Below are 72,089 nucleotides of genomic sequence, written 5' to 3'. Positions count from 1 at the left end.
AACATTAATAAGGGCGTGATGTGAAGCCATTGCCTTTGACGCCTTCTACAACATGTACAAGCAGCTTGCCAGCCCAGTAACATGTTGTATGAGGCTTCCGCAGATACACGTACACGACTGCAAGGCATACTTGTTCAACAGCCATACAGTTCACAGTGAAGGTTGTGATATAAACAACTTTAACACTCCTACTAATATGCGCCACACTGAACCCACACCAAACAAGAATGACAAACACATTTCGGGAGAACATCTTCACAGTAACACATTATAAACTCAACATAATTACCCTATTCCAGGCTATATTATACACCCTGCTAGCACCAACCCCCCCCCCCCCGTGCGTCGGTTGAGGTGGGCGGGGCTGGGGGCGGGGGGGTGTTAGATAGCCTGGAAGAGTCATGTATGCATGGGATTCTGGGTAATGTAATTGTTATGTTGTGTTTAGAATGTGTTACTGTAAGGATGTTCTCCCGAAATGTGTTTGTCATTCTTGGTTGGTGTGGGTTCAGTGTGGCACATATTAGGAAGAGTGTTAAGGTTGTTTATATCACAACCTTCACAGTAACCTGTATGGTTGTCGACCAGGTATGCCTTGCAATCTCGTGCGTGTGACGATAAAAAGCAGCGAAATGCATGCGTCCTGCTGGCACGCAGATAGCATGGTGTAAAGGCAGGCGCGATGACACGGCACGCCCTCAATTTTGTAGTCAGAGTAAAAATCGGAGAATGTTAACCCCGGGTGATGTCCGGTAGAGGCACCAAAATCCAGAGACCCCCCCCCCCCTGATCGGCGATTATGCAGCTGAGCCACATCAGAGTGGCCAAAGAGCCGCGGGCTGCCAACCCCTGACTTAGGCGAAAGACATCCACCAGTCGTGAAGTTGGACATAATCATGGAGGGAAGGCAAAAAGGGGGTTGCTAAAACAGCACCAGTGCAGCCCTTTGCAGCACAATAATGGATGAATCCTGCTGATTTCTATTTTTTTGGTGTGGGGGTAGATGGGTGAAGTTAATTCCTACCTTTGCTCCGTTTTCCTTGTCCCGCCAGCAGTCTCCCCGATTCTGCAGCCATTCGCTAACACTATTGTCGGTGATGTCACCGTTTCATATGCTGAGAGAGGAAGGGGGGGAATATGTTAAAGGAAAAAATAAAAAATAATGACGATGTCCTGCGGGTGGCGGGGGTCCAATCTAGCTTTGGGTCATGTCAAAATGGCGAGTTTGGTGGTGATGCGGATTTTGACTCGAGGCCCAGGTCTGCACACTCTGCTTGTTGTCACGCCGGGATTTGGTCACCAAATCAAGGTCAGTTTTATTTGAAACGTGAGCTGGGTGCTTCTACGACTGTAAAGTAATTCTGCGCCGCTGTCAGTGGATTTAAAGAGTACATGATGGCTTGCATTGTGCACAGTTTGGATGCCATTTTGGGCTAGCGAGCTAGCCACGTTACTCAAATGTGGCGACCGCGTTTAGCGCACACCTAACAGCCACAACACCCGCAAATAGTGAGCTTTCACAACTATAAAGTATCACTTTAGCAAATGGAAGAGGCGAAACCAAATTACGCCGTTAGTTAAATTAATGTTGTTTACTATATACCAGCTAGCTAACGTTAGCATGCCACTGGCGATAGCTAGCCATCGTTTTCTTTTCTGCGGGGGGGGAAACAAACTGTACCCTTTCTTCAGTCGCTCTCGCTCTGCTGTCCGTTAAATTGCAACTCTCTGGCGTCTTCACTGACCGATCCACCATTTAATTAGAACTCATTCGGGGGAGGGGGGGAAAAAACGCTTTTTTTCGCCATTATTATCGTGGCCTTCCTTCGCCACCGGACAAAGAGGGACAAGCGGGGGGGGGGGGGGGGGGGGGGGCTAACCGTGGATTAGTACATGTGGTGCTAAAATGGGGGGGGTTCGTAGTCGCCGCAGACGGCAAAAACATTACCACAAAACAAAAATCACGGTACATTTCCACACCATGTGACATTCTATAAAAAGGCTAAAAATAATTAATGAAAGAATCAACATTACAATTGTTTAATGGTAGTTTTATTCATCAGATACACTTGGTGTTACCCACCTCCGGCATCCATTTTAAAACAGTCCACTTTTAAATAAAGCAGCGTTTAATTAAAACGGTATTACAATTTACTATTTTAGACAATATTTAGGCAGAATTGCACTTTTTTTAAAACTCAAATCATGCATTGAAATGTCACAGAAGATGCTTTGGTTTATCAATATAATAATATAGATATATATAATAATTACAGTTTATACCCATTTACATCAATGTATATAATAGAACAGAATAGAATAGAATAGAACATCCATCCATCCATTTCCTACCGCTTATTCCCTTTTGTGGTTGCGGGGGGCGCTGGCGCCCACCTCATCTACAATCGGGCGGAAGGCGTTGTACACCCTGGACAAGTCGCCACATCATCGCAGGGCCAACACAGATAGACAAACAACATTCACACTTACATTCACACACTAGGGCCAATTTTTAGTGTTGCCAATCAACCTATCCCCAGGTGCATGTCTTTGGAAGTGGGAGGAAGCCGGAGTACCCGGAGGGAACCCACACATTCACGGGGAGAACATGCAAACTCCACACAGAAAGATCCCGTGCCTGGGATTGAACCCAGGACTGCAGGACATTCGTATTGTGAAGCAGACGCACTAACCCCTCTCCCACCGTGAAGCCCTAGAATAGCACAGTGGTTCTCAAATTGGGGTTCGCGTACCTCTGGGGGTACTTGAAGGTTTGTTAAATACTGTATTTCCTTGAATTGCCGCAGGGCATATAGTATTTGTCTGCCTTGAATTACTGCCGTGTCAAACTCGCTTCGAAAAATAATTAGCGCATGCTTAGTATTACCGCCTGGTCAAACTTGTGACGTCACGAGTGACACTTCCCCTGTCATCATTTTCAAACTGGAGGAGGCTGATATCAATACCGGTAATTTGAAATTGCATAAAGGGAAGAAGATTAAAAGCTTTTCAGTAGGATTTAAGGTCCAAGCTTACATCACACTAAAATTTTTACTGCATGCCTTTGGTAAGTGCCGGAGTGAGAAGAGGTTTTAAAATATTTAGCGCATGCGTACTTTTACCGCGTGTCTTTGGTAAGCGCAGGAGTGAGAAGAGGTTTTAAATTAAGTAGCCCCCGTATTTCAAGGAAATACGGTATTCTAAATATAGTAACAATTAAAAATCCTTTATAAATATATTTATTGAATAATACTTCAACAATATATGAATGTAAGTTCATAAACTGTGAAACAAAAATACAACAATGCAATATTCAGTGTTGACAGCTAGATTTTTTGTGGACATGTTCCATAAATATTGATGTTAAAGATTTCTTTTTGTGAAGAATCCAGATGAATCTCTATTACAATCCCCAAAGGAGGATTTTAATTTATAATTTAATTTGTATTTATAATTGAATCACTTGATTATTTTTCAAAAAGTTTTTAGTTATTTTTATATCATTTTTTCCAAACAGTTCAAGAAAGACCACTACAAAAGTACACTATTTTGCACTGGTATACAATTTAATAAATCAGAAACTGATGACATACTGCTGTATTTTACTTCTTTGTCTCTTTTATTCAACCAAAATGATTTGCTCTGATTAGGGGGTACCAGTACTTGAATTAAAAAAATGTTCACAGGGGGTACATCACTGAAAAAAGGTTGAGAACCACTGGAATAGAACAGAATAGAAAGTACTTTATTGATCCCTGGGGGATATTCAGCACCACAGTTCGCTCACAATAGACAATACAAATAATAAAATAATAGCGCCCCCCGCGACCCCGAAAGGGAATAAGCGGTAGTAAATGGATGGATGGATGGATAATATATTATATAATATATAATGAACTTGTCCAGGGTGTAAACCGCCTTCCGCCCGATTGTAGCTGAGATAGGCACCAGCGCCCCCCGCGACCCCAAAGGGAATAAGCGGTAGGAAATGGATGGATGGATAACATATAATATATGAATCATATATATATATACAGTATATTCCACATATATTCTACATTTAAGTACAGTCAAAAGGAACATATGCGTTATACAGTCTGATGGCTGTCGGTATGAAGGACCTCCTGTGTCGTTCCGTGTTGCATTTTGGGACAACACGGAACTTAATCACTTTTAATTCAATCATCTTGTATTCACATGCAATGTATTATCCTACTAATGATGAGGAAATGTGTTACATATTTTTAAACACCAAAGTAAAACCAAAAATGGTCATCTTTTAGGTGTAAGAACGTGTCTGTAATTTGAGTATGTTTTTAAATGTGTAAATCAAAATATTATGGATTAAAATGTACAAAATGCGATGCGTGGGTTTAACTAATGCCACACACGGTTTTAAATTAAAACTATATATTAGTTTAAATTGTATACACTACTTAGGGAAATTTGTACTGTTTTTTGCACTTTTTTGATGAGTTATAGTTTAAAATACACAATATATGAGGGTTTGGTTACTTCAAACAAAATTTTCATTGCGATTGAATGCAAATTGGACTGTTTTGCACTTTTTGTAAAAATTGTATATTAAATGTACATGTGAGTGTTTAATTAAAATCCCATTTCAATAGAAAATGTACGCAATATTTAGTTTGTATTGACTTGTGCTGGGTTTTTTTTTGGACTTTCTGAATTTTTTTTTACAAATTGTGGACTAAATTAACAACATGAGAGGATTTAATTAAAACTGCATTACAATTAAAATTGTACTAAATGTTAAGGCAGTTACTGTTTTTTTGCACTGTTTGGACATATTGTAGGTGAAATATACAACTTGTGATTGAGAAGTGTACTTTTTTATTACTGGATTAATTAAAGGTAATTCACGGTCTGAATGAATCCATGAATCATTAGAATTATAAGTATTTTCCCTATAATTTCTTCAGCATTAGATTTGTTTTTGAATGGTTGGCTGAAAAATGCCATTGTTTTGTAATGAGTTTTGTCCATTTAAGAGTGTTTGGGTATAAATAGCAGGTATAGATAAATGTGGCTTGTCTGGCAAAATTGATGAAGTCTCGTGTTTTTTTTGTACGTGTATGTCCAGTATAAATGGGTTGTACTTGTATAGCGCTTTTCTACCTTCAAGGTACTCAAAGCGCTTTGACAATACTTCCACATTTACCCATTCACACACACATTCACACACTGATGGAGGGAGCTGCCATGCAAGGCGCCAACCAGTATTGTGTATTTTGTGTTCAACAAGAGGACCGCGTCGTTCGACATGGACCGTGGACTATTGTGAGCAAGACTGTTTACCACAAGAGAAAAACACAAAAACTTCTGTGATTTTTTTTTTTGTCTTTTAGTTTAAATAAATATACAACACTGCAACTGGTGTATCTACCCTACTTTATGTGATTTTGTTCAATAAAAACATATATTATTACAACATTGCTCTACTTTTTACCATGATGTCCATGTCTATCCATCAATTTTTTCACAATGAGGTGATGCAAAAAATCCATTATGTTAGTTTCGCATCTAACAACCATTATTTGAGACCTTATTAATATTAAATACTATTCATAAATCATATTAAATTCCCCGGAACTCACATTATTAATGTTGTTTTAATCAATGTTTCCACAACAAATACAATACATATAAAGTGCAAATACACACATTTACATTTTTTTTTTAATTTTATTTATTTTTTTACCATATATACAGTGGGGCAAAAAAGTATTTAGTCAGCCACCGATTGTGCAAGTTCTCCCACTTAAAATGATGACAGAGGTCTGTAATTTTCATCATAGGTACACTTCAACTGTGAAAGACAGAATGTGGGAAAAAATCCCGGAATTCACATTGTAGGAATTTTAAATAATTTATTTGTAAATTATGGTGGAAAATAAGTATTTGGTCAACCATTCAAAGCTCTCACTGATGGAAGGAGGTTTTGGCTCAAAATCTCACGATACATGGCCCCATTCATTCTTTCCTTGACACAGCAATCATCCTCTCCCCTTAGCAGAAAAAAAGCCCCAAAGCATGATGTTTCTACCCCCATGCTTCACAGTAGGTCTGGTTTTCTTGGGATGCAACTCAGTATTCTTCTTCCTCCAAACACGACAAGTTGAGTTTATACCAAAATGGATACATGGATGATACAGCAGAGGATTGGGAGAATGTCATGTGGTCAGATGAAACCAAAATAGAACTTTTTGGTATAAACTCAACTCGTCGTGTTTGGAGGAAGAAGAATACTTAGTTGCATCCCAAGAACACCAGACCTACTTTGAAGCATGGGGGTGGAAACATCATGCTTTGGGGCTGTTTTTCTGCAAAGGGGACAGGACGATTGATCCGTGTTAAGGAAAGAATGAATGGGGCCATGCATCGTGAGATTTTGAGCCAAAATCTCCTTCCATCAGTGAGAGTTTTGAATGGTTGACCAAATACTTATTTTACACCATAATTTACAAATACATTATTTAAAATTCCTACAATGTGAATTCCTGGATTTTTTCCCCACATTCTCTCTCTTACAGTTGAAGTGTACCTATGATGAAAATTACAGACCTCTGTCATAATTTTAAGTGGGAGAACTTGCACAATCAGTGGCTGACTAAATACTTTTTTGCCCCACTGTACATTAGTATTAAAGTTTGGACACACTTGGACTGACATTGTATTACATTGTAAACACATTTAAACTTTTATATTTATTTTAGTTTAAATCACACAAAAAAGTCCCAATAGTTCTATACTAGTCCTTTTAATTTATACATACAATTCTAAATATTTATGTTGAATAATTATTCCTGTGGTAAATTCACAGAAACGTTCCAGTCCAACCCTTTAGTCTGGTCAATTATCCTCTTACAAATACTTGTACGTGTCTAACCTACTTCATTTGTATTTTCTTCAATAAAAACGTTAATTATATTTATTCCCAGCACATTTAGGACAAGTTATGCAAACAGGAAGGCGCTTTAATTGAATAAATGTGACTTGTGCTGTTATTTGTGATCGTCTGGCTCCCTCTGTAGGCCGTGCTTCGACACTGCACCTTATTTATCGCCAACAAAGGCATGATTGTGTTGTTTTTAAAGTTATGAAGTAGGCATAAAAAGCATGTCTTTACCGAGATAAGATTGCCACTATTTGACCTCAAGCGCGGATGTTTTTATTCTTTTATATCTGTCCCCTTGAGGATATGTTTTAACTGTGAATTAGTTGTTTTTACTGTGTTATGTCTGCAGGATGAAGGCCGTGACATTAGCTACAACTTCTTTGTTTCCAGAACAACTTTGGATAATGTCTGGAACATTAACAAGTGTTTTCAAATGACGTAAATGCACCCTTGTGTTGCATTTATTACTGAGAAATCTTGAAAGAAATAGTTAAATTAGGCTGGTACTCGAACTTGCTTTATAAATAATATATCTATTTAAATAAAGCATTTTTTCTCCTCTGTTGACTGCTGTGTTGGCGCTAGGGATTTTTAAAATGGGGTCCTTCCCATCAAGTCATAAAAATGGGGTCCCACAATAAATTTTTGGGGTCCCACTTTTTTGTAAGCGTTTTGAAAACAAATGATAAAACGTATTCATTATCCTGTTGTATCTCACATTCTATGTCGTTTTTTTGAAAAATGTTGTCATAAACATTACTTAATTCATTAAAAAAATATATAAAAAAAGGAAACAAATGTGTATGCATATGTAAATGTATTCAGTTATAAACATTCATTCACTTTCTTCTTTCCTTCATGGATCTAAACTTTACCGCTGCTGGTAGTTTTTTTTATGCTTTTATTTAATAAGTTGTAGGTGTATTTATTTCAGTATAAAAGTGTAAAAAGTGTTTTGCTTCGGTCATGAAATGATGATAATGGTGTGCCAGGGCATACATACATTTTATATTTAACGCTTACATCTCTGGAGTCTACATCAACTTCACATCTATCCCTCATTTCAAAATGTTTTAGTTTTTTTCATGTTGTTTTTTTTTCCGCCCTTTTTTGTCAAACAGAACTATGTTTTTAATGGCAAACACACAAAATATGCAAAATCTTCCACCAAAAATATTTTTCTTAGTGGAATAGTAGAAGCATTTAAGTCTCACCTTAAAACTCATCTGTATACTCTAGCCTTGAAATAGACCTTTTTAGACCAGTTGATCTGCCGCTTCTTTTCTTTCTCCTATGTCCCCTCCTCCCTTGTGGAGGGGGTCCGGTCCGATGACCATGGATGAAGTACTGGCTGTCCAGAGTCGAGACCCAGGATGGACCGCTCGTCGGGACCCAGGATGGACCGCTCGCCTGTATCGGTTGGGGACATCTCTACGCTGCTGATCCGCTTGAGATGGTTTCCTGTGGACGGGACTCTCGCTGCTGTCTTGGATCCGCTTGAACTGAACTCTCGCGGCTGTGTTGGAGCCACTATGGATTGAACTTTCACAGTATCATGTTAGACCCGCTCGACATCCATTGCTTTCGGTCCCCTAGAGGGGGGGGGGGGGGGGTTGCCCACATTTGAGGTCCTCTCCAAGGTTTCTCATAGTCAGCATTGTCACTGGCGTCCCACTGGATGTGAATTCTCCCTGCCCACTGGGTGTGAGTTTTCCTTGCCCTTTTGTGGGTTCTTCCGAGGATGTTGTAGTCGTAATGATTTGTGCAGTCCTTTGAGACATTTGTGATTTGGGGCTATATAAATAAACATTGATTGATTGATTGATTGAATATTTCATGTGAAGTAATGGGAACCTTGGATGGGTCAATAATTCATAATAACATTGATTTTGATTCAATATTATGTTTTGAGCAATGACAGTTTGAAAGAAAAAAAACAGCTTTGTTTTATTAGTCAACATTGCAACTTTTTCTAAATTACATTTCACCTTTAAGCTTTTTTTATTTCACTTTTGTTATGTTTTAGTTTATTTCAATAGTATTTTTAGAATGTGGCGTGGGTTGGGCCTTTAAAAAATTAGCTGTGGGTCGCAAATAGCCTCTTTGGCAAACTTTTGACACCCCTGCTATAGATAATAAACAATTAAATCTGCTAAATCTATCGCGTTTATCATAACACACAGTCTCCATCTCTGCTTCAGTAAACAACGACAGTGATGACTTCACTGTCAGCGATGCTAACTTGTCAGCCACTTCTTCAAAAGACTCCTTTTGAACACTCCTCGCACATTAACACTTCAAAAGGCAAACAACTGCCCCGTTTTTTGACCTGCAAAGTATGTTTTTGAGGTGGAGGAGTCTGCTCGGGCGCTGGTTAGCTTGAGGCTAACAGCCAGCCTGTCTCCATCGTCGAACGATGTGGATCCAGCGGGAGATAAAAGGGAAGTTTCCATGGACTCACAAATACTGAAATAACTCATTTACTGGAGTTAAAAATTTTGACTTTACGCTCACCTTAGTGTTTACCAAGAAGTCTATTTCCTTTTCCCGGCAAAACCTGAACCAACACTTCCTGGCAATAGCGTCACTTCCCTGACTTCCCCGGAAGTCCCGTCCCCCAGCCAAAGCCATTGGCTAACACCCCGTAGCCAGCCGCTACAACGTTTACAGCTAGAATTCACATATATATATCGGTAACTTAACCCTGGACCTACATTGAAAATACATGCAACCCTATTTCAAAATGCCGGACAAAACGCATTTAAAAAAACCCGCCCCGACACCCGCAAAAGAGGACATGTCCGAGGAAAAGAGGACGCATGGTCAGCCTAATTAAAGGCCCTACTGAAATTAGATTTTCTTATTCAAACGGGGATAGCAGGACCATTCTATGTGTCATACTTGATGATTTTGCGATATTGCCATATTTTTGCTGAAAGGATTTAGTAGAGAACATCCATGATAAAGTTTGCAACTTTCGGTGCTAAGAGAAAAGCCCTGCCTCTACCGGAAGTCGCAGACAATGACGTCACATGTTGATGACTCACGTATTCACACTGATTTTAATGGAAGCCTTCAACAAAAAAATGCTATTCGGATCGAGAAAACGACAATTTCCCCATTAATTTGAGCGAGGATGAAAGATTCGTGTTTGAAGATATTGATAGCGACGGACTAGAAAAAAAAAACGCGATTCCGATGTTTTTATACACATTTACTAGGATAATTCTGGGAAATCCGATATCTTTCTATTGTGTTGCTAGTGTTTTAGTGAGTTTAATAGTACCTGATAGTCGGAAGGGTGTCTCCACGGGTGTCTTGACGCCAATGTCTCAGGGGAGTCGACGGCAGCTTCATGGACGGTACAAGCTCAGCTTTTCTCCGGTAAGAAGCGCCTTTTTAACCACAATTTTCTCACCGAAACCTGCTGGTTGACATTCCATCGTGATTCATGTTTGCTTGACCGCACTCTGATCCAGAATAAAGTTACACTTCCAGGAATTTTAAACAAGGAATCACCGTGTGTTTGTGTGGATAAAGGCTAAAGCTTACCAACTCCATCTTTTTACTTTGACCTCTCCAATATTAATTGAACAAATTGCAAAAGATTCAGCAAAACAGATGTCCAAAATACTGTGTAATTATGTCGTTAAAGCAAACGACATTTAGCTGTGTGTGTGCGCAGCGCTCATACTTCCTAAAAACCTGTGACGTCTTGTGTACACGTCATCATTACACGACATTTTCAAGACGAAACTCGAGGGAAATTTAAAATTGCAATTTAGTAAACTAAAAAGGCCGTATTGGCATGTGTTGCAATGTTAATATTTCATCATTGATATATAAACTATCAGACTGCGTGGTGGGTAGTAGTGGGTTTCAGTAGGCCTTTAAATGAAAATAATGTTGCTGCTCCACCTTAAAACTCAAAAGTCCCTTTGTGTTATTTGCACTCACGCAATTTTCAACTTTAAAATGAGCATTTAAAGGACTGTTGTTGTAGGCCCGGCCCTTGTTTGCAGCTGGTATTAACAACTTAGGCGCTCCCGCTTTGTATACATTTTTAACAGTCTTCTTTTGGTTTTGTCAAGATGCCGCACACCCCATGTTTCCATCCTTCTCCTCTCTAATCCCCAGATAAATCAACGACAATTTCCCCCATTAATTTGAGTGAGGATGAAAGATTCGTGTTTGAAGATATTGATAGCGACGGAGTACAAAAAAAGAAAAAAAACAAGTTAAAAAAAAAAAACGCGATTGCATTGGGACGGATTCCGATGTTTTTAGACACATTTTCTAGGATAATTCTGGGAAATCCCTTATCTTTCTATTGTGTTGCTAGTGTTTTAGTGAGTTTAATAGTACCTGATAGTCGGAAGGGGTGTCTCCACGGGTGTGGTGACGGTGGTGGTTGTGGATGTCTGTGTGGGGAGGGAGTGATCAAAGCAGCAAATCATGTTGACTAAATGAGGTTAGCCCCATTTGGAGACGAAAATGTGTCTGGGGGCCAGTATATCCATTTTTATGAACACTAATACAAAACCTCACAATAATGTCTGATTGAATGCTAAAACGTTATGACAGACCGCCTTAAAAACTTAATGGAATTTTAAATTTTCTATGAACGATAAAACACTGAATATTGACAAAATATGAACGTCACACCCCCTTTCCAACGACATGCTTTACAATTAAAGGAAACGCAAGAAAAATGCAACAAATAGTGAAATATGAACGCAAAGGGTACAAAATAAACCCACCTACAATCTTATAAAACCTTGCTCTTTGTTTTTAAAGCTTTACATCATGGGTGTCAAACTCTGGCCCGCGGGCCATATTTGGCCCGCCGTTCAATTTCATTTGGCCCTTGAGGCAATATCAAATTAACATTAGAGCTGGCCCACTGGTAACACCACATTCACCGCTAATACTCATTCTTGCCAACCCTCCCGATTTTCACGGTAGACTCCCGAAGTTTAGTGCCCTTCCCGAAAATCTCCCTGGGCAACCATTCTCCCGATTTCCACCCAGACAAGGGGGGGTTCTTTTTTTATTTATTTATTTATTTATTTTTCTTTGTCATGAAAAAGGAATAAGCGGTAGAAAATGGATGGATGGATGGATGGATGAAAAAGGTACGTTTTTGTCATGAAAAAGGGAGATTTTGTGGTTGGTGCACTAATTGTAAGTGTATATTGTGTTTTTTATGTTGATTTAATAAAAAAATAAAAAAAAATATATATATATATATATATATATATTTTTTTTTTTTAAATATATATAAAATAAAAATAAAAATAAATAAAATAAACATATGTATATATATATATATATATATATATATACATATGTTTATTTTATTTATTTTTATTTTTATTTTTTAAATAAAAATGAATAAAAAATTATTCTGCGGCCCGGTACCAATCGGGCCCGGTGGTTGGGGACCACTGCTCTAGCCTTTAAATAGATTCCCTTTTTAGACCAGTTGATCTGCCGTTTCTTTTCTTTTTGTCCTATGTCCCACTCTCCCTTGTGGAGGGGGTCCAGTCCGATGGCCATGGATGACGTACTGGCTGTCCAGGGTCGGGACCCAGAATGGACCGCTCGTCCAAAGTCGGGACCCAGGATGGACCGCTTGCCTGTGTATCGGCTTGGGACATCCCTGCGCTGCTGATCCGCCTCCGCTTGGGATGGTTTCCTGCTGGCTCCGCTGTGGACTGGACTCTCGCGGCTGTGTTGGATCCACTATGGATTGAACTTTCACAGTATCATGTTAGACCCGCTCGACATCCATTGCTTTCGTCCTCTCCAAGGTTCTCATAGTCATCATTGTCACCGACGTCCCACTGGGTGTGAGTTTTCCTTGCCCTTATGTGGGCTCTAACAAGGATGTCGTTGTGGTTAGTGTTGTGGTTTGTGCAGCCCTTTGAGACACTAGTGATTTAGGGCTATATAAGTAAACATTGATTGATTGATTGATTGATTGATTGATTGATTGATTGATTGATTAATTCGCTCACATTCAGAGTGACTTCTTCAATATGTTCCAATACTTTTGTCCACACAATGTAACTGCAATTACAGCACCACTCTAACCAAGGACACGTCATTATGTGATCCCTCTCACCTCCCCTTATTTGTACGACCTATAGTAACATTTTATTGCCGGCCTGTTATTATGTGACGCCTGGGTAATGAATATGTATCTTCCGGGGCCTTCGGGGTCTCCTTCCAACGAGATGGATTTCATGGACTCGGGGAAAAGCGGCGGGCCATCTCAGATTCAATCCCCCAGGTGAACATCTACACCTGGGAAAGTAATCGGATACATCTATTTTTATTTTATATCCATGCTTCACTCTACCCCTGAATGCATCATTTAATTAGTGTTACGAGCTCTCCTCTTTGCTCTTGCATGACACATTAATTACCTAAATGACTACGGTGTCCTAGAAGGGTCAGCACAACCGCTTTAATACCAAATAAAAGCTTTTTTTTTTCAATCTGATGATGTTACAAACCAGTGTTCTGTAATAAAGCATGAGCATAAAAACAACAAAAAAACACACTTTAGGGAGTAGCAGCTTGATTCCAATTGAGTGGCTTTTAGGGATAGGTACCGAATTCAGTACTCCCTCTGGTCCAAATCCAACGGTACCATGTTTCGCACTTTGGTATCTCCAGCAGCACTGAGAGTGCACTCAGCCAAATTACCTCCAGGTAATGTTGCAATTTTCAATGGCAACGAAGCATTTGACACAAAAACCACTCCAAGTAAAATAAGGTTCAATTTTCGCGCTAGCTCGATGCTAATATACATTGGCTTTGTTATTGACATGCTACTGATTAGCATGCATAATTTTGACTTACCATGAATTGATTAACAAGTTGAAAAACTTATTCGGGTGTTACCATTTAGTGGTCAATTGTACGGAATATGTACTGTACTGTGCAATCTACTAATAAAAGTATCAATCAATCAATCAATCAAAATATCTCCAAATGTATTAATGAAAACTACTGTCAAGGCGTGGACTGTGGTGTGGTTTGTTTTCCCATGGTGCAAATCGAGTGGACCGGCCATGGCGTGAAGGTACTGACATTTCTTATTATTAATATTAAAAAAGGAATAAGCAAAAGGCGCTCTCAGCAGAGGATCAAAAAATTGGTTAAGAAAACCAAACTTTCACAAAGGCAAAACTATGAACATAAAACAAAACTTACTTGGACCGAGAAAGAGCACGGATCATCGGCATGGATAACGTGTGTGTAGGAGGTGATGTTGCCAGGCTAACTGCCTGGCAACTACAGGCTTAAATAGGGCTGGGATTATTGACAAGTGCGTGACTCCAAACAAATGAGCCAGGTAAAACTAATGGTTGTCATGGAAACTAAAACAAACCAGGGTGCGGAAAAACAGGAACTAATGGAGTGAAAAACAAAACAGGACATAACGAAACAGAACATGATCACAAAGACATGACGACAACATATTACAATCAAACAGCTTGTGAGTAATAAGTACAATATTAACACTTTTTGAGCACAATAAAAGACTAGACAGCAAAGTCTGAACTGGCTTTTCAACACACCATGAACTTCGCACTACTGCCATCTAGGGTTGTCCCGATACCAATATTTTGGTAACAATACCAAAATGTATTATGATAGTTTTCGATACTTTTCTAAATCAAGGGGAGCACAAAAAATTGCATTATTGGCTTTATTTTAACAAAAAAATCTGACGGTACATCAAACATAGGTTTTTATTGCAATTGAAGAACAATGTTAGCCTTAAATAAAATAGTGAACCTACAAGACAACTTGTCTTTTAGGAGTAAGTAAGCCAACAAAGGCTCCTAATTTGGTTGCTGACATACGCAGTAACATATTGTGTCATTTCTCAGTCTATTATTTTGTCGAAATGATAAAATACAAGCTGTAAAAAATGTATTATTAATCCTCTTGTTCATTTACTAGAAATATTGGGTTATTTTCTGTTTCAACATGTTCTATCTACACTTCTGTTAAAATGCAATAATCACTTATTCTTCTGTTGTTTGAATACTTTACATTAGTCTTGGGTGATACTGCAAATTTAGGTATCGATCCGATACCAAGCAGTTACAGGATCACACATTGGTCATATTCAAAGTCCTCATGTGTCCAGAGACATATTTCCAGAGTTTATAAACATAATATGAATTTTTAAAAAATGGAAAAAAGATTTTGTGACAATAAAAAATATAGATGTAATCATAGTAGTATCGACTAAATACATTCTTGTACTTAGTATAATTCATCTATTTAAAAAACACAGAAGTACCAAGAATTGGTTCCATTAAGTACTGGTATTGATTCCCAGGTACCGGGAATCCGTAGCTTATCGGTTTAACTGTGAAGGGTACCCATCCCAAGTTGGGGCTTTGCTTTTTTCTATAGGGTAAGGTTACTGTTCCCTGTTGAATACTGCATGGTCATGAAAATGTGTAAAAAGATCAAATTATACGGGGTATGGTTGCCTTTAAAAAAGCTACAAGAAACGTTCATCAGCAACCTTACCCTATGCAAATTCCTTCGATTCAAAATTTCAACCAGGTGAAACTCGAAAAATGTCTAACATTGTGCAAAAATTAATTCATGTCATTCATTCATAAACGCAGTACATGCAAAGTAAGATATGTCAAGCCTTTATGTCAGGGCTATTCAACTACATAGTGAAGAGGTCCGCAGTTTAAGGAGTCCAAGGGGCTCAGGGGCCGGACATCGAAATGTGGCTGTTTCGTCTGAAAGTGCCCCTGCAAGTTATATTCTTTCGTGACATATTTATTTAATTGCAAAGTAAACACAACGACTTTCACACTGCACTGTCAATTAATTCGTTATTCTGCCCCTCGCTGCTTGTTTCCAGCGTGTGCAGCTAGGCAGATAGTTAACAGCTTTTTCTTTAAATAAGTTTCCCTCCTTAGTTTTATTTCTTTACACTTCTTCCTTTATTTAAGTTTGTAAGACTGGAAATACAAATATATAATAAACATTACAAAAGTATAACGTTTATAAATAATGCCCATTGTGTCCATCCATTTCTACCGCTTATCCCTTTCGGGTTCGCGGAGAGTGCTGGAGCCTATCTCAGTGTATTTTACATAAATAAAATACAAGGTTAAGTGTTAATACATTCACATGATAAACTGAAGATATTTACGCATATAGAAATTAAACAACATTCACATCAAACATTGCACACAATGAATGTGACTCATCACAATTCTACCCAAGGTGTAGCGTTACATGTATTAAAAAAGCTCTCAGAGAAGTTAAAGTACCAATGATTGTCACACACACACTAGGTGTGGTGAAATTTGTCCTCTGCATTTGACCCATTCCCTTCTTCACCCCCTGGGAGGTGAGGGGAGCAATGAGCAGCAGCGGTGGCCGCGCCCAGGAATAGTTTTTGGTAGAGATGTCCGATAATATCGGACTGCCGATATTATCGGCTGATAAATGTTTTAAAATGTAACATTGGAAATTATCGGAATCTGTTTCAAAAGGTAAAATTTATGACTGTACTGAGTGGTACACGGACATAGGGAGAAGTACGGAGCAGTTGCATCTCCCAGTCAGACTGGCCAACCCTCACGATTTTCCCGGGAGACCCCCAAAATTCAGTGCCCCTACAAAAATCTCCCGGGACAACCATGCACCCGAATTTCTCCTGATTTCCACCCAGACAACAATATTGGGGCCGTGCCGACCTAGTCCCATAATATCTACAGCATTTCACACACATAAGTGAATGCAACGCATATTTGGTCAACAGCCATACAGGTCACACTGAGGGTGGCCATATGAACAACTTTAACATTGTTACAAATATACGCCACACTGTGAACCCACACCAAACAAGAATGACAAACATATTTCGGGAGAACATCTGCACCGTAACACAACATAAACACAACAGAACAAATACCCAGAACCCATTGCAGCACTAACTCTGCTGAGAAGCTACAATATACACCCCCCACCTCACCCCGCCGCCCCAAACCCCGTCCACCTCAACTCCCTCAAGCTCTCTCAGGGAGAGCATGTCCCAAATACCAAGCTGCTGTTTTGAGGCATGTTTAAAAAAAAAAAAAAAGCACTTTGTGACTTCAATAATTACTATGGCAGTGCCATGTTGGCATTTTTGTCCATAACTTGAGTTGATTTATTTTGGGAAAACCTTGTTAGATTGTTTAATGCACCCCGAGGGGCATCACAACAAAATTAGGCATAATAATGTGTTCATTCCACGACTGTATATATCGGTAAGTAAGAGTTGGACAATATCGGAAAATATAAACGATTTGGTGATTTAACCCCCAATTCCAATCCTTGATGCTGAGTGCAAAGCAGGGAGGTAATGGGTCCCATTTTTATAGTCTTTGGTATGACTTGGCCGGGGTTCGGACTCACAACCTAGCGATCTCAGGGTGGACACTATACTAGGCCACTGAGTAGGCCTAGTGGTCAGAAAAAAACATCACCAACACAAATGAAAGAAGACATCACAAAGTCAGCAATTTTAATACAAAACCAAGTAAATATATCTGCAGATTCCACTTACAAAGATTTGATCAAGTTTTGTGGATTTCTACTAGGGCTGCCAATCTTTGGGTGTCCCACGATTCGATTCAATATCGATTCTTGGGGTCGCGATTCGATAATATATCGATTTTTTTCGATTCAACGCGATTCTTGATTCAAAAACGATATTTTATCGATTCAAAACGACTCTGTATTCATTCAATACATAGACTTTCAGCAGGATCTACCCCAGTCTGTTGACATGTTAGCAGAGTAGTTGATTTTTTTTTAAAAAGCTTTTATAATTGTAAAGCACAATGTTTTATCAACTGAATGCAATAATGTAAATTTGTTTTAACTATTAAACGAACCAAAAATATGACTTATTTTATCTTTGTGAAAATATTGGACACTGTGTGGTGTCAAGCTTATGAGATGCGATGCAAGTGTAAGCCACTGTGACACTATTGTTCTTTTTGTTTATTTTTTATAAATGTCTAATGATAATGTCAATGAGGGATTTTTAATCACTGCTATGCTGAAATTATAACTAATATTGATACTGTTGTTGATAATATTCATTTTTGTTTCACTACTTTTGGTTTGTTCTGTGTTGTGTTTGTGTCTCCACTATTGCTCTGTTTATTGTTCTGAGTGTTGCTGGGTCAGGTTTGGTTTTGGAATTGGATTACATGTTATGGTATTGCTGTGCAGTGGTTTGTTGGATTGATTAAAAAAAAAGAAGAAGAAAAAACAGAATCGATTCTGAATCGCACAACATATTCGAATCGATTTTTTCCCACACCCCTAATTTCTACCATTGTTGCTGCATGTCTGGACAGGTATCTGCCGCTTAAAATGTCCGACAGGAAACAATGATTGAATCACTTGCTCGGGGCAGAACATTTAGACTTTGTTGTCCAGTTGTTGTTAAAATTCCGATCGTGGCAATTTATTTTTATTTTTTTTCGGGGTTGACTGAAGATTTCTTCTACTCACCCCACTGCTGCTTCACCCAATCATGGCACCCACCTGTTCCCAATTAGCTTGCACACCTGTGTCATGTTCCAAATAAGTCTTTGATGAGCATTCCTCAACTTTATCAGTATTTATTGCCACCTTTACCAACTTCTCTGTCACGTGTTGCTGGCATCAAATTCAAAAGTTTTGTGCAGCCCTTTGAGACACTAGTGATTTAGGGCTATATAAGTGAACATTGATTGATTGCAGAAAAAAAAAGTTTATGAGTTTGAACATCAAATATGTTGTCTTTATAGCATATTTAACTGAATATGGGTTGAAAATGATTTGCAAATCATTGTATTCCGTTTATATTTACATCTAACACAATTTCCAAATCATATGGAAACGGAATTTGTAATTTAAATGGTTTCATCCGGCCTATTTGGGTGATGTTCAGCAAGGGCTGCTAGTTGAATAGAGCAATTTTATGTGTTGTATTGTTGATTTTTTCACCGCCGTAATATCGCTAAAATTCGAACCCTTTTATCCACTAGCGACGCTGAGATCATTATTCATGAGTCCGGTATGTCCCGTCTCGATTACTGTAACGTATTTTTTTCGGTTCTCCCCATGTCTAGCATTAAAAGATTACAGTTGGTACAAAATGCGGCTGCTAGACTTTTGACAAGAACAAGAAAGTTTGATCATGTTACGCCTGTACTGGCTCACCTGCACTGGCTTCCTGTGCACTTAAAAGGTGACTTTAAGATTTTACTACTTACGTATAAAATACTACACGGTCTAGCTCTATCCCACCTTGCCGCTTTTATTGTACCATATGTCCCGGCAAGAAATCTGCGTTCGAAGAACTCCGGCTTATTAGTGATCTCCAGAGCCCAAAAAATGTCTGCGGGCTATAGAGCGTTTTCTATTCGGGCTCCAGTACCCTGGAACATACTTGCCAGCCCTCCCGGATCGTCCAGGAGACTCCCGAAATTCAGCGCCTCTCCCGAAAACCTCCCGGGACAAATTTTCTCCCGAAAATCTCCCGAAATTCAGGCGGCGCTGGAGGCCACGTCCCCTCTAGCTCAATACAGACCTGACTTTATGTTGTGACCCTCTTAAACAAGACAATACTGCCATCTACTGTACATAGAATAGAATGTAAATATATTCTACATTTAAGTGCAGTCAAGGAACATGCATTAGGGAGTCTGTTCTGAAGCCCACAGTAAAGAGACGTAACTTCATCACGTCACCTGGTTATTGACTCCAACCCAATATATTACACCGTCGACGAGCAAAATGAATTTTAGTTTATCCAGGAGAGTTCGAAGTGGAAGGGGTATGCAGCCATGAACGGTCAGTCAGTGAAGCACAAAGCGTACGCAGCGCAGCATCGTTCACAACCCAGTATAATGGCCCACCTCGCAAAATGGACACCCGATGGTGTATCTTATGCTGAGACAATTATGGCTATGCTGATAGCTGGAAGCAACATCCCATTCTCATTTGCGGATGTCTACAACAAATCCGTGAAGGATGTTCCCGGATTCGGAGATCGCTTGACAATACGCAAATAGCAGAACAAATGTTACTCAAATAGTGAAAGGTAAGTGTTGTTGTTTTTTTCAGTAACCAGCAAGCACAGTACAGTTAGTAGAACAACTGTGTTTTTATTACTGTGTATTTGCTAAGTGCCGTCGGAAATTCAACTTTTTCTTTTATTTATTTCATACATATATATATTTATATATATATATATGATATATATATATATATATATGAAATACTCAAGTTGGTGAACTATACGCCACCCCGCTTAACCACGCCCCCGCCCCAACCACGGCCCCCACCACGCTTAACAAAATATTTCAATGGTTGAAATCTGTGCTTTTGCATGATATACTAGTTACTATGGTTATCTACGTCACAGCAGCACAGACGAGGCACCAAGCAGTGTGGGTGGGGAGCGTTTCCAGAGTGGCCAGCCTGAAATGCGGGTGCCAGGGACAGAGGTAGAAGGATATTTTTACAACAAAGTTCTAAAGCTTAATCATATATCAGATGTATCAGATTATAGGTGGAAGTTGTTTTACCCTTCACATTCATATTTCGCTGTGTTTGTTGCATTTTTGTTGCGCTTCGCCTGATTGTAAAATATGTCGATCGAGAGGGGGTGTGATGTTTATAAATTGTCAATATTCAGTGTTTTATTGTTCATAGATAATATTGTAAATCCCACATTCTTTATTTTCATGTACATGCTGGGTGTCTTATTCAGTAAAAACATGTAAAATTCCATTCCGTTTTTTTAAGGCGGTCTGTCACAACGTTTTTAGCATTCAATCAGAGATTATTGTGAGGTTTTGTATTGGTGTTCCTAAAATTAGATATACCGGCCCCAAGACACATTTTTTTCTCTAAATTTGCCCCCTGAGGCAAAATAATTGCCCAGGCCTGTTTTAAGACAATGTCGCATATTAGTTTCACCTTCGCGACCCCAAAGGAAATAAGCGGTATAAAATGGATGGATGGATGGATGGATACTTTCACCTTGTAAGTCTAATTGCTGGCTGGAATAAATGAACCTTTGCACAATATTCCAATTTTTGGATTTTCACCTGTAAGATTTCCATCCAACCATCCATCCATCCATTTTCTACCGCTTATCCATTTTTGGGGTCGCGGGGGGTCGCTGCAGCCTATCTCAGCTGCATTCGGGCAAAAGGCAGTGTACACCCTGGACAAGTCGCCAACTCATTGCACCTGTAAGATGTCCATTTCTCCATTTTCTACCAATTGTCCCTTTTGGGGTCGCGGGAGGTCGCTGGAGCCTATCTCAGCTGCATTCGGGCGGGGGGGCGGGGTACACCCTGGACTAGTCGCTACCTCACCGCACCTGTAAGATGCATAAAAAAAAATTATAAAGGGTAAAATCAAACATTGTGGCTGCTTGTATAATTTTCTTTGCCACAATTACATAGAGAAATTATATGGGGGATGTTTGCTGTTCCATGGTGAATTCAATACAGTCGCTAACAGTTAAAAATGTGAACAATAATAGGTTGCTGTCAGTATAAAAATCACGCGCAAATCTTTTGACAGCAACCTTACCCCATATAAATGTTTTTTTTGCCACCATATTGCCTTTAATACAAACCCCGTTTCCGTATGAGTTGGGGAAATTGTGTTAAATGTAAATATAAACGGAATACAATGATTTGCAAATCATTTTCAACCCATATTCAGTTGAATATGCTACAAAGACAACATATTTGATGTTCAAACTGATAAAACCTTTTTTTTGTGCAAATAATCATTAACTTTAGAATTTGATCCAAGCAACACGTGACAAAGAAGTTGGGAAAGGTGGCAATAAATACTAATAAAGTTGACGAATGCTCGTGAAACACTTATTTGGAACATCCCACAGGTGTGCAGGCTAACTGGGAACAGGTGGATGCCATGATTGGGTATAAAAGCAGCTTCCATGAAATGTTAAGTAATTCACAAACAAGGGTGGGGTGAGGGTCACCACTTTGCAAGCAAATTGTCAAACAGTTTTAGAACAACATTTCTCAACAAGCTATTGCAAGGAATTTAGGGGTTTTACCATCTACGGTCCGTAAAATCATCAAAAAGTTCAGAGAATCTGGAGAAATCACTGCACGTAAGCAATGATATTACGGAATTTTGATCCCTTCAGGCGGTTCTGCATCAAAACCCAACATCAGTGTGTAAAGGATATCACCACATGGGCTCAGGAACACTTCATAATACCACCGTCAGTAACTCCAGTTGGTTGCTACATCTGTAAGTGCAAGTTAAAACTCTGCTATGCAAAGCAAAAGCCATTTATCAATAGCACCCAGAAACGCCGCCGGCTTGGCTGGGCCCGAGATCATCTAAAATGGACTGATGCAAAGTGGAAAAGTGTTCTGTGGTCTGACGAGTCCACATTTTAAATTGTATTTGGAAACTGTGGACGTGGTGTCCTCCGGAACAAAAAGGAAAATAACCATCTGGATTGTTATAGGCGCAAAGTTCAAAAGCCAGAATCTGTGATGGTATGGGGGTGCATCAGTGCCCAAGGCATGGGTAACTTACACATCTGTGAAGGCACCCTTAATGCTGAATGGTCCATACAGGTTTTGGAGCAACATATGTTATCATCCAAGCAACGTTATCATGGACGCCCCTGCTTATTTCAGCAAGACAATGCCAAGCCACATGTTACAACAGCGTGGTTTTGTAGTAAAAGAGTGCGGGTACTTTCCTGGCCCACCTGCAGTCCAGACCTGTCTCCCATTGAAAATGTGTGGCGCATTAAGAAGCGTAAAAGACAACAGCAGAGACCCCGGACTGTTGAACGACTAAAGCTCTACATAAAATAAGAATGAGAAAGAATTCCACTTTCAAAGCTTCAACAATTAGTTTCCTCAGTTTCCATACGTTTATTAAGTGTTTTTAAAAGAAAAGGTGATGTAACACAGTGGCGAACATGCCCTTTCCCAACTACTTTGGCACGTGTTGCAGCCAAGAAATTCTAAGTTAATTATTATTTGCAAAAAAAAAAATAAGTTTATGAGTTTGAACATCAAATATGTTGTTTTTGAAGCATATTCAACTGAATATGGGTTGAAAAGGATTTGCAAATCATTGCATTCCGTTTATATTTACATCTAACACAATTTCCCAACTCATATGGAAATGGGGTTTGTACAATAACAAATGCTATATTACCTGTAAATTGAGGCCACTTAAATTGTGTATAATAAAAAAATAAGTGTAAGTCATATTTTAACCCCATCATACATTTTTAATAATGATAGTCATAAAATAAACTTAATAAAAAATGAACACTGAAGTTGAGGCCTCAAACATTTTTGTAAAGTAAACACAAGCACGCCAGAGGAATGAAAGCCACAAGTCAATTAGCGCCTTTTGTATAGAAATAGTGTTGGAATGCAACTATGTGTTTTCACACCGACCCTTATTAGTTATGTTTATGCTGCACCTCTTCGTATGCTTTCAACTATAAACCACTAATTAAGTATTTATGTTGGTGAAAAAACACGTTACGCTATCATTAAAATACCGATGCCATACATGCAGGAATGCGCACACACAACAATGAGCTTCGTCATCTACTAACGGTGTGACATTCACAAGGGAGCCGAGTCGTTTCCAGCGAAAGACAAGAAGACGAAGTTTTTAATGCAAATTGCTTTCACATGTGCACCACCTGACTGGATTGCAGTCACACCGTCTGAAAACCTCACAAAATGAAGTAAAACATTGGGATGCACTTTTCTCGTTGATTGTTTTGGCAAGTAGCCTAGTTTAGGTGTACACGCACCAGGTAGGGTACTTTTGTATTCACTCCAAGTATATATTGTGCAATTTTATATTTTAGTTTTTTGTATTTTAAACATATAGTATTCTATATATATTATTTATAGGCTATGTATTTCCTTTATTAGGGTTCGCAGGCCCATGGCAAAGGACTCCACAGGAGTCCTTTGCCATGGGCCAAGGACCCTATTGAAACTGCTGTGTTTTATTATTATTCCGCACCTACGCGCTGTAATTTGACCCCCTTAACATGCTTCAAAACTCACCAAATTTGACACACACGTCGGTATAACAAACCTTCCCAACATATTAAGCAACCAATCCCCCAAAATGAAAATTGCGCTCTAGCGCCCCCTAGGAAAAAATTACAGACAAAACTGCATGTAACTTCTGTTAGGAATGTAATAGCGACATGAAACAAAAACCTCCTATGTAGGTCTGACTTAGAACCAATTTTCATACACTCACTTCTTTCAGCAAAAATCTACAGGAAGTTGGCAAAAAAACCCTTCAAAATAAAATTTTCGAGAAAAATGCAATTTTTGCCTCTTTGCGCTGTAATTTGACCCCTTTAAAATGCTTCAAAAGTCACCAAACTTGGCGCACACATAAGGACTGGCGAATATTGCGATCTAATGAAAAATACAAACCCCAAAACTCAGAATTGCGCTCTAGCGCTATTTTTGAAAAAAATACTGAAAAAACTGCTCCTAGGAAGAAAACATAGACAAAATTGCTTGTAACTTCCGGTAAGAATGTCGGAGAGACATGAAACAAAAACCTCTATGTAAGTCTCGCTTAGACCTACATTTCATAGATTGACAACCCCCAACAAAAATCAACAGGAAGTTTACAATCCCCCCTTCAAAACAAAAGTTTTGTAAAAACCGGTCACCTATCTTCAAACATTATCTCCTCTGAGTGCGTTTGTTGTTTTGGCTTCAAACTTGCACAGGAGAGGGATTGAACCCTTCTGATTAAAAGTATAGAACAGAGTTTTGATAAGTTATCCGGTTTTGATTTTACGCGCCTTCAAAGAACCCCCGTGCAAAGTCTCCTAAAAAAATGTAATTTTTGCCTCTTTGAGCTGTTATTTGACCCCCTTAGAATGCTTCTAAACTCACCAAACTTGACACACACATCAAGTCTGGCAAAAATTGCGATCTGATGAAAAAACCTAACCTCAAAACTCAAAATTGCGCTCTACCGCCCCCCTAAGAATACAACACGGACAAACTGCTCCTAGGAAGAAAACACAGACAAAACTGCTTGTAACTTCCGGTAAGAATGTCAGAAAGACATGAAACAAAAAACACTATGTAGGTCTCACTTAGACCTACATTTTAATAATTAACATACTTTAGCAAAAATCAACAGGAAGTCTGATATTTTCACTTCAATACAACAACTGCATTACTTTCACAATGCATTAGATTCTCAAAATAGTGGCTCCAAGGCGTCTTCTAACGCTTATCCGGCCGTGGGTCTCGGGAGCAGCAGCCAAAGGCGGACCCGACCAACGCTGCTTGCAGCTTTAATTGTAAACTATTCCTGTACAGTTCATTTCCATGGAGGTGGCCTGTACAGTTTCTATTCTGCAACAACGTTAAGGTTGAGAGAACATTTCGAATAAAGATGTCACTGTTAACGCTTTGGGAGTAGGTACCATCTAATAAAACATTTCCCAGGAAAACTTTATCCAGAATAAATTAGAATATTTTACAATATCTCTCTCAATTAGAATATAACTTGATGAACATCTGGATTATTAAGATACTATTTTATAACTTCTGCCAGCAATTAGTTTCTTCATTAAAAAAAATTACTTCAGAAAAATAAATAGGACTACGAGACAGTTTTTTTGAATAGCTCTTTAAACAGAACAGCTCTTCAAAATCTGGCTCCTCTGAAATGCACACACACACACACACACACACATATATATATATATATATATATATATATATATATATATATATATATATATATATATATATATATAGTTTGTCTTGATTGGATTATCCAGAGAATAGTGCTCGATACCGTGGTAGAGCTTAATATGGATGTGTGGGAAAAATCACAAGACTACTTCATCTCTACAGAACTGTTTCATGAGGGGTTCCCTCAATCTCCTGATGATTGAGGGAACCCCTCATGAAACAGTTCTGTAGAGATGAAGTAGTCTTGTGATTTTTCCCACACATACATATATATATATATATATATATATATGTGTGTGTGTGTGTGTGTTTCACCAGTCAGCATAAGTTTAAAACGACTTTATAATGTTAACTGACCTAGTAAGAAAATGAAGAAAAAGAGCGTAGATACGTACCATCTAGGGATGGAGAGAGAAGTACCGACACCTAAAATGGAACTGCAACAACACTTAAAACGCAATTGTTCCGCTGATCTTTCTTTCCTACCCATGTATACACATATTTTATATGTAAGGAAATGAGTGCTGACGTCAAATAAATAACTAAATAGTTTATTCTCTTTGTAAGTGAGTAGGGAAAAATACATCCGATGATAGATCCTAGTCAGTGTTTGCACTGTGTAAATTGTTAAATGATAAATATCTGTCATCATAGCTTTTTTTATGACTTAAAAAAAAAAAAACCCTGTAGATCAAGGGTGTCCAAACTTTTTCCACAGACGGCCGCACACGGAACAATTTAAGAATGCGGCGGCCATTTTGATATTCTTAATTTTCAAACCACAACAAAACATATGGATTTTTTGATTTAATGCTTACAGTAAATCTCTAAATCAACATGAGGTTGATATAAAGTAAAACAAATAAGGTTTTATGCCTTTTCTGTCAAAGACAACTTTGTTTTTTTATAGTAAAACTGAAATATGCAGTATTTAGATGGATAGATCGATAGATAGATAGATAGTACTTTATTGATTCCTTCAGGAGAGTTTCTTTATTTAGCAATTAAAGCCCTCAAAGATCAATAATGCAAGACACCATTGATTTTAACTATTTAATATTTTTGAGTAATCACACTGACAAGTTAAATAAAATCCTTCTAAATATATTCGAGATCCGAAAGGTTCCCCACTCATAAAGTGATACATTTTTATCATTTAAAAAAAAAAAACTTAACACTTAAATTTCAAGATCAACTTCCGATATATCTGTCGATTTTAAGTTTGAACAATTATTTTGTTTGTTTTATGCTCTTTGGTCAAAACTTTGAAGTATTTATATGGCGACCACACAACATATGCATTATTTTTTCCACATAAAACATTTTTAAGTGATAACTTTTAAGGAATAATTCAATACAAAATATATTTTTTGTCCTTTTTTTCTTTTTTGGAGCAATGGAAAAAAAAAGAAAATAAAGACAAAAAGGAATGTTACGACTCGGAGTAAGGAGAGGACCAACATGCAGAGAAGAAGTTAAAAAAATAAAGCTTTTATTTTGAAACAACTTTTTACCTCCAATGCAAAAAGTTTTTCACAGGAATAATCAATCACGCGGAAAAATAATTCCAAGGATAAACAATTAACTTAAAATCACTCCACAAATATAAGGAGGAATACTAATCTAAGGAAATTCTAACAAAAAAAGAATATTAATAACAATAAACGAAAAGCGCTCCAACAGGAGGAAAAAACACCAAAACGACCTATATATAAACACTAACTATAAATAACAAAACATCACTCAATCAATGAGGCAATAAATTTGAAATTTGGAAAAACAAAAACTCCCCAATTTGGAAGACGACTGATAACCAAGGACGCTCGAAGGAGGAAAAAGTAAACTCAAAATTACAGCAAAAACTAGGGTAACTAGGAAAACGGGAGCAAGACAAGGAGGTAATCAAGGACATGGACATGGACGCTAGAAAGGCACGATAGACGAAACCATCTGGCAAAGGACAAACGGAGAAGTGAGCTTAAATAGGAAGTGGGAGTGATGGGGAATAGGTGGAAACAATCAGGAATCAGGGATGACGTCAGACTGGTGACACACGAGGAAGAAACAAACAAAAATAGAAGATTAAAATAAAATTTAAAAAATCGGTCTTTGCCTTGGCCCTGGAGAGGAGGTGCAGACTGAGGCCAAGGGAAAAAAACAAATAAAAAAAATAAAAAAACAACTCATAACCATGGTACACATCCCTCTTCCATGTGTGTAAGAGGGAAACATCAAAGAACACAGAGGACATTAAAGACATTAAAGCAGCAGATACAACCAGACACTTCTACATACTAGCTATGAATAAAAACTAAAAGAAACATATCCACTGTGGTGGCCTCTGCGGTGTTCCACGCCATCGTCTGCTGGGGAGAAGGGAGCATGGTCAGAGACAGAAGCAGACCCAACAAAGCAACCAAGACAGCCGACTCCACTCTCGGCCAGTGTCCAGTCCGAATGGATGAGCGAGGATACGTCCAAGGTGACTGAGGTGTCCGACACCTGCTCACCCAGTCAAGACACCGCGAAGCCTCTCCGTCCCAGTAGCTCAGTGCTAGCTCCGCAGCCCTGTCCCTTCATCCGCATCTCCTCCAGTACATCCAAACAAACTCTGGTGTAGCAGACACCCAGCAGCTGGTCTCCATGGCCAAAAGGCTCCCGGGAGGCAGATCCAGAAGTCCACAAAAAAAGCACCACAGAGGTCACGAAAGTGCCACCCCTTGTCACACAGTCCCAAAGGGTCCCGGACCAAAAGGCAAAAAAATATAATAAGACATGAAAACAAGAGGGAAACACAAAAGGATGACACAAGAGCACAGAGCTCCTGCCTACAGCAGCGCCATCTTTGAAAAAAAAAAAAAAAAAAAAAAAAAATGACAGACAAGGCAGTTTGTAATTTTGTTTGATGTGTAAGCTGCACAGGAAGGTTTTGGTTAAATTTGCATATTTAAATTAGGACGCATTTCCTCAAAATCCTGAATTACAGGTAGCCTCGGTCAATTTGCTTAACTTGCAAAAAACAAAAGTCTTATTTTTCTTCCGCTGCTGCGCCTCACACTTGGAAAACAGCTGTCTTATGAAAACAAAAGTGGAACACGACACCATACTTTTCTACACGACCCCAGTCAGAGTTTGTTGTCCTTTTTTTGTTGTTTTTGGACTGTTTACTTAAAGGCCTACTGAAATGAGATTTTCTTATTTAAACGGGAATAGCAGGTCCATTCTATTTGTCATACTTGATCATTTCGAGATATTGCCATATTTTTGCTGAAAGGATTTAGTAGAGAACATCCACGATAAATTTTGCAACTTTCGGTGCTAAGAGAAAAGCCTTGCCTTTACCGGAAGTCGCAGACGATGATGTCGCATGTTTGAGGGCTCCTCACATATTCACATTGATTTTAATGGGAGCCTCCAACAATAACAGTTATTCGGACCGAGAAAACGACAATTCCCCCATTAATTTGAGCGAGGATGAAAGATTCGTGTTTGAGGATATTGATAGCGACGGACTAGAAAAAAAAGAATAAAAAAACGCGATAGCATTGGGACGTATTCCGATGTTTTTAAACACATTTACTGTCACGCCTGTAAATCTGGTTTTATGTTTGATGTTTTGTTTGGTTTTCTGGACTCTTGTTCCATTTTGCACTTCCTGGTTTGCTTTTGTGACCATGCCAAAGCATTAGTTCCCACCCTGCCCTCAGTCCCGCACCTGTTCCTGATTATCACAGCCAGTATTTAAGTAATTTTCTTTCTGTTCATCAGTCTGGGAACTTTGCTTTCATTGCCTTTCATACTTCATGCCGTGCTTTTCGGTTCATCCACGCCAAGTAAGTTTTTGTTTGTATTTATGCCTTTGATAGTATATTTTGTTTGTTTGTAGATAGTATTGCCATTGTGCTGTTTTTGTTCTAAGTTTTAGTATAAATTATGATCCGCCATCGAGCACGCTTTTTGTTTTGCCTTTTTTGTATTTTGAGTATAAATAAAAACAAACATGTACCTGAATTCCCGCCTGGCTCGTCCTGTAATCCCTCTGCTTCGAAGGAGCACAAACAATCCATGTCTAAGTCTGACATTTACTAGGATAATACTGGGAAATCCCTTATCTTTCTATTGTGTTGCTAGTGTTTTAGTGAGTTTAATAGTACCTGATAGTCGGGGGGGTGTGTCCACGGGTGTGTTGACGCCAATGTCTCAGTGGAGTCGACGGCAGCTTCATGGACGGCCCAAGCTCAGCTTTTCTCCGGTGAGAAGTGACTTTTTAACCACAAATTTCTCACCGAAACCTGCTGGTTGACATTCGGTTGGGATCCATGTTCGCTTGACCGCTCTGATCCATAGTAAAGTTACAGCTCCAGGAATTTTAAACAGGGAATCACCATGTGTTTGTGTGGCTAAATGCTAAAGCTTCCCAACTCCATCTTTCTACTGTGACTTCTCCAATATTAATTGAACATATTGCAAAAGATTCAGCAACACAGATCTCCAAAATACTGTGGAATTATGCCGTTAAAGCAGACAACTTTTAGCTGTGTGTGTGCGCAGCGCTCATACTTCCCAAAAATGCGTGACGTCCTGCGTACATGTCATCATTACACGACGTTTCCAAGACAGAACTCCCGGGAAATTAAAAAATGTAACTTAGTAAACTAAAAAAGTCGTATTGGCATGTGTTGCAATGTTAATATTTCATCATTGATATATAAACTATCAGACTGCGTGGTGGGTAGTAGTGGGTTTCAGTAGGCCTTTAACTGTGTAATGACAAACACGGTAAACAATCGGCAAAGTGTTAAACTCGACTTCCCTCCAGGCTAAAACGACCTAAACAGTAACACACACACACCAGTAGGAATTGTTTGCCAAATATTCAAAAAGCGGCAAACAAAGCGGTAACTCCGCCCACATGATGAAGGCTGACCTGAGGAAGGTAACCTTGCCCTTTTCAAGCATCTGCTGTCGTAGTTTAGGGGTGGATTCACTCATACAGTCAGAGTACAATCGCGCACACACACACACACACACACACACGCGCACACGCGCACACACACACTTGCAACATTCTTGTGTGATTATAGCGCTGCCTTCCAAACTGCATTTTTGTCTGCTGTACGCCATTAAAGTGGATCCACTCACTCATTCCTTCAACCCCTCCCCCCTAAAAAAAACAAAAAACAGTCTTCATCTTCCTTTTCATCAATTCCCCGCGTCCCTCGTCTTCGTCAAAAGTTTTCCACGTGGATCCCAATCCGACATCTGGGTCAGCTTATACGCAGGCTAGTGGAACAGGACTTGCAGGATATTGATGGCAGGATGTGAGAGCCGAGCGCTTTGCTCTGTGGGAATCCCCAACACACACACACACACACACACACACACACACACACACACACACACACACACACACACACACACACACACACACACACACACACACACACACACACACACACACACACACACACACACACACACACACTCGCACGCACGCACGCACACACACTCATGAAAGTAACACATTGCTATGACATTGTTCAGTTCACACTTGACTAGAAAAAGATGTGCAGGAAACAAACAACGCGTTGGTTAAACCCCACATTTAATATTTGGAAGGAATGCATGAGTCATTACCAAAAAAGATTACAAAATAGGCGCGCAGAGAAGGAGGAAAAAAAAAAAAAATCCCACTGTTGGAGGCAATAATATAATAAACTCTGATTTAATATTACATTTGTATTCACAGGAATTCACATCACCTCCCTTTATTTCATTTCTTAAAGGGGAACATTATCACAATTTCAGAAGGGTTAAAACCAATACAAATCAGTTCCTGGTGGCTTAATTTATTTTTCAAATTTTTTTTCAAAATTTTACCCATCATGGAATATCCTGAAAAAATGCTTTAAAGTGCCTGATTTTCGCTATCTGTAAATCCAGCCGTACATTTTCCTGTGAGGTCACATAGTGATGCCAATACAAACAAACATGGCGGATAGCACAGCAAGATATAACGACATTAGCTCGGATTCAGACTCGGATTTCAGCGCCGTAAGCGATTCAACAGATGACGCATGTATTGAAACGGATGGTTGGAGTGTGGAGGCAGATAGCGAAAACAAAATTGAAGAAGAAACTGAAGCTATTGAGCGAATAGCTATTGAAGTTATTCGGCGATCGCCTTCTAACCAACGATTGCATCTTTTGACCACTGGAGCAACTTAAATCCGTCGATTGGTAAGTGTTTGTTTGGCATTAAATGTGGGTGGAGGGAAAGGCTGGATGCAAATATAGCTACAAATGTACATACAGCTAGCCTAAACAGCATGTTAGCATCGATTAGCTGGCAGTCATGACCAAATATGTCCGATTAGCACATAAGTCAATAACTTCAACAAAACTCACTTTTGTGATTTCGTTGACTTTATTGTTGGAAATGCATCTGCTTTGAGTGTCGCAGGATATCCACACATTCTTGCCATTTCTGCCATGTTAGCATCGATTAGCATGCCGTGCTAATCGATGCACACTCCACAAAAGACAACTTGAATCCGTCCCTGATGGTGTTGTTACACCCTCCGACAACACACAGACGAGGCATGATGTGTCCAAGGTACGGAAAACAGTCGAAAAAATAGAAAATAACAGAGCTGATTTGACTTGTGTGTGTAATGTGTTTGAGGAAATGGCGGATTGCTTCCCATTGTAATGTCACGGGTGAAATGTCATCGCTCCGACAGCGAACAATTGAAAGGCGTTTATATCGCCAAATTCACCCTTCTAGAGTTCGGAAATCGGTTAAAAAAACATATGGTCTTTTTTCTGCAACATCAAGGTATACATTGACGCTTACATAGGTCTGGTGATAATGTTCCCCTTTAACTTCATTTTGTCCGGGAAACACTCTGAGTAGCATGTGTTGCATTCACTGACCCTTGTGTTTGTGGATGCTGGCAGGGTACTGTGCAAAAGTACGTTAGCGTTGTTGTGGCTAGCAAGGCTATTATGGCGCAGGCATCAATAATGAAAAAATACAATGACTTAAAACAAACTTGTCAAACATACTCAAATACAGGAACAATCTGCAGTTTTGAAGGCTTTAGTTCATGATAGGAGCACTTTGCTGTTTTTAGGAATCTACTGGAAAAAATGGTAGTCGAAGATCCTCTATGTGGAAGGAACTTTTAACTGTTGTTGTTGTAGATTTTCCATAAGACATGAGTTTGCTGTTGTATTTAAAAACATAAGTCACAGATAAATTGTATAAACTGGAACTATTTTTAGGAATTTGTTGGGCGGAAAAAATCCCGTCAAAGAACCCCTTTATGGCAGGAGTACGCCGCTGTTTTTAAGGACCTTATGCAGAAACTGCATTGAAAGATTATCATCATGGCAGAAGTGATCTGTTGTTTTTAAGGACCTGCTGCAAAAACTGTAGTTGGAGGTTCTCTATATAACCAGAGCGCTCTGCTGTTTTTAATCATTCTTATCAAAGATCTTTTATATAATAGGAACACTTTGCTGTTTTCAGGTATCTGCTGGAAAAAATGTGAAATGAACTCTTCACTGTTGTTGTAGATTTTCCACAAGACATTAGTTCGCAGTTTTCTTTAAAAACACTAGTAAACAGCAATCCAATATCCACTTCATGACAGTACTACTCTGCTGTTTTTTAGAATCTGCTTTAAAAATAGCAATTGCATATTCACTTAATGACAGGACTAGGCTGCTGTTTTTAAGAATCTGCTTCAAAAATAGCAATCTAATATCCACTTTATGACAGGACTACTCTGCTATTTTTAAGAATCTGCTTTAAAACTAGAAATCTAATACCCACTTTATGACATGACTACTGTACTGCTTTTAAAAAATCTGCTTTAAAAATAGAAATTGCATATCCACTTTATAACATGACTACTGTGCTGTTTTTAAGAATCTGCTTGAAAAATAGCAATCGAATATCCACTTTACGACAGTACTACTCCGCTATTTTTAAGAATCTGCTTTAAAAATAGCAATCTAATATCCACTATATGACAGGACTACTCTGCTGTTTTTAGGAATCTTCTGGAAAGAAAAACACCAGTCAAAGATCTTGTATGACCGGCGCATTCTACTGTTGTCGGTTTCCAGCTGCAAAAAACACTTGTCAAAGATCCTGTATATACCTGAAGAGCTCTTCTAACGCAAGTCAAAGATCAGTCAAATACGCACTGCTGTTTTGGACGCACTGCAAGAATGCCAGTCAAAGATCCTCTATATGCTCTTGTATTTATAAGGACCTCTTACGGCGTGGCACGGTTGGGAGAGTGGCCGTGCCAGTAAACTGAGGGTTCCTGGTTCAAGTCACACCGTCTACCAACCTCGTCATGTCCGTTGTGTCCTCGAGCGAGACACTTCACCCTTGCCCCTGATGGGTCCTGGTTCGCGCCTTGCATGGCAGCTCCCGCCATCAGTGTGAGAACGTGTGTGTGAATGGGTGAATGTGGAAATAGTGTCAAAGCGCTTTGAGTACCTTGAAGGTAGAACAGCGCTTTGAGTACCTTGAAGGTAGAAAAGCGCTATACAAGTATAACCCTTTACAAAAAAAAGGCATCAAAGATCCTCTCTATGATAGGAGCCCTCTTCTGCAACAATAGCATTAACTGAACAGAACATGTAAATATGGACTCAACATGCACTTTTATCCAGATTCTCACTAAAGCTGGTGTGTTTGTTGAGTTTTTTTAATGTAATACTGCATAGTGTGTGTAATTTACTGTTTTTTTTTTTTAGACTTTTGCACAGTACTCTAATGTGTGTCGTTGAAATACATTGTAAGACCAAAAATTCGACCGCCTCCTCATCTCCTGTGATTTACAAGCCCCTCCCCCCCACCCCTCATTCCATCGGCCCCCTCGCCCTGACTCAGCGGTTCTACTCCGCCGCCTCGCCGCCCTTGGGCTTGTCGTCCGTCTTGAACTCCAGGAAGAAGTCGTTGCAGGCCACCGTCAGGGCGCCCATCAGGATGATGAACTCGGTGAAGTCCACCTCGCCGTCGTTGTTGGCATCCAAGTCGTTCATGACCTTCTCCACCGCCTCGTTATCTTTGGAGTTCTGTCAAGCAGGAAGCGTTACGAGTTAAGAATGTGGCCCTCATGTGTGTGTCGGTGTGTGTGTGTGTGTGTGCAGGCCTGTCTGTACTTGTGAGTTGCAGCATGCACAAGCACATACTGTACCTTCACTTGTGTGTCAAAAAAATCTCACCAGTGATATCAAACTCATTTTAATTGAGGGGCTCATCACCAGTATGGCTGCCCTTAGAGGGCAAATTGTAACAAGTAAAATGCATTTGATAATCTTTTTTTCATTTCTTATTTTTTTTAAACCAAAACAAACAAACACACAAAAAAAAATTATTTTAACATTTGCTGTGGTCTGGAACAACATGGCACACAAACAATTATCAGAAATGTATTCAATATTGCACCCATCCATCCATTTTTCCACCGCTCGTCCGTTTTTAGGAATTTTATTCAAAAACACACACCTGTAAACACTTATAAAGATCCTCTGAATGACAGCTCTTTTTAACTATCGACTGCAACAACCTTACTGTCAACGATAATTTTTACAACTGGGGAGCTATGCTGTTTTTAGGGACCTACAAAAAAAAACTACTAGTCAAAGATCCATTTGACAGGAGCAGATTGCTGTTTTTAAGAAGCTACTCCAAAAATGTTAGCCAAAGACCCTTTTAATGACAGGAGTCACTCTGCTGCTTTTAAGGATCTATTAAAAAATGCTGGTAAAAAAAACCTTATCAATGATATCACACACAAAATAATGATCTTAACATTTGCTGTGGTCTGGAACAACATGGCATACAAACAATTATCAGAAATGCATTCAATATTGCACCCGTCCATCCATTTTCCACCCCTCGTCCGTTTCTAGGAATTTTATTCAAAAACACACACCTGTAAACACTTGTAAAGATCCTCTTAGTGACAGCCGTTTTGAAAAACGACTTTAACAACTCTAGAGTCAAGGGTCATTTTTATGACAGGGGTGCTCTGCTGTTTTTAGGAACCTACGAAACTAAAAAAACAAACAAAAAAAACACTAGACAAAGATCCGTTTGACAGGAGCGCTTTGCTGTTTTTAAGAAGCTACTCCAAAAATGCCGGTCAAAAATCCTACCTATGATAGAGGGCCTCATCACCAGTATGGCTGCCCTTAGAGGGCAAATTGTAACAAGTAAAATAGGAATATTCATGTATTAGGATTCACTTCATGATATTATTACACAACTGCCTATGCATTTGATAATCTTTTTTTTTATTCTTATTTTTTTAAACCAAAACAAACAAACAAACACACACACAAAATAAGGATCTTAACGTTTGCTGTGGTCTGGAACAACATGGCACACAAACAATTATCAGAAATGCAGCCAATATTGCACCCATCCATCCATTTCCCATCGCTTATCGGTTTTTAGGAATTGAATTCAAAAACACACACCTGTAAACACTTGTAAAGATCCTCTGAATGACAGCTGTTTTTAACAATCGACTGCAACAACCTTACAGTCAACGATCATTTTTACGACAGGGGGGCTGTGCTGTTTTAAGGGACCTACAAAAAAAAAAAAATACTACTAGTCAAACATCCATTTGACAGGAGCGCATTGCTGTTTTTAAGAAGCTACTCAAAAAATGTTAGCCAAAGACCCTTTTTAATGACAGGAATCGCTCTGCTGCTTTTAAGAATCTACTAAAAAATGCTGGTCAAAAATCTTATCTATGAAAGCACACACAAAATAAGGATCTTAACATTTGCTGTGGTCTGGAACAACATGACACACAAACAATTATCAGAGATGCAGCCAATATTGCACCCATCCATCCATTTCCCATCGCTTATCGGTTTTTAGGAATTGAATTCAAAAACACACACCTGTAAACACTTGTAAAGATCCTCTGAATGACAGCTGTTTTTAACAATCGACTGCAACAACCTTACAGTCAACGATCATTTTTACGACAGGGGAGCGGTGCTGTTTTAAGGGACCTACAAAAAAAAAAAATACTACTAGTCAAAGATCCATTTGACAGGAGCGCATTGCTGTTTTTAAGAAGTTACTCAAAAAATGTTAGCCAAAGACCCTTTTTAATGACAGGAGTCGCTCTGCTGCTTTTAAGGTTCTACTAAAAAATGCTGGTCAAAAATCTTATCTGTGAAAGCACACACAAAATAATGATCTTAACATTTGCTGTGGTCTGGAACAACATGGCATACAAACAATTATCAGAAATGCATTCAATATTGCACCCATCCATCCATTTTTCCACCCCTCATCCGTTTCTAGGAATTTTATTCAAAAACACACACCTGTAAACGCTTGTAAAGATCCTCTTAGTGACAGTCGTTTTGAAAAACGACTTTAACAACCCCATAGTCAAGGGTCATTTTTATGACAGGGGTGCTCTGCTGTTTTTAGGAACCTACGAAACTAAAAAAAAAAAAAAAAAAAAAAAAAAAAAACACTAGACAAAGTTCCGTTTGACAGGAGCGCTTTGCTGTTTTTAAGAAGCTACTCCAAAAATGCCGGTCAAAAATCCTACCTATGATAGCACACACAAAATAAGGATCTTAACGTTTGCTGTGGTCTGGAACAACATGGCACACAAACAATTATCAGAAATGCAGCCAATATTGCACCCATCCATCCATTTCCCATCGCTTATCGGTTTTTAGGAATTGAATTCAAAAACACACACCTGTAAACACTTGTAAAGATCCTCTGAATGACAGCTGTTTTTAACAATCGACTGCAACAACCTTACAGTCAACGATCATTTTTACGACAGGGGGGCTGTGCTGTTTTAAGGGACCTACAAAAAAAAAAAAATACTACTAGTCAAACATCCATTTGACAGGAGCGCATTGCTGTTTTTAAGAAGCTACTCAAAAAATGTTAGCCAAAGACCCTTTTTAATGACAGGAATCGCTCTGCTGCTTTTAAGGATCTACTAAAAAATGCTGGTCAAAAATCTTATCTATGAAAGCACACACAAAATAAGGATCTTAACATTTGCTGTGGTCTGGAACAACATGACACACAAACAATTATCAGAGATGCAGCCAATATTGCACCCATCCATCCATTTCCCACCGCTTGTCCGTTTTTAGGAATTTAATTCAAAAACACACACCTGTAAAGATTGCTGTTTTTAACAATCCACTGCAACAACCTTACAGTCATTTTTACGACAGGGATGCTCTGCTTTTTTTAGGAACCTACGAAAAACAACTATTGAAAGATCCTCCACATGCCAGGAGCGTTTATTGTATTTTGACACTGGTGTGGCTTTTGAAAAATATCTGCATTAGTTCGTTCCTGCTTGAAAAGTTCTATTTTTCGACAGTCTTTAAACGTGCCATGACTCATGACAGAGGAAATATAAAAAATAGTAACAAATACTTTCATCACATCGCAATTTAATTTTCCGTGAAGGTATAGCAGGGGTCACCAACGCGGTGCCCGCCGGCAGCAAGTAGTCCGTAAGGACCAGATGAGTAGAACACTGGCCTGTTCTAAAAATAGCTCAAATAGCAGCACTTACCAGTGAGCTGCCTCTATTTTTTAAATTGTATTTATTTACTAGCAAGCTGGTCTCGCTTTGCACGACATTTTTAATTCTAAGAGAGACAAAACTCAAATACAATTTGAAAATCCAAGAAAATATTTTAAAGACTTGATCTTCACTTGTTTAAATAAATTCATTAATTTTTTAAATTTTGCTTCTTATAACTTTCAGAAAGACAATTTTAGAGAAAAAATACAACCTTAAAAATGATTTTAAGATTTTTAAACACATATACCTTTTTACCTTTTAAATTCCTTCCTCTTCTTTCCTGACATTTTAAATCAATGTTCAAGTATTTTTTTTATTTTATTGTAAAGAATAATAAATACATTTTAATTTAATTCTTCATTTTAGCTTCTGTTTTTTCAAAGAAGAATATTTGTGAAAAATGTCTTCAAACTCATTATGATTAAAATTCCCCCCAAAATTCTGGCAAATCTACAACATCTTTAGAATAAAATTTAAATCTTATTTCAAAGTCTTTTGAATTCCTTTAAAAAAACAATTGTGGAAAATCTAGAAGAAATAATGATTTGTCTTTGTCAGAAATATAGCTTGGTCCAATTTGTTATATATTCTAACGAAATACAGATTGGATTTTAACCTATTTAAAACATGTCATCAAAATTCTAAAATTAATCTTAATCAGGAAAAATTACTAATGATGTTTCATAAATTCTTTTTTTTTATTTTTCAAAAAGATTTCAATTAGCTAGTTTTTCTCTTCTTTTTTTCGGTTGAATTTTGAATTTTAAAGAGTCGAAATTGAAGATAAACTATGTTTCAAAATTTAATTGTAATTTTTTTCCTGTTTTTTTCCTCTTTTAAACCGTTCAATTAAGTGTTTTTTCATCATTTATTCTCTACGAAAAACCTTCCGTAGAAGGAAAAAAAATGTACGACGGAATGACCGACAGAAATACCCTTTTTTTTTCCTTTTTTTTCTATATTTATCTGTTTCTATATATATCTATTGTGAGAAATCGTTAAGATGATCAGTGTTTCCACAAAGATAAATATCATTAATTATTAATAATAACAAGGTAAATTGAGCAAATTGGCTATTTCTGGCAATTTATTTAAGTGTGTATCAAACTGGTAGCCATTCGCATTAATCAGTACCCAAGAAGTAGCTCTTGGTTTCAAAAAGGTTGGTGACCCCTGACTGGTATGGGATAGGCAAATATAAGCTTTGGCTTCGGCCTAATCCTTTTTCGGCCATTCTTTTTATGTGTATGATTGTTGATATGAATAACCTGTACTGTTTAACTGATCACACATGTTTTTATTGCTGAAATTTGACACAAACACACACACACGCGTACGCACACGCACGTGCACGCGCACACACACACACACAAACACACACACACACACACACACACACGCACACACACACACACACACACTTTCTTGAGACCTGCAAATAATGCCCACTTCTTTAGGACCACCCTTTCTAAATATATAAAGATTTATATTTACAACATTAATAATATATGCATACTACGCAAATATAAAAAAGCTTGTTGTGAAAAATTGAGTAGGAATTTCACAAAATAAAGGGTCACAATTTTGGCAGTATTATAATACTGCAAGTCAAAATTTTACAAGAAAAACTGAACATGTGTTCGATATTAAGATGAAAGTTGGAATTCTACTCAATAACAGTGACAATTTTACAATAAAAGCTTAAAAAGTCACAATCTTATAAGAAAACGTTAAAATTTTGGCAATTTTATAATAATAATCGGAATTTTACTTGGCAAAACTCTGACAAAAGTCATCATTTTACTCCAAAAATGACACTATTTTACAAGACCAACAATACAATTTTTATTGTCTGGTTGAGGCTTACTGCGGTTCGTGATGCAAAACTGACAACTCCGGACGAAAGCGTGAAGGTAGGACTTGATATATTCTTATATACAAGCTTTATCCCTGCAGCTATAGCCGCCCTAAAGAGCAGGCCCGGCCGACCCGTCTGATACAGCCTGTAAATGTGTTGGTCATGTATGATGTCTTTTTGTTATTTTTGTTTTGTGATGTGCAATGTCTATATGTTTAAATGTACGGCAGTGAAAATGAATTTCCCCACGGGCACCAATAAATCTTAATCTAAATCTAAATAAATCATCCAAAAATCAAAATACAGGCAAAACAACGAAAAGGCAAGCGTGCCTAACAAACGGGAAGCTAAGACTTAGCATTGGCTAAGGAACAGACAAATCTTACTTGACATAAGCGAGAAGCAAACAATGAAGCCAGGACGAGTGACCGGAAAAGGCAGGCTTAAATAGAGTCTCTGATGAGCAACAGGTGAGCGTCCCAAATGCAAGATATAGGTGAAAATCATAAGTAACCACGGTGACTAAACTTAGGAGGAACTCAAGGAGTCCAAAACAAACAGGAAACATAAAACATGATCCGGACCACGGATTGTGACACAAATTGGCGATGGTATGATAAAAGTCAGAGTTTTATATGACAAATGTCGGCATTTTGCATGAAAAAGTAATAATTTTACATTAAAAAAAATAATAATTTTGCGAGAAAATATTGCAATATTACAGAAGCAGAAAGAATATGAGAAGCTGTTCCCAGTTTTATAAGAAAAAAGTTGGCACATTGTGAGAAAAGTTTACATTTGTTTCTTATTTAATTTTGCGGTTTTCTAATAGATCCTTAAAGGCCTACTGAAATGAGATGTTCTTATTTAAACGAGGATAGCAGGTCCATTCTATGTGTCATACTTGATCATTTCGCGATATTGCCATATTTTTTCTGAAAGGATTTAGTAGAGAACATCCACGATAAAGTTCGCAACTTTTAGTCGCTAACAGAAAAGCCCTGCCTTTACCGGAAGTCGCAGACGATGACGTCACCCATTGTTTTTAATGGGAGCCTTCAACAAAATGAGCTAAAAAAGACCGAAAAAAACGACAATTTTCCCATTAAATTGAGCGAGGATGAAAGATTCGTGTTTGAGGATATTAATAACGACCGACTAGAAAAAAAAACAAAAAAAAAAACACGATTGCATTGGGACAGATTCAGATGTTTTTAGACACATTTACGAGGATAATTCTGGGAAATCCCTTATCTTTCTATTGTGTTGCTAGTGTTTTAGTGAGTTTAATAGTACCTGATAGTCGGAGGGGTTTGTCTACGGGTGTCTTGAGGCCAGTGTCTGATGGAAGTCGACGGAAACTGTATGGACGGCACAAGCTCAGCTAATCTCCGGTAAGAGGCAACTTTTTACCACAATTTTCTTACGAAAAACTGCTGGTTGACATTTTTATTTTTTATTCTTATTGAAATATTTCTCTATTGTTTTTCCATTTAAACCCCCATTATTTACTTTTTACTTTTTTTTTTAAATTGATCTCAACTCTGTACACTGCTGCTGGAATTTTAATTTTCCTGAAGGAACTCTCCTGAAGGAATCAAAAAAGTACTATCCATCTATCTATCTATGTTCGCTTGACCGTTCTGATCCATAGTAAAGCTTCACCTCTGGGAATTTTAAACAAGGAATCCCCGTGTGTTTGTGTGGCTAAAGGCTAAAGCTTCCCAACTCCATCTTTCTACTTTGACTTCTCCATTATTAATTGAACAAATTGCAAAAGATTCAGCAACACAGATGTCCAAAATACTGTGTAAATATGTGATTAAAGCAGACAACTTTTAGCTGTGTGTGTGTGCAGCGCTAAAATTTCCTAACAGTCCGTGACGTCACGCGTACACGTCGTCATTCCGCGACGTTTTCAACAAGAAACTCCCGGGAAATTTAAAATTGCAATTTAGTAAACTAACCCGGCCGTATTGGCATGTGTTGCAATGTTAATATTTCATCATTGATATATAAACTATCAGACTGCGTGGTCGGTAGTAGTGGGTTTCAGTAGGCCTTTGATCTTCATTAGTTACTTCAAGTTATCACAGCGTGTCTCTATACACATTTTTATTTATTTTTGTATTAATTTACGCCAAGGGGGGCACATTTGAATTTCTTACACACGCTTGTCATTACATATGTTGGCCAAAGGGGGAGCCCTTCAAATGTTTGCACACACTTGTTATTTCATATGTTGACCAAAGGGGGAGCCCTTTTATGTGTTTTTTCCATATTCGCGCCAGGATTTTGGTCCTAACTTGTTCACCGGTCCTCATACAGAAGGTACTTTTCCTTGTTGATGTCTCAAGAAGGGTATCAATACAAAAACACACATTCATTGGGACACAAACACACACTTACCCCCAAGTAACTCCCCAGCTCCTCCAGCAGCAGCTCCTTCAGCTCCCCCCGGCTGAGCGTGTACTTGTCGCCTTCCTTCCCCGAGTACTTGTGGAAGGTTTTGATCAGCATCTGCATGGCGCTTTCCAGGTTGGAACTGGGCTCCTTGGACATGCTGCAGAAAGGGGTCAAAAGGTCAGATTCGGCCTCCGAACGCCCGCTCCAGCCGACCCCTCCCTCGCTCTGTCCCTCCCACCCCCGGCTTATGTGGGCGCTCACATAAGCCGGTGAGGAAGCGGAGGAGGAGGATGAGGAGAAGGCAGAAGCCACCATGTTGGTTCATAACAGGGAGGTTGGATGAGGTGGAAAGATGCAGGGCTGTTTTTTTTTGTTGTTGTTTTTTTTTAGGGTGGGCGGGGTCTTTTTCAAACAATCTTACACACATTGTGTCAGGCATCGTAGCGTGGCTGCTGCTGCTGCGCTGAGGCCGGAGGGGACTGTGCACAGACACATACGAGTCAATCAGTCTCACAAAGTCAGAAAACAAAGTAAATGTACATTACAAGGCTTATAGTGGGGCAAAAAATTATTTAGTCAGCCAGCGATTGTGCAAGTTCTCCCACTTAAAATGATGACAGAGGTCTGTAATTTTCATCATAGGTACACTTCAACTGTGAGAGACAGAATGTGAAAAATAAATCCAGGAATTCACATTGTAGGAATTTTAAAGAATTTATTTGTAAATTATGGTGGAAAACAAGTATTTGGTCAACCATTCAAAGCTCTCACTGATGGAAGGAGGTTTTGGCTCAAAATCTCACGATACATGGCCCCGTTCATTCTTTCCTTAACACGGATCAATCGTCCTGTCCCCTTAGCAGAAAAACAGCCCCAAAGGATGAGGTTTCCACCCCCATGCTTCACAGTAGGTATTAGAGATGCGCGGTTTGCGGTCTCATCCACGGAGTCCACGGATAAACCGCGGGTCGGGCGGTTGACATGACGAAAAATCTGATTTTAATTAGATTCGGGCGGGTGGCGGTTAAACCATCCGGAAATATTTGATATGCATGGTTCTGGGATCGGTATCCTTTGCCATTCAAAGTGCCATTTAAGACCCGTGTCTTAAAGCGAGGAAGACAATAAGAGACGTTATTATTCTCCTGAATGACTGCCGGTAGGCACTCAGATAATTAGTATTAGGGCGTGCTATGAAGTCATTGGCTTTGTCGCCTTCTACAACACGTACGATCTGCTTGCCAGTCCAGCATCATGTTGTGTGTAACTTCTGCAGCTACACGCACACGACTGCAAGGCATACTGGGTAACACAGAGTACACTAATGGTTGTGATATAAACAATTTTAACACTCTTAGTAATATGCGCCATGCTGCGAAGCCACACAAATTAAGAACGACAAACACATTTCGGGAGAACATCCTCACAGTAACACAACATAAACGCAACACAACAAATACCCATAATCCTTTGTATTCATGACACATCCTGACTATTTTATACACCCCGCTAGCAACCCCCCCCACCAATATATTCAGGAAGTGTCACAGATACAAAGGATTATGGGTATTTGTTGTGTTGCGTTTATGTTGTGTTACTGTGAGGATGTTCTCCCGAAATGTGTTTGTCAATCTTGTTGGGTGTGGCTTCACAGGGTGGCGCATATTAGTAAGTGTTAAAGTTGTTTATATCACAACCATCAGTGTACTCTGTATAACCCAGTATGCCTTTCAATCTTGAACGTGTAATTGCGTAAGCTGCACACAACATGTTGCTGGACCAGCAATCGGTTCGTACATGTTGTTGAAGGTGTCTAAGGCAATGGCTTCACAGCACGCCCATATTCTTGGATAGTCGCGGGAATGTTAGTGGCTCCAATTGTCATCATTACTCTGTGAAACAGGTTTAAATAGCTCTGTGAGTGGTAAAGGCGGACAATCTCTGATGTATTTCAGAGGGTGGTTGGCGGGCGGGTACGGTCCTGATAAAATGTTGGTTCGGGTCTACGGCGGGTGGATGACGACTTTGGTGATGCGGATGCGGATGATATAATTGCCTATCTGCGCATCTCTGGTAGGTATGGTGTTCTTGGGATGCAACTCAGTATTCTTTTCCTCCAAACACGACGAGTTGAGTTTATACCAAAATGGATACATGGATGATACAGCAGAGGATTGGGAGAATGTCATGTGGTCAGGTGAAACCAAAATAGAACTTTTTGGTTATGTAATAAAGCCATGCAGAATAAGGCATTAATACGTACTTAATAATGACTAATAAAGAGCCAAAATGTTACTAATTTGCATGTTAATAAGCAACTAATTTATGGTAAATATGTGTTCCCCATACTAAAGTGTTAGCAAAGCTGTTTATGACCTTCTAAATATGTTTTTCAACATGACATGAAACACACTTTTCTGATCCAATACAGTCAAGATGTCTGAGTCAAGGCTGAACAAATTATCTATGGCCCCCAGGATAGAATAGAATAGAATAGAGTAGAATTGACTTTATTGTCATTATATTTGCATATAACGAGATAAAGGACTCCAACTTAAGGTGCGGTAGTGGGAACAAATATGGGCACAAGAGGTAATAAAGGAAAAACTAACAATTGAAATAAACAGACTACTATACAATAAAAATAATAAGCCATCCTGTACAATATACAAAACACTATAGAAATACAAAATGCTGTACAATATATACAACAAGACAAGAGTACCGAAGTAATAAATAACAATCAGTGTTGATATTTGATTAGTATATTTCAGGACTATGGCTTGGATTTGTTTTGCTTCTTTGATGCAGAGGGAATTTGGAACGAGCCAGGCGAGAATGTGAGTACATGATTAATTTATTTATATACTAAAATACAAAAAGGGAAAACAAAGGCGGATATTAACCTAGACTAAACTCCAAACAAAACCGCACAATGGCGTGACCATATACAAATAAACAAAACATACTATCAAAGGTAAAAAACAAACCAAAAACAAACAAGATCTTATGTGGCGTGGTCAAAACAATCATCAGCGAGGCAAGGCAAGGTAGGTGCGTGGTCTTAGTAAGTAGAAATTAGCACAAGCATGTAGCAAGTTTTTTTTATTTTATTTTAATCTTCTATTCCCCCCCCCCCCCTGTTTACCTGTATCTCATCTTTTTTTGTAAGGGGCGCTGGAAGCCGGCAGACCTATCAGCGATCCTGTTCTGTCTCCCTTTAATGTTTGTCTGATCTTGAATGGGATTGTGCTGAAAATTGTAATTTTCCTGAAGGAGCTCGCCTGACGGAATGACTAAAGTACTATCTAATCTAATCTAATCTAATCTAAGTAGTACAGCGTAAGCAAAGTTCCCAGGCCGAGGAACAGAAAACAATTGACTTAAAGAGTGACTATGATGATGAGAAACGGGTGTGGGGCTGAGGGCAGGGGCGTGACTTGGAGACCAGGTGGAAACTAATGAGTAACTATGGAAACCAACAAAACCAGGAAGTGCAAAAACGGAAAACAAGAATCCAAAAACAAAACATAACATGATCAAACATAAACCCAGATTAACAGGCATGAAAGTATAAGAACCGGCCCGCAGGCCACCAATACTCCATCAGTGTTGGCGCGAGGAAATTTTAAAATGGGATCCATGGGATCCCATCAAGTCGTAAAAATGGGGTCCGACAGTAAATTTTTGAGGTGCCACTTTTTTGTAACTGTTTTGAAAACAAATGATAAATGTATGCAATATCCTGTTATGTCCCACATTCTATGTTGTGTTTTGGAAAAAGGTTGTCATAAACGTTACTTCATTCATTCAAAGAAATAATGCAAAAGAAAACACATTTTATTGGGTTAATGTATTCAGTTATAAACATTCATTATTTCCTTCTTTCCTTCATGGATCTAAACTTTACGTAGTTTGTTTCTATATTTTTATTGTAATATTTTCAGAATGTGTTTGTTCTATTTTTGGCAAAGAAAGTAAGACAAAGACTTGGTAAGACAAAGAAAACAATCTAAAGTTGTCTTTGTTTTTAGAGTCTCAATGCCATGATTTTAATAGTCTGGCCCACATGTGCACAGATTTTCCTCCTTGCGACCCCTGAGCTAAAATTCAGTTTGAAAATATAGTAATGCTGTCTGAGGCTGAGCCAATCAGTGGCCATGATGCTGAACAGCACACTCTGATTGGTTTGGTCTCCTCAAGTGGCCATAACTACTTTGCTGTTGATATTTCCTGATGAATAGGTATAGGTCTTGTGAGGTTTTAAGTGTGCTAAAGCCCCCAAACAGGTTTTAGTTAGCAGAATGATGACATTTTATACTTGATCAATTTTAATTATTTGGGGCTTCACGGTAGGAGAGGGGTTAGTGCGTCTGCCTCACAATACGAAGGCCCTGAGTGGCCCTGAGTAGTCCTGGGTTCAATCCCGGGCTCGGGATCTTTCTGTGTGGAGTTTGCATGTTCTCCCCGTGAATGCGTGGGTTCCCTCCGGGTACTCCGGCTTCCTCCCACTTCCAAAGCCATGCACCTGGGGATAGGTTGATTGGCAACACTAAATTGGCCCTGGTGTGTGAATGTGAGTGTGAATGTTGTCTGTCTATCTGTGTTGGCCCTGTGAGGAGGTGGCGACTTGTCCAAGGTGTACCCCGCCTTCCGCCCGATTGTAGCTGAGATAGGTACCAGCGCCCCCAGCAACCCCAAAGGGAATAAGCGGTAGAAAAATGGATGGATGGAACACTAAATTGGCCCAAGTGTGTGAATGTGAGTGTGGATGTTGTCTGTCTATCTGTGTTGGCCTGTGTATATATATATATATATATATATATATATATATATATATATGGGTAAATGTGGAAGTAGTGTGAAAGCGCTTTGAGTACCTTGAAGGTAGATAAGCGCTATACAAGTACAACTCATATTTGTACCATATATATATATATATATATATATATCCATCCATCCATCCATTTTCTACCGCTTATTCCCTTTTGGGGTCGCGGGGGGCGCTGGCGCCTATCTCAGCTACAATCGGGCGGAAGGCGGGGTACACCCTGGACAAGTCGCCACCTCATCGCAGGGCCAACACATATACACAGACAACATTCACACTCACATTCACACACTAGGGCCAATTTAGTGTTGCCAATCAACCTATCCCCAGGTGCATGTCTTTGGAAGTGGGAGGAAGCCGGAGTACCCGGGGGGAACCCACCCATTCACAGGGAGAACATGCAAACTCCACACAGAAAGATCCCGAGCCTGGATTTGAACCCAGGACTGCAGGACCTTCGTATTGTGAGGCAGACGCACTAGCCCCTCTGCCACCGTGAAGCCCCTATATATATAGGGGCTTCACGGTGGCATATATATATATATATATATATATATATATATATATATATATATATATATATATATATATATATATATATATATATATATATATATATATATATATATATATATATATATATATATATATGTATATGTATGGGTGGGAAAATCACAAGACTACTTCATCTCTACCGAACTGTTTCATGAGGGGTTAGCCTCAATCGCAATCGTCAGGAGATTTGCCCTCAATCTCCTGACGATTGAGGGAACCCTCCATGAAACAGTTCTGTAGAGATGTAGTCTTGTGATTTTCCCACCCATACATATTGCGCTCTACCACAGTATCGAACACTATTCTCTGGATAATCCAATTAAGACACATACACACATACATATATATATATATATGTATATGTATATATATATATATATATATATATATATATACATATATATATATATATGTATATGTATATATATATATATATATATATATATATATATATATATATATATATATATATATATATATATATATATATATATATATATATATATATATATATATATATATATATATATAAACCGTATTTTTCGGACTATAAGTCGAAGTTTTTCTCACAGTTTGGCCAGGGGTGCGACTTATACTCAGGAGCAACTTATGTGTAAAATTGTTAACACATTACTGTAAAATATCAAATAATATTATTTAGCTCATTCACATAAGAGACTAGACGTAAAAGATTGCATGGAATTTAGCGATTAGGAGTGACAGATTGTTTGGTAAACGTATAGCATGTTCTATATGTTATAGTTATTTGAAAGACTCTTACCATAATATGTTACGTTAACATACCAGGCACCTTCTCAGTTGGTTATTTATGTGTCATATAACGTACACTTATTCAGCCTGTTGTTTACTATTCTTTTTTTTATTTTAAATCGCCTTTCAAATGTCTATTCTTGGTGTTGGGTTTTATCAAATACATTTCCCCAAAAAATGCGACTTATACTCCAATGCGACTTATATATGTTTTTTTTCCTTCTTTAATATGCATTTTCGGCAGGTGCGACTTATACTCCGAAAAATACGGTATATGTATATATATATATATATGTATATATATATATATATATATATATATATATATATATATATATATATATATATATATATATATATATATATATATATATATATATATATATATATATATATACATATATATTTAAAACTACAAGTGTGATGTACATAATTGGTTAAGAACATTCATTAAAAAAACAACAACAATTAATAATTATTTTTCTAAGTATTTTGAATTTTCTGAACTCCTGTTTTTCCCAATAGGCGATGCCCTGACAATCCCTGCATCCTGCAACATGTGCCTCTAATTACCCAAAATGGACACCGGCAGTGAAACACAAACCTCGCCTGTTAATTCCGAAAACTAAGAGGCCAAGTAACCCGAGGTGCTTGGTGATATGACCCCCTCCACACTCACTTAGTCACTCGAAATCCTCTTCAAATGGTCCAAAGTGCAGTCCGCGGGCAGTGCCGTAACTAGGATTTGACCTTTACCGAGGCCAAAAAATTGGTTTTCTAAGAGAAGCTTTGAAAGGCTGAAATCATGGGTATCCCAGCACCATATAAACAATGTCCTGTGGTGTCCCTCAAGGCTCGATCCTTGCACCAACCTGATTTTCATAGTAACGTATTTAAAAAACACACAGTACAGGCCAAAAAATTTGGACACGCCTTCTCATTCAATGCGTTGTCTTTATTTCCATGAGTATTTACATTGTAGATTGTCACTGAAGGCATCAAAACTATGAATAAACACATGAGAGTGGCCGTGCGCAACCCGAGGGGCCCCGGTTCAAATCCCACCTAGTACCAACCTCGTCACGTCCGTTGTGTCCTGAGCAAGACACTTCACCCTTGCTCCTGATGGGTGCTGGTTTGCGCCTTGCATGGCAGCTCCCTCCATCAGTGTGTGAATGTGTGTGTGAATGGGTAAATGTGGAAGTAGTGTCAAAGCGCTTTGAGTACCTTGAATGTAGAAAAGCGCTATACAAGTACAACCCATTTATCAGTTATGTGGAGTTGTGTACTTAACAAAAAAAGGGGAAATAACTGAAAACATGGTTTATATTCTAGTGTCTTCAAAATAGCCACCTTTTGCTCTGATTACCGCGTTGCACACTCTTGGCATTTTCTCGGTGAGCTTCAAGCACACCTGTGACGTGAAAACCATTTCAGGTGACTACCTCTTGAAGCTCATGGAGAGAATGCCAAGAGTGTGCAAATCGGTATTCAGAGCGAAGGGTGGATATTTTGAAGGAACTACAATACAAAACATTTTTTCAGTTAGTTCACCTTTTTTTTCAAGTATTAACTCCATATGTGTTCATTCATAGTTGTGTTGCCTTCAGTGACAATCTGCAATGTAAATAGTCATGAAAATAAAGAAAACTTTTGGCCTGTTTTGTACCTGCTTCGTTCGCTTCCATCTGACTCGTATTTCTTCTTGAGTCCGAAGGAAACCGGCTATCTCTATTTCCTTAGCTACCTTCTTAAATAAATCTGTTTATTTTTTATTTTTTATTGCATAGATGCACTTCAAATTGTTCCGTTCTTTTAATTTGTGAAGCATAAAATAGTCAGAGGAAAATAACTGAAAACATGTTTTCAAAAATAGCTACCCTTTGCTCTGATTACTGCTTCGCACACTCTTGGCATTCTCTACATGAGCTTCAAGAGGTAGTCCCCGGAAATGGTTTTCACTTCACAGGTGATAAGTGGAATTTTCTGCTTTATGAATGGGGTCGGGACCATCAGTTGTGTTGTGAATGAGAAGATGTGTCCAAACTTTTAGTCCGTACTTTATATGTGGAGAGGTGGAGCCAGCAGTCTGACAGCGAGGCAGGGCACACCGTAGCCCAGCCTAATATGGCGGTAGGAAGCGTGGCCGGCAGTCCGACAGCGAGGCAAGGCATGCCGGAGAAGGCGTGGATGGCTAGCGAACGGCAAGGCGGGGCGCGCCGGGAGCGACGCCGCAATCAAGATCAGGTGCGTGCATCGGGCACCTGAGGACAATTGATTAATCCTCTCGCACTGTATGAAAGGGCGACAGCCGTGAACGTCAGAAAGAGAGACGGCGAGACGAGAAGGAGCCAGAGGGAAGCTGACGCTGAGAGAGCGAGACTGAGAGCGCGAGAGAGGCAACGACGCCCGAAGCAGAAAGGCAAGTGGCTGACGGAGCAGCTGAAAAGCAGTCTTTATCGAAAAATAAATAAGTCTAAACGTTGTGTCCTTCCTTGACGGTCCTTGGAACCCGCACGACAGCTTGAGAAGTTTGTCACAGTATATATAATACATCGTATCATCTTTATGCAGATGATATACACATCCATGTCCCTCTAAAAAGGAAGTGACACAAGTTTAAAATCAGTTTTAAATTGTCTTGAGGACATAAAATATATTGTATATATGATATAAACATATAATATAATAGCCATCCATCCATTTTCTACCGCTAATTCCCTTTTGGGGTCGCGGGGGGCGCTGGCGCCTATCTCAGCTACAATTTTGTATTGGCTTTAGTCTATTTTATACCTGCATTGTCCTTTCCATCTTTTTCATCATTTGTAACTGAGTTACTATGTGGAACAATTTCCCTTGTGGATCATTAAAGTTTGTCTAAGTCTAAGTCTAAGTCTAAGTCTAGAAGCATGGTTGGTGGTAAACTTTCTAAATTTAAATGGTAACAAGAAGGAAGTAATTTTATTTAGTGGAAACATTTAAGTCTCATCTTAAAACTCATTTGTATACTCTAGCCTTTAAATAAACCCCCTTTTTAGACCAGTTATAATGGGTTGTACTTGTATAGCGCCATTCTACCTTCAAGGTACTCAAAGCGCTTTGACACTACTTCCACATTTACCCATTCACACACACATTCACACACTGATGGCGGGAGCTGCCATGCAAGGCGCCAACCCGCACCCATCAGGAGCAAGGGTGAAGTGTCTTGCTCAGGACACAACGGACGTGACGAGGTTGGTACTTGGTGGGAATTGAACCAGGGACGCTGGGGTTGCGCACGGCCACTCTCCCCACTGCGCCACGCCATCCCAGTTGATCTGCCGTTCCTTTTCTTTTTCTCCTCTGCCCCCCTCTCCCTTATGGAGGGGGGGACACAGGTCCGGTGGCCATGGATGAAGTACTGGCTGTCCAGAGTCAGGACCCAGGATGGACCGCTCATCCAGAGTCTGGACCCAGGATGAACCGCTCATCCAGAGTCGGGACCCAGGATGAACCGCTCATCCAGAGTCGGGACCCAGGATGAACCACTCATCCAGAGTCGGGACCCAGGATGAACCGCTCATCCAGAGTCGGGACCCAGGATAAACCGCTCACCTGTGCATCGATCGGTTGGGGACATTTCTGCACTGCTGATCCGTCTCCGTTTGGGATGGTTTCCTGCTGGCTCCACTATGGGCGGGACTCTCGTTACTATATTGGATCCACTATAGACTGGACTCTCACCGTTATGTTGGATCCACTATGGACTGGACTTTCACACGATCACAGTATCATTGTCAGGCTTGCCACTGACAGTTTGTTCGTGTTTTAGTTTTTCCTCTGTGTGTGTTTAGTACTTCCTATTTTTAGTTCCTGTCAGCGCTCTTGATTGTCTGTTTTACTGGTTTTTCCCTGTGCGCTGTTTTCCCCTCAGCTGCGGCTGATTGGCGCCTGGCCACACCTGGTGTCAATCAGCCCATTCATATTTTACCTGCTTTGTTCCTCCAGTCAGTGCTGGATTATTGTCGATGTCATGTATTGTCGCTCCTGTCGTGTCGTACCGTGTCGTGTCTTTGCAGCGTAGCGGTAAGCTATATTTGTTAGATGTTTGTAGCTCACTGTTTTTTGTTCCCTGCTTCCAGTTTGTTTTCATATTACAAGTACGACTTCTGTTTTCCTGCTCGCTACCCGCTAGCTTCCACGCTAGGCCCTTTTTATTTTTGCTAGCCTCCATGCTAAGTTCCTATTGTTTTCTAGCTCTCTTAGTTTGTTATCCGCCCTGTGCAAGCTTTTGGTAGTACTTTTTTGTTTGGTTTTGTTTTGTTTTAGTGTTTAAATTAAATCATGTTTTCCTGCAAAATGCCTCCTTCCTTCTCTGCATCTTGGGGTTCGTCTACAACAGGGGTCACCAACGCGGTGCCCACGGGCACCAGGTCGCCCGTAAGAACCAGATGAGTCGCCCGCTGGCCTGTTCTAAAAATAACTCAAATAGCAGCACTTACCATTGAGCTGCCTCTATTTTTTTAATTGTATTTATTTACTAGCAAGCTGGTCTCGCTTTGCTCGACATTTTTAATTCTAAGAGAGACAAAACTCAAATAGAATTTGAAAATCCAATAAAATATTTTAAAGACTTGGTCTTCACTTGTTTGAATTAATTCATTTATTTATTTTTTTACTTTGCTTCTTATAACTTTCAGAAAGACAATTTTAGAAAAAAAATACAACCTAAAAATGATTTTAGGATTTTTAAACACATATGCCTTTTTACATTTTAAATTCCTTCCTCTTCTTTTCTGACAATTTAAATCAATGTTCAAGAAAATTATTTTTTTTTATTGTAAAGAATAATAAATACATTTTAATTTAATTCTTCATTTTAGCTTCTATTTTTTCGACGAAAATTTTTTTGAAATATTTCTTTAAAGTTATTATGATTAAAATTCCCCAAAAATATTCTGGCATATCTAGAAAATCTTTACAATCAAATTTAAATCTTATTTGGAATTCGTTTGAATTTCTTTTAAAATTTTTGTCTTTATTAGAAATATAGCTTGGTCCAATTTGTTATATATTCTAACAAAATGCAGATTGGATTTTAACCTATTTAAAACATGTCATCAAAATTCTAAAATTAATCTTAATCAAGAAAAGTTACTAATGTTCCATAAATTCTTTTTTAATTTTTTTTAAAAAGATTCGAATTAGCTAGTTTTTCTCTTCTTTTTTTCGGTTGAATTTTGAATTTTAAAGAGTCAAAATGGAAGATAAACTATGTTTAAAAATGTAATCTTCATTTTTTTCCTGTTTTCTCCTCTTTTAAACCGTTCAATTAAGTGTTTTTTTTCATAATTTATTCTCTACAAAAACCTTCCGTAAAAGGAAAAAAAATGTACGACGGAATGACGGACAGAAATACCCATTTATATATATATATATATATATATATATATATATATATATATATAGATGTATTTATTAAAGGTAAATTGTACCTAACTGGTAGTTCTTCGCATTAATCAGTACCCATGAAGTAGCTCTTGGTTTCAAAAAGGTTGGTGACCCCTTGTCTACAACGAAGTCTGACAATCATGTTAGACCAGCTCGACATCCATTGCTTTCGATCGCCCCTAGGGGGGTTGCCCACTTATGCGGACCTCTCCAAGGTTTCTCATAGTCACTGTCACCGACGTCCCACCGGTGTGAGTTTTTCCTTGCCCTTATGTGGGCTCTGTACCGCGGATGTCGTTGTGGCTTGTGCAGCCCTTTGAGACACTTGTGATTTAGGGCTATATAAATAAACATTGATTGATTGACTGATTATTTGAGTCAAAAGTCAAGCAGAATGCTCCCCCCCCAGGACCCGGACCCCCTGATGCCTTATTTTAAAGCCACAGTCACGAATCTTGGTTTTAAGTTTGACAATGATTTGAAACTAGAACATTAACTTTATTGTAAAATCCAGTTTTTTTTTATCATGTAAGACTTTTAGCAAAAAATGTTATCAGTTTTATCTTTTAACGACTTTGAGCGGGTAATCCATGCTTTCATTACATCACCTTTGGACTACTGCAACTCCCTCTAGGCTTTAATAGCTCGATTGCAGTCAGTCCAAAATGCTGCTGCTGGCCTTTTAACTGGCACTGAAAAACATGAACATATTTTAACATCCCTTCACTGGCTCCCACTTAATTTTACAATTAATTTGAACATTTTATTGATTGCTTTGAATTTTTTTTTAACGGATTAGCGCCGCAATATATGTCAGACCTTTTAAAAATGCCTCTGAGGTTAGCTGATCTGTTTTCTTCTTGTCATCCCAAAGACACGATTAAAGGGAAAAAATATCACAATTTCAGAAGGGTTAAAAAAAAAAAAAAAAATCAGTTTTATTTTTCAAAGTTTTTTTCAAAATTTTAACCATCATGGAATATCCCGAAAAAAGGCTTTAAAGTGCCTGATTTTCGCTATCTTTAATTCCATCGTCCATTTTCCTGTGACGTCATTTACTGATGCCAACATCGCGGATAGCACAGCAAGATATAGCGACATTAGCTCGGATTCAGACTCGGATTTCAGCGGCTTAAGCGATTCAACAGATTACGCATGTATTGAAATGGATGGTTGGAGTGTGGAGGCAGATAGCGAAAACGAAATTGAAGAAGAAACTGGAGCTATTGAGTGAATAGCTATTGAAGCTATTCGGCGATCGCCTTCTAACCAAGGATTGAGTGTCGCAGGGTATCCATACATCTCTGTGCAATGTCTGCCTTAGCATCACCGGTAAAATATGCAGGACCAACTTAAATCCGTCGATTGGTAAGTGTTTGTTTGGCATTAAATGTGGGTGGAGTGAAAGGCTGGATGCAAATATAGCTACAAATGTACATACAGCTAGCCTAAGTAGCATGTTAGCATCGATTAGCTGGCAGTCATGCCGGGACCAAATATGTCTGATTAGCACATAAGTCAATAACATCAACAAAACTCACCTTTGTGATTTCGTTGACTTTATCGTTGGAAATGCATCTGCTTTGAGTGTTGCAGGATATCCATATATCTCTGTGCCATGTCTGTCGTAGCATCGCTGGTAAAATGTGCAGACGAGGGACTTTCGGATCTTTGGACACTGGAGCAACTTAAATCCGTCGATTGGTGTTTGTTTGGCATTAAATGTGGGTGGAGGGAAAGGCTGGATGCAAATATAGCTACAAATGAGGCATAACGATGCAATATGTACATACAGCTAGCCTAAATAGCATGTTAGCATCGATTAGCATGCCGTGCTAATCGATGCACACTCCACGTAAGTCAACTTGAATCCGTCCCTGATGGTGTTGTTACACCCTCCGACAACACACCGACGAGGCATGATGTCTCCAAGGTACGGAAAACAGTCGAAAAAACGGAAAATAATAAAGCTGATTTGACTTGGTGTTTGTAATGTGTTTGAGAAAATGGCTGATTGCTTCCCGTTGTAACATCACGGGTGAAAGGTCATTGCTCCGACAGCGAACAATTGAAAGGCGTTTAAATCGCCAAATTCACCCTTTTAGAGTTCAGAAATCGGTTAAAAAAACATATGGTCTTTTTTCTGCAACATCAAAGTATATATTGACGCTTACATAGGTCTGGTGATAATGTTGCCCTTTAAGGACACTCACCTTTTGTTTATTTTTGGTTCAAGCATTAGACTCCTTTTTACCTGCATGCTGCCTCCCGCTGTTTCCGACATCTACAAAGAAATTAGCTACCTTCTGCCACCTACTGATATGGAAAAGTATTACACGGTTACTCTGCCGAGCTCTAGAAAGCACCGACACTAATTTAGATATTCTCCCACGGCACACCAGACTGTATTTAGTGGCAACGTGGTTGAAAAACACTGATGTAGCATCTTTGACAATCTGCATGATTTCGTGGCCTATTGGTTAGAGTGTCCGCCCTGAGATCCGGGCGGTATAACTCGGTTGGTAGACTGGCCGTGCCAGCAACTTGAGGGTTCCAGGTTCGATCCCCGCTTACCCATCCTTGTCCCTGCCGTTGTGTCCTTGGGCAAGACACTTTACCCACCTGCTCCTTGTGCCACCCAGACTGGTTTAAATGTAACTTAGATATTGGGTTTCACTATGTAAAAGCGCTTTGAGCTACTAGAGAAAAGCGCTATACAAATATAATTCACTTCACATCGGTAGGTCGTGGGTTCAAACCCCGGCCGAGTCCTACCGAGTCCTCCTGCAGGATTTTTTTCCCCATAGTTAATATACAAAAAACTAATGCCAGTAGACACCAAAACAAATCCATTGGTTTTAATCATTCAGTAGCTATAAAATTATAAAATGAAGGGGACGGCGTGGCGCAGTGGTAGAGTGGCCGTGCGCAACCCGAGGGTCACTGGTTCAAATCCCACCTAGAACCAACCTCGTCACGTCCGTTGTGTCCTGAGCAAGGCACTTCACCCTTGCTCCTGATGGGTGCTGGTTGGCGCCTTGCATGGCAGCTCCCTCCATCAGTGTGTGAATGTGTGTGTGAATGGGTAAATGTGGAAGTAGTGTCAAAGCGCTTTGAGTACCTTGAAGGTAGAAAAGCGCTATACAAGTACAACCCATTTATCATTTATATTGCTGATTAGACAATATATTTATTATTTTTGATTTATGACAGTCCCAATATGTTCACAGGCACACAGACGGAATATTCTTTCTCACTGACATTTGTGCACAACTGTGCCAGTTTGCGCCAACATTTAAAAAAAACTTGTCAATTAGAGCGGGGTTTCATAGAACTGTGCGAGAAATTTCAAGTCGATTTGATTCATATGTTGTGTTTGCCCCCAAAAAAGAAAACTAGCAACATGTTAGAGCGGATGTTGTGACACATTTAGCCCCTAATTTGACCAATCACCCTTACATAAGTGGGTGTTTTGTGGAGCTGTGCGAGAAATTCCAAGTCGATCCGACTTTTGTAGTGTATTATCAGAAAAATAGGCACCCATTTTGTGTCTAATTTTCCCTTTTTTGTGCAAGAGTTAGCATACCCAAATACAAAACAGTCATGTGGAAAATGCATGAAAATGAATAATGCAGGATATTCCCCCCCATAGTTAATATACAAAAAACTAATGTCAGTAGACAACAACACAAATCAATAGGTTTTAATCATTCAGTAGCTATAAAATTATAAAATGATATTGCTGATTAGACATTATATTCATTATTTTTGATTGACGACAGTCCCAATATGTTAACAGGCACACAGACGGAATATTCTTTCTCACTGACATTTGTGCAGAACTGCGCCAGTTTGCGGCAACATTAAAAAAAAACTGTCAGTTAGAGTGGGGTTTCATAGAACTGTGCGAGAAATTTCAAGTCGATTTGATTCATATGTTGTCTTTGCCCCCAAAAAAGAGAACTAGCAACATGTTGGAGTGGATGTGGTGACACATTTAGCCCCTAATTTGACCAATCACCCTTACATAAGTGAGTGTTTTGCAGAGCTGTGCGAGAAATTTCAAGTCAATCCGACTTTTGTAGCGTATTATCAGAAAAATAAGCGCCCATTTTGTGTCTAATTTTCTCTTTTTTTTTTGCAAGAGTTAGCATACCCAAATACAAAACATTCATGTGGAAAATGCATGAAAATGCATATTGCAAGATTTTTTCCCCCATAGGTAATATACAAAAAACTAATGCCAGTAGACACCAAAACAAATCAATTGGTTTTAATCATTCAGTAGCTATAAAATTATGAAATGATTTTGCTGATTAGACAATATATTTGTTAATTTTGATTTATGACAGTCCCAATATGTTAACAGGCACACAGACGGAATATTCTTTCTCACTGGACATTTGTGCATAACTGTGCCAGTAGCTATAAAATTCAGTAGCTATAAAATTATATTGCTGATTAGACAATATATTTATTATTTTTGATTTATGACAGTCCCAATATGTTAACAGGCACACAGACGGAATATACTTTCTCACTGCCATTTGTGCAGAACTTCTGCAGTTTGAGCCAACATTTAAAAGGTGCCAAACAAAGACGCAAAACAGCACCCGCAGAATAGTTTCAACCTTGATTAATCACTAAATTATTACATTTGTATTAATCAACACATATTTTGCATACGTTAAATGAGAACCACTTTATTTCCTTAGTAGGTCAGCCTTTCAATTTTTTTTTGTATAAAGTTTGGACACCCGCTTGTCTTTGCTGTTTGAGTTCGGTAGTTTGACGGAAAGCAGAGACAAAAGGAGGATACGTGGAACACCAATGGGGGTGCATAGGGTGTCAGTGACAGACAGTACAATAAGAACGCCATGGAAACCAGCATGTTTGCGGTCATACAATAGCCACTGGGATTATAATGCAGAAATAGTAGCTGTTTTACACAACTACTAGTTCTGACACAGCAGGTTAGAAGACTTTGTCGGATAGAAGAGACCTCCTTACCTGAGTGCTGATGGAAGGCCTCCTGTGTCTTGGATGAGGTGCAGAGGAAGACAGCGTCAAGGCAGAGATGGATGAAGAAAGACTTTACCACTGGCTTAAATATCACCTCAGCCTCCTCCTCCTCAACACCCCCAAACTCCTTCACCCACCCTCCCCCTTCTTGTTGACATGGGATGATCTGTCCGTGTTGGGCAACATCAGGGCGCCCCGGCGGGTTGATGCAACTCCTCTACAGCAGTGGTCCCCAACCTTTTTGTACCCGCGGACCGGTCGACGCTTAATAATTTGTCCCGCGGCCCGGGTGGGGGGGCATTGGGGGTGAGCCATTTTTTTTTTTTTTTTTTTCTTTGTCATGAAAAAGGGAGGTTTTTGTCATGAAAAAGGGAGGTTTTTGTGGTTGGTGCACTAATTGTAAGTGTATATTGTATTTTTTATGTTGATTTAATTAAAAAAAAAAAAATATATATATATATATATATTTTTTTTTTTTAATAAAAATGAATTTAAAAATTATTCTGCGGCCCGGTACCAATCGGGCCACGGCCCGGTGTTTGGGGACCACTGCTCTACAGGACTGACCAACCGCTGCACACGAAAGGCTGACATTTTGTCTGACATCTTGTCAAAACATGCACCCCTGCTCTTTCATCCGTACTATTATCCTTCCGACAAAAGTATATAAAACTATGTTGGTATTTTGAAAAAAGAATTCTCAATCTTACAACGGCAAACAATATATTTTTCATTTGCAAGAAACAAACGTTTGTTTTTTTCAATGAAAAACTGACATTTTTTCAAGAAAAACATTATATTCAATTACAAATAAATTCTAAATATATACACTTGTTTTTATATATATATATATATATATATATATATATATATATATATATATATATATATATATATATACATATATGTAGATACCTAAGTGTGTGTATATATATATATATATATATATATATATATATATATATTACTGTATGTACAGTGGGGCAAAAAAGTATTTAGTTAGCCACCGATTGTGCAAGTTCTCCCACTTAAAATGATGGCAGAGGTCTGTAATTTTCATCATAGGTGTCAGGCTTGGACTTGGTCTTGGTTTGTTTTCCCGAGGTGCGAAGCGAATGGAGTGGAAGCGGCGTGAAGGTAAAGACATCTTTATTTTAACACTAAAACTAAAAACAGGAACCAACAAAAAGCGCGCACAATGGCGGTACAAAAAACTGGGCTATGAAACAAAAGACTAGCACAAAGACTATAAACTATAAACAAACATGAAACAAAAACACTTGCGCAGTGGCATGAATAACAAAAACTTACGTGGACAAAATGGACAGCATTGCAAGGCATGAAGCAGATAATCGAGGGCGTGAATGAGGTGATGTTGCCAGACTGACTACCTGGTAACTTTGGCTTAAATAATGAACATGATAAGTGAAAACAGGTGTGAGACAAGACAGGTGAACTGATTGGTCGTCATGGTAACAAAACGGAGTGAAAAAAAAAAAGGAACTTAGAGTCCAAAGGTCAAAAGGACCTAGTATTCCTAGGCAGTCTCCCATCCAAGTACTAACCAGGCCAGACACTGCTTAACTTTGAGAACAGATGAGATTGGGGATGCTCAGGGTAATATGGCCATACAAAACTCATGATCAGACATGACAGAAAACTAAATCGGTTGGCATGGTAAGACAAACAAGGAAATGCAAAACAGAACTAAATGTCCAAAAAACTAAACATAGCATGACCAAAACAAAACATGAACCATAGGCATAACAATAGGTACACTTCAACTGTGAGGGACAGAATGGGAAAAATAAATCCAGGAATTCACATTGTAGGAATTTAAAAACATTTATTTGTAAACTATGGTGGAAAATAAGTGTTTGGTCAACCATTCAAAGCTCTCACTGATGGAAGGAGGTTTTGGTTCAAAATCTCATGATATATGGCCCTATTCATTCTTTCCTTAACACGGATCAATCGTCCTTGTCAGGCTTTCCCTGACAGTTTGTCTATGTTTTAGTTTTTTCCTCTGCATTTGTCTTTGTTTCGTCTGTGTTTAGTATCTCCTGTCTTTAGTTCCTGTCAAGTAATCTTATTTTGGTTCAGCTTCCTGTTTGTCTCCCTGTGTGCTGTTTTCACTCAGCTGCAGCTGATTGGCATCTGGCCACACCTGATGTCAATCAGCCAGCTCCTATTTTACCCGCTTTGTTCCTCCAGTCAGGGCTGGGTCATTGTATTGTCGTTCGGACTTGTCGCTCTTATGTCTTTGCTACCTGTCGTGTCTGGCATCGTTACAGCTACTACCTGTTGTGCTACATTTTGTCCTGGTCGTCGTGGCGGTAAGCTGTTCTTATTAACCATTAGCTGTTTTCAGTTTTTCTGTTTGTTATCCACTAGCTTCCATGCTAAAGTTCCTTTTTTTTTTCTAGCTCCCAGTGCTAGCTCCCTTAGTTTGTTATTCCGCCCATGTACGTGCGTGCTTTTTGTTTGTCCTTGTTTGGTTTTAATTAAATCATGTTTGCATATCCAATGCCTGCCTCCATCTCTGCATCTTGGGGTTTGTCACCAACAAACTTTGACAGTCCTGTCCCCTTAGCAGAAAAACAGCCCCAAAGCATGATGTTTCCACCCCCATGCTTCACAGTAGGTGTGGTGTTCTTGGGATGCAACTCAGTATTCTTCTTCATCCAAACACGACGACTTGAGTTTATACCAAAAAGTTCTATTTTGGTTTCATCTGACCACATGACATTCTCCCAATCCTCTGCTGTATCATCCATGTATTCATTTTGGTATATACTCAACTCGTCGTGTTTGGAGGAAGAGGAAAACTGAGTTGCATCCCAAGAACACCATACCTACTGTGAAGCATGGGGGTGGAAACATCATGCTTTGGGGCTGTTTTTCTGCTAAGGGGACAGTATTTCTGATATTTCTGATTCAGATAATCTCAACAATATTTTTCATATTTTTCATTTTAAAAAATCCTCATCTTCCAATAATAACAAAAGTTGTATGCACAGGAAATGTTTTTTTAAAGCATGTATAATAACAATAAAATATATATATATTTTCAAAAATCCTAATCTTCCACAAAAATGTGTGAGAAAAACTTTGCATATTTTCATGGAAACATCTTCCATAATTTTGAGAATAAAGTTGTCAAATTTTGACTTAAAAAAATAAATACAAATGCAAATATTTTTTTCCCCCTAGAGCAGGGGTCGGGAACCTTTTTGGCTGAAAGAGCCATGAAAGCCAAATATTTCAAAATCTATTTCCGTGAGAGCCATATAATATATTTTTTAACACTGAATACAACTTAATGCGTGCATTTTTAAGTAAGACCAGCATTTTTAGGGTACAATAAGTCTCTTGTTTTTTTTCTAACATTGTTATTCTGAAGCTAATTAAGAACAAATACAATACTTCTTGCCATTAATGCGACTTCTTGAACAGGTGCGGTAGAAAACGGAGGGATGGATTAAAATGCATGAGAATGTTTTATATTTTGAACGTTATATTTATTTAACACAGTGATTACCAGCGGAATTATTAATTACATACCGTGTTCACTAATGTCAGCTAAGATTTATCCGAGAGCCAAATGCAGTCATCAAAAGAGCCACATTTGGCTCGAGAGCAGGGGTGTCAGACATCCGGCCTGCGAGACGTTATTTTGCGGCCTGCACCTTGATGTGAAAATGTAATATTAGTGGGGCCCGCAAGTTTTATATTAATGGCGCTTGACAGCGGCATGCTTGCCAACCCTCACAATTTTTCCGGGAGACTCCCGAATTTCAGGGCATCCTTTCTCTCAAATTTCTGTTGATCTCTTGCCCAAACACCAACGTTCAGAGGGTGCCGTAATGGCGCTGCCTTTAGCGCCCTCTACAACCTGTGCAAACAGCGTGCCAGCCAGGTCATATGTTGTATCTGGCTTTTGAACATACATGTATGTGACTGCAAGGCATACTTGGTCAACAGCCATGCAGGTCACACTGAGGGTGGCCGTATAAACGACTTTAAAACTGTTACAAATATGCGCCACACTGTGAACCCACACCAAACAAGAATGACAAACACATTTTGGGAGAACATTCGCACCGTAACACAACATAAGCACAACAGAACAAATACCCAGAATCCTATGCAGCCCTAACTCTTCCGGGCTACACTATACATCCCCGCTACACCAACCCCGCCCCCTAACATGTGGCTCGCCCGTAACGCTGTTTGTATGACGTAAAGGTGGACGCGATGACATGTTGTAGAGCAGTGGTTCTCAAATGGGGGTACGCGTACCCCTGGGGGTGACTTGAAGGTATGCCAAGGGGTAAGTGAGATTTTTTTTTTTTAATATTCTAAAAATAGCAACAATTCAAAAATCCTCTAAGTATATTTATTGAATAATACTTCAACAAAATATGAATGTGAGTTCATAAACTGTGAATAGAAATTCAACAATGCAATATTCAGTGTTGACAGCTAGATTTTTTTTGTGGACATGTTCCATAAATATTGATGTTAAAGATTTCCTTTTTTGTGAAGAAATGTTTGGAATTAAACAGTCATGGATCTCTATTACAATCCCCAAAGAGGGCACTTTAAGTACCCGGGCGGTATAGCTCTGGTGGCCGTGCCGGCAACTTGAGGGTTCCAGGTTCGATTCCCGCTTCTGCCATCCTAGTTAATGCCGTTGTGTCCTTGGTTAAGACACTTTACCCACCTGCTCCCGGTGCCACCCACAGTGGTTTAAATGTAACTTAGATAATGGGAGGGTTGCCCACATATGCGGTCCTTTCCAAGGTTTCTCACTGCGTCCCACTGCGGTGCGTTTTTCCTTGCCTTTATGTGGGCTCTGTACCAAGGATGTCGTTGTGGTTTGTGCAGCCCTTTGAGACACTTGTGATTTAGGGTTATATAAATAAACATTGATGGATTGATTTCACAACGTAAAGTGCTTTGAGTCACTAGAGAAAAGCGCTATGTAAATATAATTCACTTCACTCCTATGTGTATAAATCTGTATTTATAATTGAATCACTTGTTTATTTTTTAACAAGTTTTTAGTTATTCTTATATCTTATTTTCCAAATAGTTCAAGAAAGACCACTACAAATGAGCAATCCTTGACGTATTTTACTTCTTTATCTATTTTTTTCAACCAAAAATGCTTTGCTCTGATTAGGGGGTACTTGAATAAAAAAAAAATGTTCACAGGAGGTACATCACTGAAAAAAGGTTGAGAACCGCTGTTGTAGAGGACATGGAAAGGCAGTGCTAACACGGCACGCCCTGAATACTGTTGGCCGGGCGAAAGTCGGGACAAAGTCGAGACCAGCTGCTGGGTGTCTGCCGCACCGGAGCCGGTTTGGAGGGACTGGAGGAGATGCGGATGAGGGGACAGGGCTGCAGAGCTAGCACTGAGCGCTGGGACGGCTCAGTCACCTTGGACGTATCATCGCTCATCCACGCGGACTGGACACTGGCCGAGAGTGGAGTCGGCTGTCTTGGTTGCTTTGTTGGGTCTGCTCCTGTCTCTGGCCATGCTCCCTCCACCCCAGCGGACGATGGTGTGGAACACCGCAGAAGCCACCACAGTGGATATGTTTCTTTTACTCTTTATTCATAGCTGTATGTAGAAGTGTCTGGTTGTATCTGCTTCTTTAATGTCCTCTGTGTTCTTTGATGTTTGATGTTTCCCTCTTACACACATGTAAGAGGGATGTGTACTATGGCTATGAGTTGTTTTTTTCCCTTGGCGTCAATCTGCACCCCCTCTCCAGGGCCCAGACTTAGACCGATTTTTTTTATTTTATTTTAATCTTCTATTCTGTTTACCTGTATCTCATCTTTTTTGTGAGGGGCACTGGAAGCCGGCAGACCCGTCAGCGATCCTGTTCTGTCACCTTGTAATGTTTGTTTGATTTTGAATGGCATTGTGCTGAAAATTGTAATTTTCCTGACGGAATAAAAAAAGTACTATTCAATCTAAATTGGGGAGAATGGTTGCCCCGGGAGATTGGCGGGACGTGCACTGAAATTTCGGAGTCTCCCGGAAAAATCCAGAGGGTTGGCAAGTATGTTGCTCGGGCGGGAAAGCCATTCAAAGAAGGTGAATTCATTAAAAAGTGTATGTTTGATTTTTTTAGGAAATATTTTCTTGCAGCCCAGCCTCACCCAGTTTCTGCACCCAGTGGCCCCCAGGTAAATTGAGTTTGAGACCCCTGCTCTAGAGCCGAAAGTTCCCTACCCCTGCCCTAGAGAATATTATTGCAGTTTAAGTCAATCTGCTGCTCTATTCGCTACGTATCAATCAAGCTGTACGCATGAACTTGTTTCAGATTGTCACAGTTTTGTTTCATTTATTAGCCATAAGACATGTTACATTGTTGAAGCAATTACATGGTGCAGCTTTTACATATAGGAATTTTACATAAGAGTAATGACAAACAAGATAAATGAATGACTACATGGTGGCGTTTAAAAAAAAAAATTTTACACACACAGGAAGGACTCTTTATTGTCTTCATTTGACACAATGTGGCAATAAAAGTGTTTATCACTCCCTGCTTCTCCTTTTAGTCCGTTAGTGGGTGTGGTTTACACTCTGAGATCGAGGCTGAGGTACAATACGTTGGCTTGTTCTGCATTTTAAAAACTCTCTGTCCAGTTTTCCCTTTCCAGAATCCGTTAAAGTCTACAAATATCACATTTAAAAGCCGATAAAGAGAACATGCAAATTGCTGGACATTACAAGAAGTACCTTAAAGGCCTACTGAAACCCACTACTACCCACCACGCAGTCTGATAGTTTATATATCAATGATGAAATATTAACATTGCAACACATGCCAATACGGCTTTTTTAGTTTACTAAATTACAATTTTAAATTTCCCGTCTTGAAAACATCGTGTAATGATGACCTGTGCGCTGGACGTCACGGGTTTTTAGGAAGTATGAGCGCTGCGCACACACACTGCTAAAAGTCGTCTGCTTTAACGGCATAATTACACAGTATTTTGGACATCTGTGTTGCTGAATCTTTTGCAATTTGTTCAATTAATATTGGAGAAGTCACAGTAGAAAGATGGAGTTGGGAAGCTTTAGCCTTTAGCCACACAAACACACGGTGATTCCTTGTTTAAAATTCCTGGAGGTGAAACTTTACTATGGATCAGAGCGCGGTCAAGCGAACATGGATCCCGACCAAATGTCAACCAGCAGGTTTCGGTGAGAAAATTGTGGTTAAAAAGTCGCTTCTTACCGGAGAAAAGCTGAGCTTGGGCCGTCCACACTTGTGGACACACTCCTCCGACTATCAGGTACTATTAAACTCACTAAAACACTAACAATACAATAGAATGATAAGGGATTTCCCAGAATTATCCTAGTGAATGTGTTTAAAAACATCGGAATCCGTCCCAATGCAATCGCTTTTTTTTAACTCGTTTTTTTTTTTTTTTCTAGTCCGTCGCTATCAATATCCTCAAACACGAATCTTTCATCCTTGCTCAAATTAATGGGGAAGTTGTCGTTTACTCGGTCCAAATTGCACTTTTTGTTGGAGGCTCCCATTAAAAACAATGTGAATATGTGAGGAGTCATCAAACATGTGATGTCATCGTCTGCGACTTCCGGTAAAGGCGAGGCTTTTCTTTTAGCACCGAAAGTTGCAAACTTTATCGTGGATGTTCTCTACTAAATCCTTTCAGCAAAAATATGGCAATATCGCGAAATTATCAAGTATGACACATAGAATGGACCTGCTATCTCCGTTTAAATAAGAAAAAGCTCATTTCAGTAGGCCTTTAATAAGACAAGTATTCGGGTGAACACGTAATAGTTTATCAGAAGGGAGCAGTAATGTTTGCAGTGGGAGTGCCTGAGCACATGACTGGCTTTTATTTGCCTTGTTTCGCTGCCAAGATGTTTGCAGTGCCAGCAGGTGTGCCCAACAAAGAAGGGGAAAAAAAAGAAAAAAAGTAGTCGATGTCGTAGTGGTGGTTTGTGAGGTTAAGCCAAGGGTCGACGTGCAACTGGAGCGGATTTGTCCCAACTGCATTATTGAAACGCATTAACGCTGACATGTTTATGCTGGCAGAAACGCAACATTTAAATATACCGTGCAGCTTGGGGGAAAAAAAAAAAATAATAATGGCGTCATTGCAGGTGGATTGGCTCAGTGCGCAACACGATAAACAATCCGCCCTCGTAATCCTCCCGTTTCCAAACACACCGGAGTATCGGGGAAAGGGGATCTTGTTGCAGGTCAAACAGGGTTTTTTTTTTAAGTCTAAATGAGGGCGTGGCCGACAAACAAAGCAACGGTGAACGCTAGAAACCTGTTTTTTTTCTTCTTCTAAAGCAGTGGTCCCCAACCACCGGGCCGCAGAATCATTTTTTATTCATTTTTATTTAAAAAAAAATATATATATATATATATATCTTTTTTTTATTAAATCAACATAAAAAACACAATATACACTTACAATTACTGCACCAACCACAAAAACCTCCCTTTTTCATGACAAAAACGTCCCTTTTTCATGACAAAGAAAAAAAAAAAAAAAAAAAGGATCCCCCCGCCCCTGTGCCGCGGGACAAATTATTAAGCGTTGACCGGTCCGCGGATACAAAAAGGTTGGGGACCACTGTTCTAAAGGACTTAAACTAATATGAGGATTATACTCTGATGTCTAAGACATATGCTGTCGGACCGTTCATTTTTAAAATCAGATTAATCACACTTTTGAGTTTGGATTAATCAGGATTAATCCCAGGTTTTACTCGCAAACCCGTGCTGCATTTTCAAAGAACCATTCACGGTTAAGGTGAAGAAGCATGTACAGTCAAAATAAACTGCATGATTAATCCGTGTTTTAACATGATTAATGCAATAATTTTTTTATTTGTGAATTATATCTATATAGCGCTTTTCTCTAGTGACTTAAAGCGCTTTTACATAGCAAAACCCAATATCAAAGTTACATTTAAACCAGTGTGGGTGACACTGTGAGCAGGTGGGTAAAGTGTCTTGCCCAAGGACACAATGAGAGTAACTAGGATGGCGGAAGCGGGGATCGAACCTGGAACTCTAAAGTTGCTGGCTCTACCAACCGAGTTATACCGCCCCCTGATTATGATTAATCACACGATTAATGACAGCTCCAGTTCAATTGCAACACAAATGCGTTTTTTTTCGGCTTACATTTTCACTCTGTTTCATGAAAATGGGATCTTCAAAAACAGGATATACCAAAATCCCCAGGTGCTTTGAATGCAGCACAAAATGTCCCACCTCTGTTTTATAGTTCACGTGGCAGTTTATAATATGTGTGGCGCACTGTCTGGGTTGAGGTCAAAATACTTTGCAAGACAGGTTAGCTCAATGTTGTATAATCATTAGAAAAATGGTCACTGATTAATGAACTTATGAAGTTTTGATTCACGGCGGACATATTTTGCGAGCGTTCGTGCTCAAATTTCACAAACATGTGAGGGTCAGTCCCCTAGAGGTGTGTACCAAATTTGGTGGAGATTCAGCAAAACACACTACAGTTAGAGTGGGGGTCTCGTAGAGCTGTGCGAGAAAATTCAAGTCAATTTGACTCATGTGGTGTATTTTCACCCAAAAAAGAAAAGCGCAAGCAACATGCTGACAAATTTACACCCAAATTTAACCAATCAGCCTAACATACGTGGGTGTTTGGCGGAGCTGTGCGAGAAATTTCAAGTCAATCCGACTTATGTGGCGTATTTGTGCAAGAGTTAGCATACCCAAATGCAAAAAGGGATTTTCCAAACAACCCAGGTATTTTGAATGCAGCATAAAATGTTTACCTCCGTTTTCATAGCTCACATGACTGTTTATGAAATTTGTGGCGTTTAATAATCATTGGAAAAATGGTCAGCGACTAATGAACTTATGAATCAGACGTTTCGCTTCACTGCAGCCCTATTTTGCAAGAAATCAAGCTCAAATTTCACAAACATGTGAGGGTCAGTCCCCTAGAGGTGTGTACCAAATTTGGTGGTGATACGGCAAAACACACTACATTTAGAGTGGGGGTTTCGTAGAACTGTGCGAGAAAATTCAAGTCAATTTGACTCATGTGGTGTAGTTGCCCCCCAAAAAAGAAAAGCGCAAGCACAATGTTGACAAATTTCCACCCAAATTTGACCAATCACCCTAACATAAATGGGTCTTTGGCGGAGCTGTGTGAGAAATTTCAAGTCAATCCAAAAAATTATCGGAAAAATGAGCGCCCAGGTAGTAAAGTAGAGGTGCATTTTGTGACTAATTTTCCCCCTTTTGTGCAAAAGTTAGCAAACCCAAATACAAAACAGTCATGTGGAAAAAGGGATATTCTTAAAACCCCAGGTTCTTTCAATGCAGCATTACAGTACATGTCTACTTATTCCCATCACCATCAGTCCTTCCACTCTGTGACTATTTTGGGCCTTGTGGTTTAGATTCTTAATTATTTAAGAAAGGGCCACACCTGATCTCCCATGTCTAATTGTGGCAGGGTTTCGTGTCGCTTCCAGGTGAAGTGAGGAGAAAGAAGTGCTCGACGAAAAAAGAAGAAAGGAATGAGACAATGAGGAGGATTTGAAAGGAGGGATGCGAGAGCGGCAGCCAAACGATGTGTTTATTGTCATTGCCAAGTCAGCACCCATGCATTTGTGAGGCAAAAAAGGGGAAAATTAGTTTGTTGTACTCTTGTTGTACCACCCTCATTTTGGGTCATCAGCAATAATTTGTGTTTATTTTTTTGTCAAATTGTCCCCAAGGACCGTGGTAGCAAACATGTACAAAAAATGCTATTAAACATTATATATATTGAAAAAATATATACTTTTTTTTTTAATTAAAACAAATATTTTGATATAAATGTGTGATGACTTAAAAAAAAGCAGTTGTTGACAGTTTTGCCACAAAGTTGCCAAAAAGGGGCCTCATTTTTTGACACTCTATAAAACATCTTACCAAAGTTGTTGCTGATCTTTGACAAATTTCAGACCATAATTTTTCATTAGAATTTGTTATATGGAAAGTACTTTTTCAATTAAGTCTTTCAAATAATTAAACATGCGTTTAAAAGGTTACAATCCTTAAAATGACTACATTTTGGCCTCGTTTTGAGGAGGTCTAAACCTCCAAAAAGTACACACATTTGCAAACAAGTTACATTTATTTTTTTTAAATGTAGTGTATTTTTGAGAAGAAAATTATGTACTTTTGGGCGAAAAAGTTTTACTGCTGAAAAAAATGGTGTTTTCAAGAATGAAGCGGTGTATTTTTGAGCAAAAAAAGTTATATTGCTGAATTTAAAGGGTATTGTATATTCCATAAAGTTGTGTATTGTTAAGGGAAAAAAGTTATTTTGTTGAAAATATTTACTATTTTCAAGAATAAAATAAAATGATTTTATATATATACATTTATATATATATACACATGTGTGTATGTATATATATATATATATATATATATATATATATATATATATGCATATGTATATGTTTCTATATGTATCCATATACAGTATATATATATATATATATATATATATATATATATATATATATATATATATATATATATATACATACACACATATATATATATACACACATATATATATATATATATACACACACATATATATATATGCATGTATATATATGTATGTATGTATATATATATATATGCATATGTATATATGTGTATCCATATACAGTATATATATCCATATACAGTATATATATATATATATACAGTATATATATATATATATATATATATATATATATATATATATATATATATATATATATATATATATATATATATATATACAGTATATATATATATATATATATAAGGCTTATACATCAAACATAAATCATATATTTTATTTTACCAAAAACTAAAATATATAAAATAAAATCATAAATATATATATATATAGTTTTTGAGAATGAATCTAGTTAAAAGAGCTGTATAATTTCAAGAATAAAGTAAAAAGACATTTCTTTGACAAAAAAGTCACAATGTGTGAGAATTTCGAGTTAAAAAAAAGTATATATTTTTGGGGGGGAAAAAGTGTATATGTAAAAAAGCAAACACGTTGTAGAAATGTAGTAATAACACATACAGTACTTTTGAGGCAATAAATCATCCTTTTAGGAGAAAAAAGTTATTATAACAACTGTATAATTTTGTAAATGAAGTCATACATTTTTCTGAGGGAATTCTAAAAATAATGCTATGAAACGACTGCTTGGACCCATGAAGGTATCAGGAGGCTAATAAAGGTAAAGATGAAGGTGGCACTGAAGGAATAGTTCAACGTTAAACACAACAAAAGCGGATTTAAACAAGGGATGCTAAGGTAAAGCTAAATCATTCTCTAAAGCAGCGTTTTTCAACCACTGTGCCGCGGCACACTAGCGTGCCGTGAGATATTGTCTGGTGTGCCGTGGGAAATTATGCAACTTCACCTAATTTATGCCAAAAATATTTTTTGCAAATCAATAATTATAATCTGCCAATAATGTGCCGTGTAAAACTCGACAGGGTAACCACGTAATATTCCATGTCAGGAGTTGGCAGCATTGCTTTGTAAAAGTCGGAATGTGTCGGGTGAGACAAGGAGGGTTTGTTGTGAACGTGAAAAACGTATTCAGGTGTTACCATTTAGTGGTCAATTGTACGGAATATGTACTGTACTGTGCAATCTACTATTAAAAGTCCAAATCAATCAATCCCGATATGCAGATCACAGTAGGAGGCAGTGTGAAGGTAAAAAAGGTATTTAATGCTTAAAC

The 72,089-nt window shown here is 38.7% G+C and overlaps 3 protein-coding genes across 6 annotated transcripts in view; all 3 read right to left on the bottom strand.

Annotated features, from left to right (window-relative positions):
- pygo2 (pygopus homolog 2 (Drosophila)) overlaps nt 1-1,851 on the bottom strand; it is a 10,389-nt gene extending 8,538 nt beyond the window's left edge. Inside the window, exons 1-2 of one of the 3 annotated variants that reach the window (XM_061897451.1) lie at nt 1,682-1,851; nt 1,025-1,115 (exon numbers count right to left, since the gene is read on the bottom strand). In XM_061897451.1, coding sequence (XP_061753435.1) covers nt 1,025-1,076 — 52 coding nt within the window. In that variant the 5' untranslated portion in view covers nt 1,077-1,115; nt 1,682-1,851. Of the gene's footprint in view, nt 1-1,024 lie in introns of all 3 variants that reach the window. The other 2 variants (XM_061897450.1, XM_061897452.1) reach the window with 2 other exon arrangements.
- Nucleotides 1,852-31,337: 29,486 nt separating this feature from the next.
- On the bottom strand, nt 31,338-59,375 carry s100s (S100 calcium binding protein S). Of its 2 annotated transcripts, XM_061897448.1 has the most exons (4): nt 59,240-59,331; nt 43,065-43,118; nt 42,643-42,796; nt 31,338-34,848 (listed from the first exon to the last, which is right to left on the bottom strand). In XM_061897448.1, exons 2-4 carry the CDS (start codon nt 43,076-43,078, stop codon nt 34,669-34,671), a joined length of 348 nt encoding a protein of 115 aa, XP_061753432.1. In that variant the 5' UTR covers nt 43,079-43,118; nt 59,240-59,331; the 3' UTR covers nt 31,338-34,668. The 2 variants fall into 2 exon arrangements, with proteins under 2 accessions (XP_061753432.1, XP_061753433.1); XM_061897449.1 differs by lacking the exon at nt 43,065-43,118 and having other exon boundaries at nt 59,240-59,375.
- Nucleotides 59,376-72,058: 12,683 nt separating this feature from the next.
- s100u (S100 calcium binding protein U) overlaps nt 72,059-72,089 on the bottom strand; it is a 17,945-nt gene continuing 17,914 nt past the window's right edge. Inside the window, exon 3 of the mRNA XM_061897447.1 lies at nt 72,059-72,089. This exon is cut by the window's right edge and continues 1,766 nt beyond it. The gene's annotated coding sequence lies outside the window, so the exon portion shown is untranslated.

This window comes from Nerophis ophidion, linkage group LG04, assembly GCF_033978795.1.
Source record: "Nerophis ophidion isolate RoL-2023_Sa linkage group LG04, RoL_Noph_v1.0, whole genome shotgun sequence".
In the NCBI taxonomy this organism is placed as follows: Eukaryota; Metazoa; Chordata; class Actinopteri; order Syngnathiformes; family Syngnathidae; genus Nerophis; species Nerophis ophidion.
Note: the sequence above shows the minus strand (reverse complement) of the source record. Positions and strands in the feature narration are given on the sequence as shown.

Coding starts and splice junctions, on each gene's coding strand:
- s100s (XM_061897448.1), bottom strand. Junction 34,849..42,642: donor AGCTGGGGAGTTACTTGGGG/GTAAGTGTGTGT, acceptor CCTGCTTGACAG/AACTCCAAAGATAACGAGGC.